Consider the following 72,089-nt stretch of genomic DNA (forward strand, 5'->3'; position numbering starts at 1 on the left):
CTATTCCATCAAATTGGACGATTTTACTCTGGTAGTCTACTGTCATGGCACCAAGTGGGGCAGGTAAGACAAGGGGAGCATATCTATTTGCCATGGCTATAAGCTGGGAAGGACTAAGATGTCAGGTTGAGGCACTGGAAGATGATACAGTAGTGGAGGATGAACGAGGACTGGTAAGTGGTAAATGAGCAGTGCTAGGTTGGTAAGGGAGTGAGGGTATGAATGGAGGTGGGGAATGGACTTCAGAAGTTGAAGGGAACAGTGGTGAACTAAGAGTAGTGGATAATTGTTCAGAAAGCTCAGGGACCTTGGCAGTACTAAGGGATGATTGTGGTGAATTCATAATGTAGTCATCAATTGATTTGTTGGCATTTTGGACTTGAAGGTCTGCAATGAACTTAGGATCTAGAAAAGTATCGTATATTTCACTTTCAGACTTTGATTTAAATAATGACAAATCAAATTTCTCATCAAAGGGAAGATATTATGAAAACAACCATTCATCAGGGCATGAATTAGCTTTAACTAAGGGTGTGTGAGTAGCTGAACTTTCTTCTTTTTTGGTTTTTCTTGAAATCAGGTTGGGATTATCAACTACTGGGGGAGGGTTTGGATATGGGTTAGCCCTAGTATAATGAGTTCTCCTCAAAGCCAGAATTTCAGAATTGTTTTTAATTTTTTTTCTTTTTGTGAGAAATAACTTCTATTAAATTACTTTAAGAGGCTCAAAATATAGAATTAAAAATTTCTTAAAGATTTATTACGACTGAGGGTTCTCCCCAGTACGGTCGCCACTATCTTATCACTCAAAATTTTCCTTAGAAGTTATCAGAAGAAGGAAGAAACCGAGGTAACCACAACCTAATCTTTTAAGTATAGGCTCTAGCCAACCTATGACTCAGAGACAGCTCTCTCTATATAATTTAGCTTTGTTTTTCTAGGATTTTAGGCTAGTTCTTAATGTTCATTGGGGTTTTGGTTTTGAATTTGAAGTTGGATGGTGGAATCCTTAAATAGATGGATAGAATAATGTCTCTAGCTATTAGGGTATGGAGTCAAAGAAGGGCAGCAGAACTGGGATTAAATCATTAAAGGGAGTGTTTAATGGGCAATCTAGCAGAGTGAAGCACAAGTTTTTAGGTCGAATGGGTGAAATGATCTTAACCAGGGTGAGAGAGCACTTAAGAATTCTCAAACCAATATTAAAAGGAGGGAAAGAGGATGATCATGAGCAAAGGGCAGTTAAGAATCCTTTACTATAGACCAGAGGAAAACTACCTGAACTAAGGAGCAATCAAGAATTCCTTAACTTAGGTAATTTAGTAGAATACATAAAAAATGCATAATAGTTAAAATAGAGTGTAGTGAAGCAACTTCTGAGATATCATTCCATATTATAGCATTTAGGTTTCATATACATTTAGGAATATGAAAAAAACTTTTAAAGAAAAGTGACAACATAAAAAAATATACTTGTCTGTATTTCGCACTACACATGAATCCAATGAAATGTCTTTGCTTTATTCAATAATCCAGCTTGTTGGTCCCAACAGTGATACAATAGCTTACAATATTTGATCAAGAAAACTATAGAAATGTCTAAGAATCCACCCTACATACTTCGAATTGTGAAGTATTTATACAAAAAATTATTACAAAATATCTCAAACTGATTTGAGATTAAATTTAGGAAATACAAATATCTTCTCGCAAGAAGTTAGAGACAGATAATAAATTGTTTCTTGCTGAACCTTTTTATTTGGTATTGTTGGATATTATGGTTGGATTTGCAGCCCTTTATGCTGGCTTGTAGTTGTGGAGTTTCACGATGGAGTCTTCTTTACTTTCATCTTTCAACTGATACTCTTTAACCCTAATACTCTTTGACCCTGATGTGTTGTTTTTACCTGTTTTACCTGGCTGTTTTGTTTTTACTATGAAGTAAATTTATCTGAGTAAATATGTCATTGTCTCCCACCATTATGCATCTAGTAATTTCACATTCGCCATTCTCCCGTAGATTTCAACAGCTTTAGTATACTTGGAAAAATTGGGCTTGGTGAGGAACAAATGTTTTACCTCATGCTCAAGGAAAAGCAAGTTCTCAAATGTTTCATATAACACTTTGCCTGTTGGAAGGGCTTTTATGGATGGAGAACTAGCTTGTCCCTTAGCCAATTTTCTGAGTCTATCACCATAGTGAAACTATTCATGAGTTTGTCATTGATAACCATAGGACTGGGCAGACCTTTCTCCCTCAAAATCTGGAATTTAGCCATGAACCTATCAATGGCTACCTGCATATTGTGGCACTTTTCTTCCAAATTAAGCATAAGGTTCCTTTTGGAAAGGACCTTCCTTATTTCTAAAATGGTAGCAGTCCTATCTTCTATATTTATCTCATGGAGCTCATATCTATTCTTGTTGTTGAGGAAGTGCATGAGTCTATTTGCATCTTATGTCTTAGCTCCCAACTCCTCCTTCACTTCTAGATAGCTTCTATAGCTATCTTTAATAACTCTGTTTGTTCAAAAATAACTTGGATTGATGGCCAAATATCATTGACAGAGTCAATGATATTGGCCCACAACATTTCCTTGGTTTTTCCAAGGGGTTTCTCCAATGTTAAATCTTTCTCTAGGATTTTGATTCTCTCACCCATTCTCTAGGCCTTTTGTGCTTCTTCTTTCTACTTCAGTTGGGCAAGTTTGCAATCTATTTCCAAACTTGCAACCTTTTCTCCTAACCATTTCATTTCAATAGCCTAGATAGATATCTCTTCCATGGCTTTGACTAGTTCTGTTGCTTTATCTCCTGATGCACCTGCTGCTGATGTAGACTCCGTTGTTGTTGGCAAGGTTGTTGCAAGTGGAGTTGTAGGTGCCAAAGATGCTACTAGTGTGGATGGCACTGTTGTGGAGACTATGGGGATAACATTTGTTGAAGAAGTGGCCACATCTTCTTGTTTTAATTGGATCAAAGCATCCAATTCATTTTCAGTCTCTTTTAGTTGATCGTTCAATTTTAAGACCAAGTCCATGAGTTCTTCATGCCCCTGCTCGGCTTCTAGGACTTCCAATGTTTGTGGATGTTGTAGCTGAGGTATTTTTAGTTGTTTCTTCAATACAGCTATGTCATCATTCTTATTTTTAATAATTTGTTTTGTAGCTTTTATATCCTTGGTATCTTGTCCCAATTCAATCACTAAGTCCTCTAAGGACTTGATCCTTTTTTCCTTGGCCTATGAGGAGGCCTTCTCTAACTGGAATTGTGTTGAGATGTTGTTGAGAGAGTTCTGTAGTTGATGGGCAACTATGGCTTTACCTGTCAGGGTGGAGTATATCATCTCTCCAGCCTATTTGTGTAGTTCATTCTGGTCTATGGGATGAATATCCCTTACCAACACTTCAAAATCTACCCTTTTGAAATCCGATGTTGTCTTTGGCTATTGGGTTGTAAGCTTAACAAAATTCATCTATAGATTTCCCTCTTTAATGTCAAAGGCTAACATTAGCCTTGTTTTATTGGTGGGAATTAGCTTTAGGTATTGTGCATATGTTTGGGCCTTAAGCCTCTCATTTCTAGCTTTGATTTCTGTATATCTTTACTTGATATCTTGGTCTTTGTCAGCAGGCATTCTAAAGGAAGATACTTCAACACTGAGTTTCCTTTCCAACATCTAAGTTTGTGATGTGGAAGGCTCTTGCATGCCTCTAGATGGAGTGGTAGGCCTACTTCTTTCTGCTCTTGTATTTGTGGCCTCAGCTGAGTCTTCAGTATACTCTTGCTCAGAGGTTGGATTTAACATTTGCCTCTTGTTGATTCCTGCTACAAATCGAAGGTGGCCATTCCTGAAGTGGAAGCCCCTTCTCTGTTTTTTTTTTTTTTGGATCTTCTCCTCATTCTAAGGAGTTTGCATGACTGGAGGGGTACTCATGGTTGTTTCTGGTTCTTCTGGTACCTACAGAAAAAAGTTGTCATCAAGCTACTTTTTTAAATCAATTAGAGCATTCTCTACGTCTACTCTGGTGTTGTCTTGGTCTACTAGGGTACCCTCCACCCATTCTATTTGATTTTCATATGCTTCTATTTCAAGTATGGGATGGTGGATGAAAGGTTCTAGCTTGACCTTTTGTCTCTTCTTTGTGATGAATTCCAAAGGATCATATCTCTAGACAAAACTCCTTTGGAACTTCATTCTCTATAGAATTAGGTCTACTTCTTTGCCTGCCTCCCTAGAGTTGCATATGAAGGGGCCTAGTTGGTCTTTTATTTTGAAATTGGACTTCTTCTTTGCATTGACAAAGTTTACTTCATCTGCATTGATGATTTGTCTATAGTATTATAATGCAAACAACCTCATTGGGAGGTATCTTGGTAGCTTGTATGGTGTCAGCATGAAACCATAGATTCTGATTTCTGTATGGTTTTGGTAAAGGTGCGAGTCACCCAGTTTGGTCTGTTTAGACAATTGAAGGACTCTCTTTATTTCTGGACTAATTCTAGGAGGAGGGATTCCAATTAACATTGTCATGACTGGGTGTACAAATAAATCAACAAAATCAAAATAAGAGTATGGAGACTGAGATTGGTGGATCAATAGGGTCCAAAAAATGATTGACCTAGGCTAACCTTTGGTGTCCAATTTTTGAAGGGTGAATGGGAAATATAAATAATTAATTAAAATTATATTAAATTAATTATATAATTAATACAAATATAATTAATATAACCATAAACCTGAAAGGAAAAAGAATAATTAAATTAATTTTATCACAATTTTAAAAACAAATTAAAAATAAAAAATAAAAATAAAAATAATTCAATTAAATCCTAGTATCTGTCGGCTAAGCATCTCTATATATATAAGTGAAAAATGAGACCAGTCCTTCAATAATCTTTCACATCCTGAAGATGAACCACCATTGCTGGTTCGAAACGTCGATAAAAAAGAAACCTTATGCGATGTATCCGGAAGATAATCTAAATAATAATGAGACTCACAGAAACCTCAAAGACAAGAATGGGAACTTATCAGGTTGGTAATATAAGAACATATGGTATAAAACTGAGGAGTACTTGAAAACCCTTTCATTGTTCATTCTAAGGAATTTCTCATGCATCCTATCAGTTATAAATTAGGCATAGTCATAAATGACAGCAGGAGGTTGTCCTGGAGTGTAGATGGAAATGAAGGCAAGGATTTACTCATCAATGTATTCACTAGTGGTGTACCCCAAAATACAGGATATCATGGCTACAATATTCTGGCCCCATGGGGAAAAAATAGCAACTACATATGGGGGGGAGGGAGTCCTTAGGGATGTGTCTCTCTTCTCTGATGAAGGTTTGGAAAAGTTGGGCCAATTTTGCAGAGCTAAGTTTGAGTAACAGGTCCAACAGGTCTCCAATTGGGAGTGGGGTTAGGCTGGGTCCTAGTTGGAGCTACAGAATTTCATTAATAGACTCAACAATGATGGTGAAAAGGACCTTCTGGTCATGAGACATGATAGTTCTATGACTGGGGACGTAGCAAGCATAGCACATATGAACAATCTCAGGAAAAATGTGGACTTGGGGGAACTTGTACTTCAGAAAATTTGACTCCCAAAGGCCAATTTCATCATCACGGTTCAGGAACTTGTCCCTGCTTTAGCAATGTACTTTGAGTGGGGACTCTTGGGTAGAGGTATCTGGAAATCTAGAAATCTTTATCATCTAAAGGAAGATGGTCCAGGTCTAAGTGAGGTGTAGTGATGGGCCTTACATCCATTGCAATTGGGGCAGCCATACTCAGTTCTTGTGGATTTGAGTATGGGGGGTGATTCAGATTTTTTAGGGCAATGGAGGTTTTGCAGTTGTTTATGGCTCACAGTGTTAAAATTTAAGTAAATTTCATCTTTTTTACTTAACTAACAGTGTCACAAGGGTGAATTGACTCTGATTTTGATAATAGAGTTGGAATTCCACAGTTAAATACCTGGAATTGGGCGGAATTGACTGTAAATGGTGGTTGAAGGTAGTTGTAGAGGTTCATACGGTACTGGTACAGACTGATGAATGAGTTGGACTATCTACAGCGTCTATGGAGCAATCACGGAGTTTTGTGAGAAATTTGGCTATTTGCAGGGCTCACAATGACTTTCTGAGTTCTCAAAGGCAAATGCGCGAAAAGAGTGAAAAGAGGGGTAATTAGGCTCTTATAAGAAAAATGGTTAATTTTGGCGGGTTCACTAGTTGATGAATAGTGACGGTTTTCAGTTGGAAGGGGGAAGTGGTTTGGGAGGTCCATCGTACCACTTTTGTGGTGCAGGCAGTATTCAGGAGGGGTCGCCCGATTCCATTCAACATTTGCCACGTAGCATCAGGGGTCAGGGGGTAAACCGCCTTATCGGACGGGTAAAGGGCAGACGTTGGACCAGCCTGATATGCTTATGGGGTGTTGGATTAGGAGGAGGGATGATCAACAGTGATCGGGAGATGGGAGTTGCGCGGGGGTGAATGATGGGATTTAATGGGGGCCCCGAGGATTTAATTGCGGTGGTTTCAGGATTAGTTTAAGGACTAATCCAGGTTTAGGGGATCGGGCCAGACTGTAATGAGGGATTAGGGACTGAGCATGGGATTTTAATGTTTTTTGTGGGATAAGGGGTAGTAACATAGTTTATAAGTAAACTAAGGGGTGGGGTTAATTTATATGAGGGAGTTAAATATATACGAGACAATGGGTTTTCGGGATTTTTATATATTTAATTAAAAATTTAATATGAAGTGAAATGAGCAGAAGGGGTATTGAGCTTAGGTGTATGAAATGTTATGCGCATTCCATGCCCTTAGTACTTTATGATAAATGTATTTGGTGGGTTTTTGTACATAAAACATGTTTATAAAGGGGTTTTCCTGGGCAAGAGAACTTAACCTTAGGAAAAGGGGTTTTGTGAGGGGGATGAATGAATTATGATGAAATTTAGCACCTTTCCTTCTTAAGTCATCAAGCCGAGGTTTCGGTCCCACCATAAGTCAGAGAAATGCTCTGAGCCTTTTTGACTTAAAAACTATAGGTATTAATATTTTTATTGTGGAAGGGAAGTTAGTGATTGTCATAGGGGTTAAAATGAATGAGGGGATGTTAAGTAAACTGAATTGTGAACCATTGATTTTTTTTTTATTTACCACTTATGCATATTTAAATGATGCATTTGGAAAAATGACATAAGTGCTTTTTGTATCAAATGATGTGATGTTTCTGCAACCTTTCTACTACTTACCCACTTACTCATCTTACCACGTTTTCTTCACTTTATTTGGGTGCATTTAGGCTAGCAAACCCTTATCAATCTTTTTCTTTTCTTTACAAAATAATCTATCTAATTCTAACCTTATATCCTCCAAGGGCTCAGATTAAACTGATGAGATCCTTTTATTCACTCACCTATGTAATAACCTGCCAAGATTACACTGTTTGGTCAGATTTATTCACTATCCATAAACATAAAATTCAAAGTATGAAATAGCAAGTTTAAATATTTTGACTATCATGGATTGTGGCATAAGTAACAAGCTACACACAATCATTTATTATTCATAAAAAGTAAATAGTAGTGGCATTTTGACTTGCACACTTTCATGGTCTCTTTTTGTCTTTTGGGGTTCATATATTTCATTTTTTGAACTATTTTCATTCTTTTTGTCCTTTGATTATTCTTTTAGGACATACCCTCTTTACATTTTTATTTTTATTTTTTAATATGGAAAATTTTGCAGAAAGAAAAGGTATGTACAATATTACAAGGCTTAACCTTAGTCATTCAAAATTATGACTCCTATTGGTATAGGAACCTAACAACATCAAATGATAATGAAGCTTGATTAGTCCTTAGTCATCAATCCCCACAATCTAGACTCAACAAATTGACGGTAGAGTGTTAATGCGGAACCCCCTACCTTTCGAAATTTAACATATGGAAAGGCATATTTATCAGTGTATCGAGCATGTCCACCACTGGATAATGTACCTACTTCAATCCTACGATAGGCATATACTGCCCTGCATATTTATGGCTCAATAGACTTGTAAATATTAGGCGCATTTTGTCGGCTAATACCCAACTACTTTAGGTAGATGGGACGTGTTGGAATAATGTGGATGCCCCACCCAATGAATTCAAAAACCACCAGGGAGCCGCCCCCACTTGCATTCCTCTTATAGTTTTCATCCTACCATAGTTTTATTGTCAAAACAATATTTCCACGAAAATAATGGCATCATCATTTTATCATGCACAGATTTCCATTTGTTGGATGACAAAGTGGTGTTCGACACCGTGGCCATGGAAGATCACAAAAATATGTGTGTCGATGATCAATATGATGATCTCGAATTTCTTGATAGGTGATCGATGAACCATGTCAATTAGAGTCAAATTAGAATAGGTATGTAGGCTCTTGCGCAAGTTAATGGTCACAAATAAGACAAAGTCGAAATGGAGCAAGACATGATTATGGGAAAACAAACCTCTAACTTACCAATTTAGCAACCTTATGGGGGAATTCAACAAAAATGATTTTTGAGTAGGGATGTACAATAATCATTTCTGAGGCAACATAATACAACTCAGTAGAACAAATTGTAGATAGTCCACTTATTTTTATAAAATTTCTAAAATTGCTAGATGGCTTTTCTAGGCCCATTTTGAGTGCTCAATAAATATAAACAGAAATCCATAGGCGATTATTCAAACAGTAAATATCGATGAGACATTGCTAGAGCGACAAGTTGTAAGACAACTAGATTCACATATTTTCTTTGGCTGGTGCATCCTAGCCAAAACTTGTAGATTTAAGATACATTGGTTTGAATAAAGAAACTATGACAATTTATTTCGTGCATATTTAATCTAATCAATTGGTATATTCTATACAGGGGCAACATAACAAAGAAAAGTGAGTGTAAGGTAATTCATTGGGTAAGTTTCTTGCCCATGCAATTTATTTTGTCTTCAAGAAGAAACCTGTCGTGCAATAGAAGTGGACTATAATACATGAAATGAAATTCATGGCAGAGAAAGCCAAAGGATGGTTGAAACATGCTATACGAGTTGCTTTAAAAATGAATTAGAAAATCACATATTGATATCGTAAATATGTATGGAAAGATAGAGGAAGATAGACAATCCCGTTCAAAGTAATGAATGTTATTTTATATGTCTCTTTTCGCTTTTGTTCAATATAATCTTTCCCATTGCCACAACACAGTGCAGAGGCATAATGCAAAGAATAGCAATAACATGAAACCAAAGAGAATTCACGTATTTCTATTGTATATATGTTGAAAAAATAGAAATCACATATTGCAACCTACATATGTAAATATAGGTGGAGATGATCCCATTAATGGCCATGTATGATATTGTCTATATCTCTTTTCGCTTGTGTTCAATAGAATCCAGTCATTGGCTCCATATCTCTATCTCTTTCTCTCTCACACACATATATATCAATGTGAAAATCAAACCTCCATTTACATGTGTTCAACTTATTGTATAATTATGACATCAAGATGAAGGAACCTCCAGTCTCCAACTGCATATATGTAGACCAAACAAAAATCGCATATCCCGACTGTATATATGTAAAGAAAGGTAGATGGTCCCATGAATGTTATTGTATATGTCTCTTTTTGCTTTTTCTCAATGGAATCACAGACATTGGCTCCATATCAAATAATTAGATATATGTCAATGGAGTCAATGCATACATGTGTTTATATGTGTTTTAGTTATTGTATAATTACAAATCGGGCCTGTGTTTATATTTGTTCTAATTATTGTATAATTATGACATCAAGCTGAAGGAACCTTCAATTTTCATCATTTTCCACCACACACAAATGAGTATGATGTCATTTATTGGTAAACAATCATACTCACTCCTCGACAAATCAATCATTCTGTTAGTAAGAGGCCACTACTGTGAACATTTTCATTGACATAGAAATTAAAATATAGTGAGGTTTATCTGTACCATCCCCAATTTTCTCAACAAATGTTGGATAGCATTTTTTTCTTTATAAAAATACAGGAGGGCTTGAACATAAAAATCCAAAAACCCCACAAGCCAAAACCATGAAATGTGAAATGAAAACTATTGGCCAGCTTGAACATAAAAAATCCATAAACCCTACAAACCAATACTATGAAATATGGAATGAAAATCTTGAAAAGGTTATAATTACTTTGTTCCAAGGAACCTCCCTCATCAAGGTTTCAGCCTCATTGTCAATGAGCCCCTGGTTGTGATCTCCTCTTGAACGAGGATTCGCTAGCGTGTCACAAGCACTAAGCAGAATCTGTTTGTGATGGGTGAGAGCTTCGTCATTGTAGCATTCATGGGGAATCCTGCGAACTCTTAACTCGTAATCTCTCTTTATCCCATCCCCCAAGAAATGATTTCCGCTCCTAATACATGTGAATCCATTCATATTACCCTATATATAAATACTCTGATATACTTATCAAAAATGATTAAATAGGAGAATAAAAAAGAAAATATGTGGGTATATCCAAGATGATGAAATAAGAGAAGAAAAAAGAAAATACATGGGTATATTTGGTAGAAGTCAATGGGGAGAGTAAATTGTCTCTCAAAGGCCAATATAACTATAGATGTCGAGTCAGTTGGGTCATTGAAATAGGAAAAAAAAGTTGTCTTTCCAATTTCTTTCCATGCATCTCAGTTGCTCGCATGACAAGCTCTTTCTCCTCCCTGTGCTTCTGCCACTAGTGAGGGAAAGATTAAATATTAAATCTAGTCTCCTTGTGATGTTATCTCCAACGAAAAAATTGTGCAGAAAGCCAAGTGCATGGTAGGGAGGAAACTTGAGGAGTGTCATTGCGAGTCATAACTAGTGTGGAGTTGTGGTGTTATGGATTGAGATAAAGTTGTGATTCAACATCTTCATTGACAATTTTGTTATTGTTACCCCAAATTTGAACATAAATATGGCGTTTACGTTCATTGATGTCTTTTACATTGGGATTAAAATCGCATAGCTATGATTCAATGTCAGGGGCAAGGGCCACCACAACGCTCAGAGAAGGCATGAGGTTAGAGGTATTTCCCATGTTCAGACGCCGCAGGGGGACCAGCATTACTGAATGCCATTTGGCTTGAGCGTGCACTACATCTAGGCAAGAAACGCTAGCACTGTGGCTTAATCAAACGACTCTGAAAACAAAGTCAAAGATTTCATAGCAAGTTACAGGTGATCTATTCCACTCGGAAAAAAATATTGGACAGAGGAGGATGAAATTCGAAGAATTTGATTCGCTGAATATGCCCAATGTGTCCAACCTAGCAGAGGAACACCTTCAATGTAAATATATAAATAAATTAAAAATATAACTAGCAATTGCACGAAGAGGTGCAAAGGAATGCCTAAATCAGGGAATGTGGAAGGCAATAAACAAGTGAAATATATTGACAATGAAATACAATGAAAATTTGAAAGAAAATATTCCAAATATTGGAAAGAATGAAAACTAGCCTTATAGAAACACAGTTGATTCGTATTGACTGGTATTTTCACAAGTCTAATTTTGTGAATGCATTTGAACGTGAGCTTGAAGAGCCTGCCCTTTAGGTGGAAGCATTTCTACCATTGCACGTAATCCAAGAGTAATATTTGTGAAAGTGGTTCTCATAGAAGGGTCTACCGACCAACAACTCTCCATTAATGACACACCCCTTAGGGATAGGTGGCCACAAAGTATTGTTGACTATGCCACCTGCAAAATATCCATAAAGCTTGACGTCAACAGTATTTTCCAGATATTTTTGAATTACACATATCGCACCTCTATCTTTAGCTACGACAAATACATGGATATGGCACTACAAGGATGATGGTCATCATTACAAGGAACAATAGCATACCAATGATTTCCCCACAATTCATATTGGCATAAGGCTCCTCTCCAATAAGCAGCTCCCACATTACAATGCCAAATGAAAACACGTCAACCTGGAAGCGAAAAAAACATACTAGATAATTTGTGGTCTAAGTTTAGAAATTGTGGTCTATGTTCAGAAACTCGAAACTGAGACACTCATATAATCAGAGATCAAATCATTTCGTCATTTTACCTTTTCTGAAACCATATTTTTGCTACCATTTAACAGCTCTAGAGCCATCTATGGAAGGTTTCCTCACACACCAACAAAAACTAATGTTCGATGTTTAATTTTTTATTTTTTGACAACCCTAAATCACTTACCTGTATAATATTGTGAATGGAGATATAGATTTCTATGAATCATATGGGACTCTTAGAAATCAAAATAGAGTTTTCTTAGAGGCTAACACTCATCTCCACCCAGACATTACCGGTTAAGGCCCACCGTAGCCAACAAATATCACAAATCCACATAGTAGCTAACTCCCTTTACAAAAAAAAATTACCTTACATATAGGACGTTGGGGATCTCTCATGTTTACCTATAGATTCTCACATTTCAAGTCAAAGGGAAAGATATTCTTTTCATGTAAGTATTCCATCCCAAAAGCATCGTCCATCAATATTATCAAATGCTTTCAATGATCAATGTCCTATAAAAATTGGTACTTTATGTTAGCATTTTGTTGTGCAAGAAATTTATCAGTTTCCCCTTCTATTTGGCAATGTGAAGACATGGAGAATTAATCTATTAAAAGAATGTGTATCAAACCTTTTTCTATCCTTCTTCTATAAGACCTGTTTGATTGAGCCATTCACCATGTATTCTCTTACTATTGCCAAGGTTCTCCCTGGTCCGCCTGGTACAATACCATAGAATGCAACAACATTTGGATGATGAAGTTGTGAAAGCATGTAAGCTTCCCTCCAGAAATCATCCCTCTAAATAAAAAAGTTAATTGAGATTGATATCATGCAACAAACATAACTGCTAAGGAGAAATCCAGAAAAGTGTTCTGCTCTTACCAAACTTTCTTGCTCAAATGGATTTCCCATAAAGCAACTATTCTTTATCTGTTGGATTGCAACGTTTGTTCCCCTCCATTTTCCATGATATACTGCCCCAGATGTGTTGGAACTAAGCTCTCTCAATTCTTCAAGGTCATCATTTTTTATTGTCTACTAAAATGCAATGCAAGGACGAGGGAATGCTCAATACAAGACTCGAGTGAATTTCAGAAAAATAAATAAATAAATTAATAAATTAAATAAAATAAAATAAAATAAAAAATAAATAAATAAATAAATATAAAAAATAAACAAATAAATAAATAAATAAAATATAAATAAAAATAAAAATAAAAATAAAATATAAATAAATATAAATAAAAATGAAAATAAAAATAAAAATAAAAATAAATAAATAAAATAAAATAATAAAAATAAAAATAAAAAAATAAAAAATAAATTAAAAATTAAAATTAAAAAATAAATAAATAAATAAATTTTTAAAAAATTAATAAATTAATAAATTAAAAAAATTAAAAAAAAATTAAAAAATATAAATAAAAATAAAAAATTAATTAATTAATTAAATTAAATAAATAAATAATAATAATAATAAATAAATAAAAAGTAAAATAAATTAAATTAAATTAAAAATAAATTAATAAATAAAATAAAATAAAAATTTTAGGGTACTAAAAAATAAACCTTTGAACCTACAACTCCTCTAAAATATCATCGCTAAGAACTTTTGCGGGCCAACCATCGTCAACTTCTTCAATACTAGGTCCCTGTATATTTGTTAAGGAGAATAAAGATGCACATTGTCATTACTAGTGGAAGAAAACAATTTGTAGGAAGCAACATTGACAATAACTTTAATACCTCAAAGTTCAAATCAATAGTAGAAATAACTTCTTCCTCTGTCCCTTTTGGCAGTATTTCTAGTATAATGTTTTGTTTCGTCAATTTAGAGTGTCCTAAATTGCTATATTAATTTTCAATCCGCGAGTCGTAAACTATTGAAATGTGGCGCACTATATGTGCAAGATAACCTATTTATTACTTTTTGTCGTTTTTTATTTTTTTATTTTGTTTTGGGGGTTTTTATCTTCGTTTATCTCCTAATGTGAAATTGAAATTCTAAAAGACAAGTATGGATATAAATTTTCAAGGCAATTATGTCCTTTATAATGATTTCCAAAACTTCAAACTTTTAGAGAGTCTTAGAGCATACTAATGGTGAAATAAATTCTTAAAAGAAAATGAAAACATGCCACTATTCTAATCAAACAAACATTGAACTATTGATCATGAAACCATTATCCCTGCTGCTGCCTAAATACAAAAAAAATGAATTAAGCTACTGTACTCAAAGAAATCCAAAAATTGCAAGTAAAGTAAAGCTAAAATCAAATTACATCAATTCATATTTTGACCCCTCGCCAGTTAGTCTCGCTATGGCTTTCGAAGGTAATCATCAACAACTTGAGCAATCTAATATCTAATTGCAGAAAAGTAAACTTAAAATCAAATCACATCAATTCATAGTCTAACCCCTCACCAGTTAGTCTCACTATGGCTTTTGGAGGTAATCATCAACAACTTGAGCAATCTGATATCTAATTGCATAAAAATAAACTTAAAATCAAACCACATCAATTCATAGTCTGATCCCTCGCCAGTTAGTCTCGCTATGGCTTTCGGAGGTAATCATCAACAACTTGAGCAATCTGATATCTAATTGCAGAAAAATAAACTTAAAATCAAATCACATCAATTCATAGTCTGACCCCTTGCCAGTTAGTCTCGCTATGGCTTTCGGAGGTAATCATCAACAACTTGAGAAATCTGATATCTAAGCTAACTAATAAAGCCAATGAACAAAACTGAAATAAACAAAACAGAACTGGAATTAAAAGCTAAGAAAAGTAAGTCAGCAGAAAGACTGATTCCATGTCATTAGTCATTGTGAAAATGCAAATGCCCAGGCTGCCTACTGTAATCTGGAACATACACACTGATCAGCGTTAACAGCAATGTAAAGCATGTAAAATTATGAACAAGAATGAAACGTTAGTACCATAGTAAATGAAATATACATAAGTGAATAACTATGGCATAATAAACATAAAGAAACACAGAATAAAACTGTACAGCAATAGTAAACAAAACCTCGGCGTGTGCAGGGGCCCTCTGCACAACCTCGGGCAACAGCTATCAATCAAGAATTATGCTCAGAAACAGAGTCTTCTCATATATTTCAGAACGTAGTCACAATAATGAAACTAGTGTCATGGCACAGTGGGCTTTTAACAGAAAAATTATATTCAAAAGACTAACTACTATGCGTATAGAAACGCATTATTTATAACAAAAGGCTACATAATTGTTTTCCTATAAACTGCGCTGACAGAGGACACGTAAACGACAGCATCCATGGATTTAGCGTCATGTTGTCGAGATTATGCAATCTATTGAAAACAGCTTGTTGGATTCACATCGTGGGTAGCCTACAGGTGTCAGCGTGTTGGCATTATGTTTTTCTGGTATGGGGGGAGATTGTTGGCATTATGTTTTTCTGGTATGGCTGTATGTTACAGATGTTGTACTTGATGGCAACTCCCGTGGCAAGGCTCTCAGTTTGTTGAAAATTAAGAAGGACGCAGGAAACCAGTTCAGAAGGTGCGTACCCGCAGGTACACCATGCAGGATCCGCGTCCAGAGACGCAATCCAGCCGTTCAGGGGGTGCGTCCACCCAGTGCACACTTTTCAAGGCAGAGAAAAAGCACGTGGGGGTTTCTTGTGTGGTATCTAGCCGACGGTTTTGTGTTTCTATCGTGTCGGCTCGTGGTATTGTTCCATGTTTTGAGGAGGAGCTTGCCTATATAAAGCAAGGAGATCATTTGGCTAAGGATGTCTTTGGTTGAATATCCTTTTGGGTGAGATCTGATCTAGATCTAAAGAAGGCGAATCTACTGAAAGACTGAGATCTCTTTGGCGCAAGATCAGATCTGAAGATCTGACTGTTTGGGTTACACTTAAAGTCTTGAAATCATTCATACCCGGAGGGACGCAGGTACGGTGAAAGGAAAGCGCGCCGGGACGCAGTGCAGAATCTGGAAACCTGCGTGGGGACGCAGGGCAGACGAAGTTCAGGTGCGTCTGGGACGCGGTTTAGTAACTGGAGATCTGCGTGGGGACACAGAGCGATCAAGGTTCAGGTGCATCTCTGAAGCAAAGGACGCGGCGCGACAGTGTTTTTGGGTGCGTCTCTGTAGCAGAAAGACGCGGCGCGATTGTGTTTCTGGATGCGTCCCTGAAGCAACAGAACGCAGAGCAGTTGAAGGAACAGTGCGTCGGCATGCAGCGCAGCAGAAGGATATCTGCGTCTGAACGCAGTGTAGCAAAAGGTTAGCTGGGTCTGGTCACAGGCCACAGAAGGAAAAACTGCGTCTCTGTTCTATTGATTGTATTTATCTGTTGATAAGGTGTTCTGGGTTAATTATGTTATTACTGATCTGATAACTGTAGTAGACAGTAACTGTTATGTACTGGATGATCATTTGATGCTTTATGAAAAGAAGTAGAGAGTTGTAGCTCTCTGCAGGTTGCAGCCTGCGTACTGGTAAAGGACTGCACCAGTACAAAATCATTGTAAAAGGAGTTTCTAATTTGAAAGAAGATAGAGACATATTGCAGCAGGTGGTTTTCACCCACATTGGGTTTCCACCTTACATCTTGTGTTCTTTGGTGTGACTATCTGTTTTCTTTGTTCATGCTCATTATTTTATGGTACTGATATGCAAGAATAATTCAAAGATCAAATAAGGAAGATTTGTTAAATTGCCAGATAATACTGATTCACCCCCCCTCTCAGTATTATTTCCAACAATCTAGAAATCTAGAAATCTAGAAACGGCCATGAAAATCTTTCACGTGCTTGGAAACGGAGTCCTGTTGCCGTAGGACTCTTCTGTTTGACCACCGCTTGACCACCATTGACCATGGCCTCCTCTGATGAATCCGACTGAGCCAATAGGACTCAGTCCATGTCCAATTCATTTCCAACTTGCCCATATGGCTCGATTTGCCTGATGACACCTGCAATGTAGACTTTAACAAAAACAACTACAGAAAGTTGAAGCAGTTGCGGAAAGTGACAAGATTTCGCAGCTCAATGAGCAAAAATCTAATTCAAACAGCAGACACAAAACATAGTTAAAAAACGCTTGAAGTGATTTTTTATTATTAATATGCAATGATGTTGATAGCTTAGGAGGTCCGTGTGAATGGAAAAAGTCTAGGAAGGTATATAGGAAAGATGCAAGTTCAGGGCTCAACATACACCCACTATGAAGGTGTTGCATGTCCCCATGCAACCAAAATTTTGACCATCCTCTCTTCAATCCATATGCTCTGAGACCTCCGCCAGCACATCCAACCCTCTTCTTCTCTTCCTTGGTACTGCTAACATTCTGGGCTTCCTCATCAAGCATTTGAATTTGAGGTTGATAAGTGCTTTACTCAACCTCTTGCATTTCTTCTTCAATTTCCTGTTCTTTTTCTGCCACAGCCCCAGATGTAACATAGTGTTGTCATGAATGATCTTGTTCAATCTGCTTTGTTCCTTTAATGCTTCATTTTCATTTTTAATATGTCTATTTAAAACCTCCAATTCAAAAACTTCTTGTTTCAACGATTGGACTAGAGCTTCTTATGTTCTGTGAGGCTGAGTGGATGAAGTGCTTGGACCTGTGGCTGTCTTTTCCTAGGGTTCTATATAATCATACATCTCTTACTGGTTCAGGTCTATCTCGGGTGTAGTTTTCCTTGGGCTGACCCCAAAATCCTGTTGAGAAGGATTGATTTCCAAATCTAGCCGAGAAGGACTCATGTGAAAATCTGGTTGTGAAATGGAAGTATGGTGTGGGCTACGGTCAGGAGAGGTTGCTGGAAGTTGCTCCGATGTTTCCCCTCCCAAGTCAATAAAGTGGGGTCCTTTGGTTTGCACTGTACTTAATTTCCCTTTAAGCCTGGAGCTTCTTCTTACATGTTGTGGACTAGTGTCTTTTTCCTCCCTACTCTATTTTTCTTTTCCTTTCTTCTTGGCTGCAGCTGAATGTTCCTGAAGGTGAACTAGTCTTTCAAACAATATTTGATGGTCTTCTTCTAAGGAAGGTTCTGGGGTTTGATGCACCGCTTCAATGCTTCTTTTCTCTTTTGATTTTGTTGGCTTCTTACCCTCAGTCTTTTCCTTCTTCCTTTTATATAGTCTTTCTTCTCTACTAGTTTCTTCAACTATGTTAGTAGGAGTACTTTGAATTTTATCACTTGTTCTCTTTCTTCTGCTTCTTCTTGATGTACTGCTTTCAGGGGCTTCTTGTGGATCTTGAAATAAATTTTTGATTAGAAACTGCTCCCATGTGTCCTTATTTTCTTTCAATTGTTTTTCTATCAAGATTTTCACAAGGCCATGGTGATACAAGTGTGGTTCTACGTTCCCCAGATTCTTTTGGACGGTTATAGACATCTTTTTCAAATTGTTCAGTAAAAAGTATGGCAAATTGAGGGTTTGGTTTTCTAGGAAATTCATCAATAACTGGGTTTGATACATATACATTGATCAAAAACATCCCTCACAGGTGATGAACTTTTGAATAATCAACAATAGACTGGCCCACTTCTCTTCTAAAGCATGGACAGGGATTCCTTATTTAAAAATAGTTACATCCATACCTGGATTTCGTAGGATAACCCTCCAAGCCTTCTCGTCAAAGCTCTTGTTCTTAAACCAGCATTCACCCTCCTGCGAAAGTTCTGTAGCAGCTGTTATAGATGCCTCAGTGACTGTAAACTTGAGGTCTCCAACTTCCACTTCCAGACTGTTAAAAGACCTCGTAAAATTCTTTGTAATCTCCTTGTTGTAGCCCTTGAATTTTTTAATAAACCGTAGCCACCTTGCCTTTTTCAATATGTTTTTCACTTGCGGGTATCCTTCCAAAAACTTGGGCCCTTCCGGTTCTGCCCTCAACAATAGACCCATCCTTCCTTCTATCTTTAAAATTCATCTGCGTGAGTAAGGGTTTTAGCGGAGGTAGACAACTGGGTTACGGTGATGAACAGGGTTTATGGAGAAGAAAATAGTGACTGTAAATGGAAAACAGAGAACAGGTAGCAGGAGTGAATTCACGAAATGGAGCAGAGACTGATATGAACAAGGTGGAAATGCAACCGTGGCTTCAATAAAATAGTAGGGGAGTAAAGTGAACCTAGCAGAATTTTAAACTGAATGGCTGTGGAGTGGACGTAAACACGCTTATGAAATTGCTGCAGAATTTGTGCGGTGGAGAGAAGTCGTGATCAAATCAACCACGTCCCATGATTACAGGTGGAGTATCAAATTACAGCTGAACACGAGTTAAAACCGGAGGCTTGATCATGATGCCATTTGAAAATAAATGCAAGGATTGTGGGGGAATCATATAGAGATCGTGGAACGGTTATGGGGTTATCAACACCAATCATTGCATATAATGGAGCTATGGTTTTGTAACTATGTAAAAATGTGCTTTGAACGTTATTTCAAATAAATTTCTACTCATACCTTGGAATTCTTGCCATTTTTTCATTAATCTTTGATCAGCTTCTCCTTGTTGATGCTTTTAAGTGCCTCATGTCTTCATAATATGTCCTCAGTCATACCTGCATTTGATTTCATGATTATGTCCTCGGTCATACCTACATTTTATTTCATGATTATTTAACTAACATCTGATTGTCAGTTTTGAAAAACTGAGTGATAGCTGCGGAAACTGCTTCTAGCTACGGAAACTGGTTTCAGCTGCGGAAACTGACACAGCAATCATTTGACTGAATGGAGATGGATAGATGATAACTAACTGAATGAAAATGGTCATGAAAAAAAACTTTTATTGGCAGAACGAAATGAAATGGATAAAATGGAGTGGAATGAAATGAAGTGGAGTGGAATGAAGTGGAATGAAATGAAGTGGAGTGTCACAAAACTGTGAAATGAGAGAGAGAGAGAGAGTTTTTTGGAAAATATAGGGCGTCAAGAATTCCTGATTTTCGCCCTGTATTTTCTGTATAAGACTGCCAATCAATGATTGGTTTTCAGGCTTATACAATTTTTTTATTTTTTTATCTTTTTGGAAACAGAGAGGTACAAAGGCTAGGCTGGTGGAGAAGAAGGATTCTTCTTCACCAGCCTTATTGCAGAACTATCTTGAAACATTTTAACAAATTCCTCCTTTTAGAGTGGCTTATGATAGATCTTTAATCTGTGGCCATTCACAATAAGAGGAATTTGATATTCATCAGTGGTTTTGATTCTTACCGCTCCACTGCTAAAGATTTTGTCAATCTCATATGGCCCAAGCCAATGAGTCTGAAATTTTCCTTAAAATCTTTAGACTTGGAACCAAATAGCAATGCCCAATCTCCTTCTTGAAACTTTTTCTCTTTGATGTATTTGTCATGCCACTTAGCTCTTTGATATTGAACTAGATGAATTCTTAGAATTGTCTCTTGTCTGATCTCATCTAGCTCATTCAATTGCTCCATTTTGTGCTTTTGTGCTTCTGATAGATCCATCCCCAACTGAACGGCCATCTTAAAAGTTTTGACTTGGAACTCAATGGGGAGTAGGACTTATTTCCCATAAACTAGTTAATAGGGAGAATGTGTTGTTGTATTTCTCCATGTAGTTCTGTAGGCCCATAAGGCTTCAGGAAGCCTTTCTACCCAATCTCTTCTGTGTAAATGAACAGTTTTGGTGATGATGCCTTCAATAACTTTGTTTGTAGACTCCACTTCGCCATTTGCTTGCGGATGGTAAGGAGTAGATTTTATGTGCTTGATTTTGTATTCTTCCATCAGCTTCTCCACCAGGTTGGATGTGAATTGGCTTCCCTGATCTGTCACAATTTCTCTTGGAACACCAAAGTGAGTAAAAATATCCTCATAAAGAAAATTAACAACTGAATTTTCAGTAGCAGAAAATAATGCTTTGGCTTCTACCCATTTAGTGACATAATCAGTACATACCAATATATACTTTTTTTGTTTAGATGGTGGGTTAATAGGTCCAATGAAATCTAAAGCCCATTTTTCAAAGGGTTCGATGAGTACCTGTGGCTGCAATGGCATTTCATTTGAAAAGGTAGGTTTCCCTACACTTTGGCAGTTGTCACACCTTTTGACATGCTGTTTTGCATCTTTGAAAAGGGATGGCCAATAATATCCCAAAGAGAGGATTTTATAGGCTGTCCTTTTGCTAGAAAAGTGTCTACCGCATGGTTCATCATGACATGCTTTGAGGATATCAGGCATTCCATCTTCCTTAACACATCTTCTGATCACAAGATCTGGCCTTGTTTTAGACAATTTATTAGAAATCCATGAATATTTTGAACTCTCCTAAATAATCTTTCTTCTTTCACCAGGAAATGCATGTGGAGGCAGTTTCCCTGTAACCAAATAGTTAGCTATATCTCCATACCAAGGAGTCTTAGTAGTTACTGCAAATAAATATTCATTAGGAAACTTGTCCTCTACAGGAGAATCTTCTTTAGTATTCTGAATCCTAGACAAGAAATCAGCTACTGTATTTTGTTTTCTTGGTCTATCCAACATAGTGATATTGAACTCCTATAAAAGTAAGATCCACCTTGTAACTCTACCATTAGTAACAGGTTTGTTCATTAGATATCTAACCGCAGAATGATCAGTATGGATAAAAGTTTCATAGCCTATTATATAATGTCTAAACTTATTGATTACATGAACAACAGCTAAGAACTCTTTTTCAATCACAGTATAGTTCAACTCAGTGGGAGTTAAATTTTTACTGGTATAGTAAATGGCATAAGGAACTAAATCCTTTTGACCCAACACAACCCCTAGATCTGTATCTGAAGCATCTGTAGAAATATGGAAATGAAGTTTCCAATTTGGCCCTCTCAAGATGGGTGCTTCAGATATTTTTGTTTTCAAAGTTTCAAACGATGATTGACAATCAGGATCCCATTTGAATTCACAGTCTTTTGTAAGAAATTTAAGAGTGGAGATGCTATTTTAGTGAAGTTCTCTATAAATATTTTATAGTACCCAGTAAATCCTAGAAAACTTCTAACATCTTTTTGACAATTTGGAATAGGCAACTTGGAGATGACTTCAACTTTTGATCTATCAACTTTAATCCCATCCCCTAAAATGTGATGTCCCAAAACAATACCTTCAGTAAACATCATAAAGAATTTTTCATGACTTAATGAAAGGTTTGTTTCTTTACATCTTATAAGGACTTTTTCCAAATTCTATAATGCCTCTTCAAATGAATTACCATAAACTATAAAATAATCCATATAAACCTCTACACAATCATGGATTAGGTCAGAAAAGATTCCTAGTACTGCTCTTTGGAATGTTGCAGGTGCATTACATAATCCAAAAGGAAGCACTCAATAAGCAAAAGTTCCCCATGGACAGGTAAATGTGGTCTTATCTTGACCTTCAGGTGCTACTTGAATTTGATTATAGCCACTAAAACCATCCAGAAATGAAAAGTATTTTTTGCTTGCTAATGTATCTAATACTTCATTGATAAAGGGCAAAGGAAAGTGATCCTTCAAAGTTTCTTTATTAAATTCTCTGTAATCAATGCATACCCTCCATTTACCATTCTTTTTAGGTACTATAACCAAAGGAGAAACCCATCGGCTATCTGAAATTGGATAAATGAAGTTTACATTGAGTAGTTTTTGGAGCTCTTCTTTCACTATCTCCCTAAGGTTTGAATTCATCCTTCTCTGAGGTTGTCTGATTGGTCTACTGTTTTCCTCGATGTAGATGTGATAAATGCAAGTCTTAGGATCAATACCTTTCATATCAGTATACACCCATGCAAATGTAGTAGAATGTTTTTGCAAGATTTTGGTTAGCTATTCCTGTTGTGACTTTTCCAAATTTTTATTGATATTCAATGTTTTACCTGGAAAAATCTAAATGGTGGAACTACCGAACTCTTCCATAGAGTAAAGAGACATTTGTCTTGATGATAAATACTCGATGTCAGAATCTAACTAAAATTGTGTGTGGTCATATTCTGAATATGTTTCAAAGTTTTATAATGTGTTCAGAATTTGACAATCTTCACTAATTTTAGAAATGGTTAAGACAGGTTGTATAGCGTCCTCATCATTGACCCATTCATTATCTCCTACTTCTGTAATTTCTTTTGTTGGAGGAAACAAATTGAACTTCTTTATCAAATTACCATTAGAAATGTACATATCTCTAGATCTACAACTAATGAAAGCATCAGCTATGGCTAGCCAAGGTCTTCCTAAGATGAGTGGGTGCCCTCCTAAATTACTCTTGGGAGTCAAAATCATGAAATCTACTGGATATTCCCAAGAATTTAAAGAGGCTGAAACATCTTCTAATACACCATCTAGTTTGATTATTGATCTATCTGCAAGTTGCAGTAAGGAAGGTGTAAAAACAAGATTAGGAAGTTTAAGTGTAGAAATTTTGAATAATATAACACTTATTCACAGAGATTATCCTGATTATACACTATTTGCGAAATGCATGCATAATACATAACCTCCTCTATGTTGATCATCAATTTGCGGAATTAAAAACAATCGCATGCGCACATTGAAACATCAATCACACATACCAACATAGTATGTACTGGAGAAAGCATACAGCTGAAAACCCCCAACTATTTGTATATTATAATGATATATAACATGTAACAATACATAGTACAATACTCCTCACAAGTACTCAGTACTATCTCCACCTGCTACACACAAACTAGCTTAGATCTTAATCAAGTCACAGGTTCAAATCTCCTCCACTGTTTACCTGCCTCTACTGCGCAATCCAAGTTGAGAATAGATCTGATCCAAGTTCAAATTCCCTTGGCTTGTACTGCGCAATCCTCATTGGAAATCTCAATCAATGATTGTGCAAATCTCATGCACAGCTATAGTCACAACTGATAGTAGTCTCACCCTTTCACCCACCTCTAACACTTGTCTCCACTAAACTGTCCATGCACTGAGTTAACTAATGTATTCTTTAGTTGATTTATGAGTTAATAATTAGTTAATTAATTAATAATTAATTCACATCACTCATCACTAGTGTATTTGGCAGTTAGACTAAATACAACTAGTTCAACTAAGTCAAACTGAACACAACTCCATCAACTCCTCAATCAACTTCACCAAACTCAATCACTTGAGTTCTAACTGAAGTCCATCATGCAATAGCTCAACTAACCCATAGGAAAAGCGTATTTCCTTGTAGAAGTTGCATGTGCCACATCCGTAGCTCGAACTGAAGTGTTGCAAGAGGATAAGATAATGTTTATAGTCCAAATATTATTAAGAGCTAATAATATTCGACTATTCTATTTTTAGACTGGTAGTCTAAAAATAGACTCCGCCCATATGTCTAAAAATAGAAGTCCATCTATTTTTACCAACATGACCAATCATCCATAAATAGCATCCTGCAACTCATAGACCATGATCCATATGTCTAAAAATAGACTTTGCACCAAAAATAGTCTGCGGGCCCACTTAGTGAAGGCGACTTCTTTTCACTAAGCTCCATCATCTTGTTGCATTTTCAACACTCCCTCTCAACAAGATATGGATTATCTTCAGCCCCTATCCTGCCTCTGTGGTATTCGAATTTTCTCCTGGTGAGTGCCTTCGTCAAGATATCAGCATCCTGATCCTCCGTGGGAATGTATGAAAGTAACATGATTCTCCGCTGCAAACAATCTCTGATATGATGGTACCTGATGTTGATGTGCTTGGATCTATCATGAAATATTAGATTAGTCGAGAGTATAATGCAACTTTGGTTATCACAATAAATCACAGTAGGCTCCAAGTGTGACCCGAACAACCCGACCAGGATCTTCCTCATCCATATAGCCTCGCATGCAGCCAAACTTGCTACCATATACTTGGCCTCTACTAAACTGAGTGCCATGGATCTCTGCTTCCTGCTGTACCAAGAAACTGTTGTTGACTCGATACTGAAGATCCATCCAGATGTACTCTTTCTGTCCGTTGGGCTCCCTTCCCAATCTACATCCGTGAAGCCACATAGCTTCACCTCGTCCTCCTCTCTATACCAAAATCCATATCCTGTTGTGCCTCTGAGATAACGCAATACATGCTTGCCTGCCTTCCATAAGAGCTTGGTTGGCTTAACCATAGCTTGTGAAAGCTGGTTAACAGCATAGCATATATCGGGTTGTGTATTGACCAGATACATAAGTGACCCCACCAATTATCGATAAACAGTGGCATCCACTACCTCCGCTGAAGTAGCATCCTCCTTCCTCCAACCTCCAGGAAGAGGAGTATTAACAGGCTTGCAGTCATGCATGTTGAACTTCTCCAGTATCTCCCGGGCATACTTACCCTGAGAAACAAATAGTCCATCACTGCGCTGCCAAATTTCCAATCCCAGGAAATAATGAAGGAGGCCCAAGTCCTTCATCTCAAACTCTTTAGCAAGATCCTCCTTGCATGAAAGTATCAATAGCTCATCTCCTGTCAAAATCAAATCATCTACATAAAGTACAATGATCAGCAACTTACCCTCCACCACAATCTAGTATAGGTTAGGATCCGCCTCACTCTTGGAGAATCCAAGTCCGGTGAAATAACTGTCTATCTATGTGTACTAAGCACGAGGTGCTTGTTTCAACCCATACAACGCTCTCTTGAGCCTGCACACATGCGACTCACTTCTGAAGATCTCGAAACCTTCGGGCTACTCTATGTACACCTCCTCCTCAATGACTCTGTTGAGGAACATAGTCTTCATATCCATCTGATGGATGTGCCACCCCATCTGCGCTGAGAGAACAAGAATCGTCCGTATGGAAGAATACCTTGCGACAGGTGCAAAGGTCTCCTCATAATCGATTGCCTCTATCTGTGAGAAGCCTCGAGCAACAAATCTTGCCTTGTACTTCTCCACACTCCCGTCAGCTGATGCTTCATTTTGTAGATCCATCTCGAACCCACCACTGATTTCCCCTCCGATCTTGGGACAATCTCCCATGCACTGTTTCTGACAATCGAATCATACTCTTCCACCATGGCATCTACCCATGTGGGATCCTCCACAGCTTCCTCGAAAGAGGATGGCTCAGTCACGACACATTTTCTCACAAGAGCCATGTATCCAGTGTACCAATCAAGTGATTGTCTCTATCTGTGTTGTGTTGTAGGTGGTCCTACAACCTTATCTGCATCTTGAGCCAGTCGAGTGCGGTTTCGCCCTCTGATGGTTGGCGTTGCATGAGTGGTCTCTTCCACTCCATGAGCTTCATCTTGTGGCTGATCCACGTCCTGAAGCTCATCCTTAGGAACTAATAGCTCCTCATCTACATGCAAGTGTGGCTCCCTCTCAAGCGAACACTTCATGGCTTTCTCCTCCTGAAATTTGATATCTCATCGCATAACAGTCTTGCGACTATCTTGAAAATACACACGATAGTTGTGGGGCGTATCAGTGTACCCCACAAATATCCCAACCTCTACGGTCAGCTCCAGCTTCTTCTTGGCATCCTTCGTCACATGCATGTAAATAGGAGAACCAAAAATTCTCAAATGGGAAATATAAGGCCTCTTACCAGAATAAGCCTCCTTGGGTGTACTCATTCCAAGTATCTTGTGAGGACAACGGTTCTGCACATATACTGCAGTATTGCATTCCTCCACCCACAAGTGAAGGGGTAGGCCCTGATAATGCAACATCGCCTGTGCAGCACCCACGATCGTTTTGTTCTTCCACTCAGCAACCCCATTCTGCTGTGGGTTATGGGGAGCTATGAGCTCTCTTCGAATCCCTTATGTGCTGCAGAATTCCTTGAACTCGCCAGAGATGAATTCACCACCATTGTCGCTCCTAAGAGCCTTCACCTTCTTCCCCGATTCCTTCTCGACCAGTCCTTTGAACTCACAGAACTTTGAGTATGTCTCGCTCTTCTTCTACATGAAGAAGATCCAGCACTTTCGAGAGAAATCATCAACAAAGATCACGTAGTACTTGTGTTTTGCTATCGAAGCTACTGAGAAAGGTCCACACATGTCTGTGTGAATTCTCTCAAGGATCGTCGTGGCGGGACTATCCTTCTCGTGAAAGGTGGCTTTCACAAATTTTCCCAAAGTACACCCCTTGCACTGATCTGACTGCGCAAGAGTGCCTTTAGGAAGTCCAGTAGAAATCTGTTGCAGTATCTTCAAGGCTCCATGGTGAAGGTGGCCCAATCTCTGGTGCCACAGCTCGCCATCATCTCAGCTCACCAATCCTTCTGCCTTGCATGCCATTGTTGCGCAGCCATCTACATGCAATTGATAAAGGTTCTTGACTCGAACCCCTATCTTCCAAGTTTCTCCAGTTGTCTTACTGTGCAGGAAAGCCTTTCCCTCGCTGAAGACAACATCATATCCCTTGTCTTCTAACATCGCCACAGAGATAAGATTCTTCTTCAATCCTGGAACATGCATCACTTCCTTCAATACGAAGGGTTTACCAGACTCCCTCTCAAAAGAAATGGTACCAATATCGGTCACACTGTATCTACCATCATCGCCCATCTCGATGTGCACTCCAAGATCTTTCTCATCCAGATCTGAAAACAAATCTCGATCTCATGTCATGTGAAAATATGCACCACTATCAAAGAACCATCCCGATCCCATCACACTTGATACCAAGCATGCGATCGGTGAAAAATCCAGCTCAAACTACGAGGCTAAGGCCTCTCCCGCTACAGATCCAGCAGCTTGCTTATTTTTCTTCTTCTGCGGACAATTTGTGGCATAATGTCTGTGCTGGTGATAGTGAAAGCACTTCACCTTGGACATGTCCTGCTTCTTGCCTTCCGCACCGGAATGAGAAGCTTCCTTGTTCTTCCCCTTCTTTTCTTTGGCAGCCAAAGCGCAATTTTCTTCATCAGATGCCTTTGATGAAGATTTGTCCCTGGTATTTCGCCTAATCTCCTCTTGCACAAGATCAGACCAAAGCCTCTCCCATCCTGGCAATTTCTCCTAACCATTGACAGAGTCCTGATAGGAATGCCAACTCTTCGAAAGACCAACGAGAGCCAAGCTCACCACATCCTCATCATCGACAATCACCCCCACACTTCCCAGCTCATCCCGGCATTGGGTGAACTTCGTGAGATACTTGGGCATACTGTCTCCTTTCTCACACTTAATGTTTCTGAGTTTATCCTTGAGCGCCAACTTCCTTTGGTCGCTCTTGCTTTGGAATAGATCTGTCAACGCTTTCCACATTAAGTATGGAGAAGCCTTTCCATGTAGGCTGGATACAATGTGATCCTTCATGCCCTCCAACAGAATCCTTTGACACTTTGTTGTCTTCTTTTGCCAAGCCTCAACATGAGCAGCATCATTAGGCTTTGGGACCTCAGCTTCTATGAACTCCTTCAACCCATTTTCATCTAAAACCGCCTCCATCCTGTCTTTCCATGCAATATAATTCGAGTTGCCTTCAAGGGCATACTCCAATCGCAATCTATTGAAAGACATTTCAACTTCGACACCAAGAAAACACTGCTGCAAATTCGAATTCCACCAGCTCAAAACTCAACCGCTTCTGATCTAAAATTCATGAGAACAAAGTATTTCTCGTACAGAGATTGATTGTATGGGAATTTACCAGATATCTCACCATCAAAAAGAAGGATGAATCCAGAGGCTACCTGGCCCGATTACAGACTCTGCCTGAAGAAATAAAATGTAATCACCTTCTGAATAATAGATCTGATGATCAACTTCGCTCTAATACCATGTAGAAATTTTGAATAATATAACACTTATTCACAAAGATTATCCTAATTATACACTATTTGCAGAATGCATGCATAATACATAACCTCCTCTACGTTGATCATCAATTTTCGGAATTAAAAACAATCGCATGCGCACATTGAAAAATCAATCACACATATCAACACAGTATGTACTGGAGAAAGCATACAGCTGAAAACCCCCAACTATCTGTATATTATAATGATAGAGAACATGTAACAATACATAGTACAATACTCCTCACAAGTACTCAGTACTATCTCCACCTGCTACACACAAACTAGCTCAGATCTGAATCAAGTCACAGGTTCAAATCTCCTCCACTGTTTGCCTGCCTCTACTGCGTAATCCAAGTTAAGAATAGATATGATCCAAGTTCGAATTCCCTTGGCTTGTACTGCGCAATCCTCATTGGTAATCTCAATCAATTATTGTGCAAATCTCATGCACAACTATAGTCACAACTGATAGTAGTCTCACCCTTTCACCCACCTCTAACACTTGTCCCCACTAAGCTGTCCATGCACTGAGTTAACTGATGTATTTTTTAGTTGATTTATGAGTTAATAATTAGTGAATTAATTAACAATTAATTCACATCACTCATCACTAGTGTATTTGGCAGTTAGACTAAATACAACTAGTTCAACTAAGTCAAACTGAACACAACTCCATCAACTCCTCAATCAACTTCACCAAACTCAATCACTTGAGTTCTAACTGAAGTCCATCATGCAATAGCTCAACTAACCCATAGGAAAAGCGTATTTCCTTCTGGCAGTTGCATGTTCCACATCCGTAGCTTGAACTGAAGTGTTGCAAGAGGATAAGATAATGTTTATAGTCCAAATATTATTAAGAGCTAATAATATTCCATTGTTCTATTTTTAGACTCGCAGTCTAAAAATAGACTCCACCCATATGTCTAAAAATAGAAGTCCATCTAGTTTTACCAACATGACCAATCATCCATAAATAGCATCCTGCAACTCATAGACCATGATCCATATGTCTAAAAATAGACTTTGCGCCAAAAATAGCCTGCGGGCCCACTTAGTGAAGGCGACTTCTTTTCACTAAGCTCCATCATCTTGTCGCGTTTTCAACATTAAGCTGTTCCATAGTCTATCTACTCATAATGTTGATAGCAGCCCCTAAGTCAATTAATGTGTTTGGAATTTCTATCCCATTTATATGTGTCTTGACGATTGGACTACCTGGATCTACATATTTCTGCATGATAATCTTTCCCATCATGATATCTGCAATTTTTCCTACCAGGTGGATTCTTCTTGTATCTCTTGGTTTCTTTCCTGGTCTTTTGAGACTCAACTCCTTTATTGTTTTTGCTAGAATAGGAATCTCTCTAATGGATTGTAGCAAGGGAATCTTGATACAGACATTCTTTAATTCATCTAGGAAATCATAGTCAGGCAACAAGATTTGTTTTTCCAACCCTTTGTAAATTTGTAATCTTTCAGGGAAAGGAGGTGTGGATGAAGATGCAGGTTTCTCAACTATAGGAGTTGTGGGGGTTGACTCTTTTTCTTCTTCTTTTTGAGTGTTTGGGTTTTGAAGAGATGCTTCAGAACCTTTATTGACTTTAAGAGAATCTTCCTCAGAAGTACTTTGCTTTTGAGCATCTATACAAGGTTTTTCTAAAACTCTACCAGACCTAAGTTGTACATCATTAAGAGGAACAATCATATAGGTAGGAAATTGTCGTCCTTCTACCAAGTAAGCATTCTGAGGATTTTGTTATTAGGATTTAGCAATGGTTGGGCTGGTAGTTGATTTTTCTTTTGTTGGAATGGAAGCAAGAGTTGAGAATTTGGATTTTGTTGAGAAGGTTGTTGTTGTGAAAATGGCAATGAAAGTTGTGGGTTTCGATTTGGAAGTTTTGGAGCTTGTTGATTTTGAAAAGATGGAGGATGTTGATAAAATTGAGCAAATATCCCATAAGTATTTTGCATACCTTGTACCCATGATTGATATGGATTTTGAGATTGGGACCAAGGTTGTTGCCAAGAATTCCACTTTGGCGGGGGTTGAAAGTTCATAGGGTTGTTAAACCCTTGATTTTGTTGCCCCTGCCAAGGTCTCCTTGAAACAAAACAGAGAGACTTTACTGAATTTGGATCTTCTCGAAAGACAGCTTTGAGCCCAGGAATTGAAGGACAATCCTTGGTCTCATGGCTTTCTGAGCAAATCATACATGTTTCTACAACTTTTTCATCCAAAGGGAATTCCCTTAGAGCATGTTTCTTCCTACATTTTGGACAAAAGATGGCCAAGGCTTCAGCTTCTGCTTTCTGCTTGTTTTGTATTTTAAGGGTGTCTAATTGTTCACTAAGGCTCCTTAGAATATCAGTTTTGAACTCATCAAGCATATTACCAATCTCTGCCCTACTTACTGATCTAGTTGCAGAATTGTTTGCTCTAATAAGAGAAGGATCTCTAGGCCCTTTTCTCGTTTTATATTTCCCCTTGAGAGATGGACACATAGTTCTGCTATGTCACGAAATGGAAGTTGAGAAATGTCTCCCTTTCCCATCATGTTTAAAATATCTATCCATTCATCTCTAATGGCTTTTAATAGAAGAGATTTCAAGGTATCCTCATCTAAGTTACTCATTTTTGCTCTTTTTAAGTTGTATTGAAATCTTTCAAGTAAATCCTCCAAGTTTTCATCTTCTTTTTGCACCATTTTGAATACCTCATCCTTATGGTTGTTTGGCATGCAATAGTCCAGGTATCTATCCAGAAATATTTATTTCATATCATTCCAAGTCCTAATAGATTGAGTGACTAATCCCATGAACCATTTCAAAGCAGCTCCCTTCAATGTTGAAGGAAACAATTTGATTTTTTGAGAGTCTTCCATATAGTCATAAGTTCGGCACACGACTTCAAACTCAAATAGAAATGTTTCAGGATCCTCACTTCGCAACCCATAAAAGTTTGGGAGGACAGATGGTGAGATGTTTTTCATTTTTGTATGAGTTTCCTCATCAACTATAGGGAATCCAAATGAGTTATCTCCATCCATATTTTCCCCATTGTTACATGTACCTCCTCCATTGTTTCCTCCTCCTCTACCTCTACCTCTACCTCCTCCTCCAAATCCGTTTACTACTTCCTCTGTCATGATAGTTTCCTCAGAGTTTTCAGAGTCCTCTGGTTCTTCTATTAATGGCGAACGAGGAGGAATTTCTCCCTCTTCTTCTTCAGGTGATTCTACTTCTTTGATTACAATATGTTCCCCTGTAGAAGTGAAGAAAGGTTCTTTCCCTAGGTCAAATTTGATGGATAGTGTGGGAGAGTCTCCTAATTCAACTGCTGCCCCTTGAATTCCAGGAATCCTAAGGCTGGTAGTGTGAGTTGGAGATGATGGAGGTGTATCTTGTCTATGCCTTGAAGTAGATGGAGTTGTAAAAATTGAACTCTTGGCCCTAGATATAAACCTTCCCCTAGAATCTCTTGCTCTATGCATGTCAATTTTATTTTTTATTTTTTTATTTTTTTTTTTAAGTCGGGCTAATAATTCTCTTTCTGATCTTCCAGATCACACTAGGTGCAAGAAGAGAGCATACTTAGGAAATTATTGAACCAATAACTCTCTTTTCTGATCCTCCAGATCACACTAGGTGCAAGAGGAGAGCATACTTTGAGAGCTTATCAATTTTTCCCTTCTTTGAATATTTTTTCTTTTAAGAAATTGGCTACATAGTTACACTTCCCCGGCAACGACGCCAAAATGTTGGGTCAATTTAGAGTGTCCTAAATTGCTATATTAATTTTCAATCTGGGAGTCGTAAACTGTTGAAGTGTGGCGCACTATATGTGCAAGATAACCTATTTCTTACTTTTTGTCGTTTTTGATTTTTTTTATTTTGTTTTGGGGGTTTTTATCTTCGTTTATCTCTTATGTGAAATGGAAATTCTAAAAGACAAGTATGCATATAAATTTTCAAGGCAATTATGTCCTTTATAATGATTTCCAAAACTTCAAACTTTTAGAGAGTCTTAGAACATACTAATGGTGAAATAAATTCTTAAAAAAAAATGAAAAAGTGCCACTATTCTAATCAAACAAACAATGAACTATTGATCATGAAACCATTATCCCTGCTGCTGTCTAAATACAAAAGAAATGAATTAAGATACTGTACTCAAAGAAATCAAAAAATTGCAAGTAAAGTAAAGCTAAAATCAAATTACATCAATTCATATTCTGACCCCTTGCCAGTTAGTCTCGCTATGGCTTTCGGAGGTAATCATCAACAACTTGAGAAATCTGATATCTAATTGCAGAAAAGTAAACTTAAAATCAAATCACATCAATTCATAGTCTGACCCCTCGCCAGTTAGTCTCGCTATGGCTTTCGGAGGTAATCATCAACAACTTGAGCAATCTGATATCTAATTGCATAAAAATAAACTTAAAATCAAATCACATCAATTCATAGTCTGATCCCTCACCAGTTAGTCTTGCTATGGCTTTCGGAGGTAATCATCAACAACTTGAGCAATCTGATATCTAATTGCAGAAAAATAAACTTAAAATCAAATCACATCAATTCATAGTCTGACCCCTCGCCAGTTAGTCTCGCTATGGCTTTCGGAGGTAATCATCAACAACTTGAGAAATCTGATATCTAAGCTAACTATTAAAGCCAAAGAACAAAACTGAAATAAACAAAACAGAACTGGAATTAAAAGCTAAGAAAAGTAAGTTAGTAGAAAGACTGATTCCATGTCATTAGTCATTGTGAAAATGCAAATGCTCGGGCTGCCTACTGTAATTTGGAACATACACACTGATCAGTGTTAACAGCAATGTAAAGCATGTAAAATTATGAACAAGAATGAAACGTTAGTACCATAGTAAATGAAATATACATAAGTGAATAACCATGGCATAATAAACATAAAGAAACACAGCATGAAACTGTACAGCAATAGGAAACAAAACCTCGGTGTGTGCAGGGGCCCTCTGCACAACCTCGGGCAACAGCTATCAATCAAGAATTATGCTCCGAAACAGAGTCTTCTCATATATTTCAGAATGCAGTCACAATAATGAAACTAGTGTCATGGCACAGTGGGCTTTTCACAGCAAAATTATATTCAAAAGACTAACTACTATGCGTATAGAAAAGCATTATTTATAACAAAAGGCTACATAACTGTTTTCCTATAAACTGCGCTGACAGAGGACACGTAAACGACAGTGTCCATGGATTTAACGTCATGTTGCCGAGATTATGCAATCTATTGAAAACAGCTTGTTGGATTCACATCGTGGGTAGCCAACAGGTGTTAGCCTGCCTCCAGAAATCTAGAAACGGCCACGAAAATCTTTCACATGCTTGGAAACGAAGTCCTGTTGCCGTAGGACTCTTCTGTTTGACCGTCGCTTGACCATCGTTGACCACAACCTCCTCTGATGAATCTGACTGAGCCAATAGGACTCGGTCCATGTCTAAGTCATTTCCAACTTTCCCATGTGGCTCGATTTGCCTGATGACACCTGCAATGTAGACTTTAACAAAAACAGCTGCGGAAAGTTGAAGCAGTTGCAGAAAGTGACAGGATTCCACAGCTCAATGAGAAAAAATCTAATTCAAACAACAGACACAAAAAATAGTTAAAACCCACTTTAAGTGCTTTTTTATGATTAATATACAATGATGTTGATAGCTTAGGAGGTCCATGTGAATGGAAAAAGTCTAGGAAGGTATATAGGAAAGATGCAAGTTCAGGGCTCAACATGTTTCCTTGAACCTTTCTACCTTAGTAGCCTGGTTCTATTCATGAATTTGAGAGCATTGTAGTAGGACAAATAGGTTTCTGAAGAGATACAATAGTGACTTCCTTGACAACAATCTATCTATCTCCTTTCACACTCTCATCTAGAGGATGACATAGGGTTAAAGTTAAAATAATTTTATTGTTATCCAAATATGAAAAATGCATGAGGTAAAACAAGCACTAACACATTTAAAGATACAGTAAAAACTATAATTTGTATAAGACAATTTCTCCTTACCTTCCACTTTGAGATCTGATAAAGCCAATGTTAGTGAAGGTAGTCCTGCAATAAGGTCATCCTTTGTAGTGTCCAAATCCTGATAGGTTCCCTCTCCTGTTGCAGGAAGGTTAGTTGAAACAGAATTGTTGTTAGCTGGTGACAAACTCATAGTGGCAAGGTATTTTGTTCAGGAAGAAAGTTCTGATGCCTTGTCAGTTGCCACGTGAGTGTATTTTAAGTATTTGTTGAATGAAGTAGATCCACATTTATTGTGTTGTGATGTTACAGTTGCAAAGTCGGCAACTGCAGCTTTGACTTAAAAATGGACTGGTATTAGATCGAATATTGGAATGCACACCATCGTCGTCAATTATGCTCTTCACCTGAAGTTGCAAACGGTGTTGCTCAGGTATGCTTTCGGGTGAGGTGACAACTACGGAGTAAAAGCCAGCTTCATTGATGTTATCAGAGGATCTATCATTCAATAGATCATCCAAAAGAAGAAAGGACATATGCCCACTACCATCAGAAGATGCATTCTCCCCAAATGATTGTGAAGGATGTTGTTCATTTGCATGGGTCAAAGTGCTTGGGTTTTCATTATGAGCAATGATGTCATGGCTAGAACCAAGGCTACCCACTTCATTTTTACTATTCAAAGGTGTATCCATATTTCATTCCTGATGAACCACAACATTCTCTTAGTTCCTGAACACTAAATCCAGAACTTGGAACTACTACTTCGTTCTTTCTTCCATCGAGTTTATTTGCTTGGGATACATCAGGAATGTCACCCATTGTTCCCACATCACATGCATTGATACCCTTCTTGAACTGATATGATGTTGGTACAAAATATTCAAACATATCAGCTTGTTTATAATTTAAGGATCACTCAAACCTGAACCTGATAAACCACGGAGGTCCTCAGAAAGAACAGTCCAAGTGGAGGCTATGATAATTTTGATGCTCAAGTATGGTTTCGGATCAACACGCATAATAATTTCTTGAGCATTTAGTAGAGACCTAGGCACCTAGATGGAGATCAACTTCAACATCGCCATAGGCATAGGGTTGTTGACAGCCCAATTCAGGGATTACCTAAAAAAATCAACAAGTGAATTCGGCGAAATCATAATTCGAATTATGAAGGGGAGCAACAACAACAACTATGAAAATATGTTTGGGATTGCGATAGTAGTCTATATGATTCCTTTGAGTTGTATTATTTTTCTCTCAAACTGAATCATGTCACAACTGCAACATCCATGCCATCCGCTCTCATCAACATTGAAGTCCGGAGTTGGTCAATGCCACACTACGTCTCCACTAAAAGCACGACCAACAACACCAATGCAAACACTATGTTGCTCAAGTATGATTTTTGGTGAGGTGAAAACCAACCACGTGTAAATTTTGGATAGGCATGAGGATGACAAAAACTAAGCTCATTGATTGGCTACAGTGAACAGCCTTTGGACATCCAAAGCCCGCAGTGAAAAACGTTGTCGGCATAACTACCACTTCTGATACAACTTCACAACATCAGCATTCATTTCAATTCATTCATACAGAAAAATAAATAACCTGTGTAGTTATCCTTAATCATAAATTTGTTAACTCTGTAACAACATGTACTTGTGCAGACAAGGTGCTTTCGGATATAATCTAGATCACTCTATAGCAAATAATTGTTAGAAAAATGAGAGAGAGATATAACACACAACAAATCACATGATGTTTTTATTAATCATCACACTTACATATATAGGATGTAAATCACTGACTTCCACATATCTATATCCAAAGAAAGTGGATCTACGATTGTGACATGACACAACAACAACTCATACACATGGGAAACAACCACATCTAGAATAAAACCTCTAAATACTCACTGACTACCTATAATACACATGACACAAATGACATGGATGCATTAATTCCAATACCCTCCCTTAATGCTTACATGTAGAAAATATAGAAGACACACATTACAATAATAAATAAATCTGTCAAATTTGTCTGATATGGTCATCACTAGCACTCATATCCACTCTGAAATCTCACGGTTTCTACTCTTTTCTTCACCACACTTTCGAACTTCCCACTTGATACATTTAAGGCATAACTTCTTCAGACCATGATCTGAAATGGAGCAGATTAGTAATGTTGTGCTAATTCCCCATTCAGAATAAAACCCAAGATTCTTATCATTTGCTTATCAAGTGCTTAAGGATTAACTATTTATACTTAATTAATTGATTCCGATGAGAGTTTCTTATTCAAATGTTATAAACAATTTAACGTAAAACATATGTTGAACAGCAGCAAAATACCATCAAAATATAACACAAAACACAGAGATCTGATGAGGAGTTCACCCCTCCTGGGCTACATCTCCTTGGTCCAGCTTCCAATGCTTGGGCCTCTCCATTATGCTCAAAATTACAACAAAAATGTGTTTTCAATGCTCAAATGCCTTTGAAACTTGTCTCAATGAGTTCAGAATACTCAAAAATGGCTATCTACCCTCTTTTTCCATCCAATTTGGATAAGAACTGAATAAGTTATGACTTCTCCTGGTTCTCCCACTATTTGTTCCACAAAGTGCTCCAAAATTGGCAGAAACCCCCATTTTCGATCCAAAATCCGCTAACCGAGCGAATATTTTGCTACGTCATGGGCCATAACCTGTCGGTCATATCACAAATCGCAATTGGCGAAGTTTGGCTGGCTGAAGGTCTTGTTAACACGATGGGGATGTTGTGATTGCGATATCGGTGGACGCGACGGGAGTATTAACTGGAATATATAAAATATTGCATCTGGGTAGTCAATTGTAAATTGCAATTCAGCGATTAGTGTCGTAACCATATCGCAACACAAACATTTTATGCAATTGCAATATGTGATAAATCACATCGCAACTGGGCTTCGTCGGGGGGGCCGATTCTTATCCACTTGCGATATGCTATTGCGATTAGATCACATCACCAGGGCCGATTCTTAACCTGTGCCCTATGTTTTTCTCAAAGATAAAATCCAAAGGAGATTTAGGAAAATAACCAAGACATGCCTCAAAAGGAGAAGTTAGAGTTGAAGAGTGTTTTTCTCAGTTGTTAGCAGGTTGAATATAATGCAATTGTTCATCCCACAAACAGGATGTTTGCTGCAACATCCTCTTAGCAAATGAATAATTGTCTTGTTAACCACTTCAGTTTGACCATTTTTTTGCAGATGGAAGGTTGTACGTTTCTTCAACTTGGTGTCCATCAAGTTTCATAAACTTGACCAAAAATTCCCAACAAATCGGTAATCATGATCACTTACAATAGAAGTAGGTAACCCAAAATGAACCCATACATTTTGAAAGAAAAGTTGAGTTGTTTGTTCAGCTATAATTTGTTTTTTACAAGGCATTAGTATGCACATCTTTCTGAACCTATCCACAACTACGTAGAAATAATCATGACCTTTTCTTGATAAAGGAAGACCTCCTAAAAAATCGATAGAAACACTCTCCCATGGACGTGAAGGCACTGGAAGTGGTGTGTACAATCCTAGTTTCCTATTACTAGGCTTACTAACTACACACAATGAAAATCCTCTGATAAAATGTGACACACTTTCAACCATGCGAGGCCAGTGAAAATACCTGTAAATATTTGCCACTGTTTACTTACACTGAAATGTCCAACAATAAGATAAGTGTGTGCTTCCCTTGTGACATTTACTCTCTCTCCCTGTGGAACACAAATTTTTCCCAAATAATACAACATATTATCATGTACATGGTAGTCTAATTCCTCAACTTGATGGCCTTGACTCAAGTTTTAATATACCTCTTGAAATTTAGCATCATGTGTTCAACATAACTTTCAGGCAAAACAAAATGATTCTTGAGTAAAATGGATACTAACAACCGGTCTAGAAAGCATATCAACAACTCTGTTATAAATACCTTTCTTGTACCTAATTACCAAGTGGAATTGTTGTAAGAATCCCATCCAACGAAAGTGCCTTGATTATTGCAATTTTGTTTGAAATTGTAGATATTGCAAAGGTTGATGATCAGTGTGAATAATGGTTTCTTTTCCCATTAAATAATGCTTCCATTTCTTCACACTTTGCGCTAATGCGTAAAGCTCTTTATCGTATGTAGGATACTTAATAATAGTACCATTAAAAATCTCATAATGAAATGAAATGGGCTTACCATGTTGTAAATGAACTGCATCCATGGTGTAGTCACTTGCATCTGTTTGTATTTCAAATGGTTGTTTCAAATCCGACAATGCTAAAATTGGGTTTGAACTAATCTTTTGTTTTAAAAAATTGAATGCTTTTTGTTGTTTGCCTCCCCACTGGAAGACAACCTTCATGCTAGTCAAAGCATGTAGTGGAGATGCTATGGAAGAGAAATTGGCAATGAACTTCCTCAAGTATTGTGCTACTCCTATTAAACTCCTTACTTTTGTGACTGATTTGGGTATTGGCCAATTCATAATGACCGAAACTTTATAGGGGTCAACCTTCAGCTCACCTCCTCCAACTATGTGGCCCAAATACACTAAGGAATTTTTCTTGAATTCACATTTAGACATCTTCAGAAATAATTGTTCTTTTTTCAAGAAATCCAACACTTTCCTCGCATGCTTGACATGCTCTTCTCGTGATTTGTTGAATATCAAAATATCATCTAGATAGAAAATTGCAATCTCATCTTAAAACATCATTCATAACTCTCATGAATGTAGTTAGAGCGTTGCAAAGACCGAAAGGCATAACCAGCCACTCAAACAATCCCTGTTTGGTTTTAAAAGCAATGTTCCAAATATCCTCCTCATCTATTCTAACTTGATGATATCAATTTCTCAAGTCTAATTTAGTCAAATATTTTGCATTCTTCAACTGATCTAGCGAATCATCTGTTATGGGCAGTGGCTATTGATTCTTTACGGTAATTTTATTCAAAGCTCTATAATCTGCAAACATGCGCCAGGTTCCATATTTCATGGGTACCAAAACAATTGGTGAACCATATGGCAAAGTAGAGGGACGAATTACACCTTTATATAACAATTCCTAGACTTGTTTCTTAATTTCTAAACTTTCCAGAATTGACATTCGATACATACTGATATTTGGGAGTGGACAGCCTTGCTATAGCTGAATTTCATGTTGAATTCCCCTTTTTGGTGGCTATCCCTTTGGTTCTTGAAACACATCTCCATATTCATTGACCACATCAACCAATTCGGCTTTCATCTTCACGTCACAACCTGCAAAGGATTCATGCTCCATGTCATTCTTCTGCTTGATCATAAGGAACACGAGATTCTTGTTGGAATTGACCAATCGCTTCATTTTCCCTGCACTTGTTAACGACAGATTAAGCTTTCTACGATGGGCTCTCACAATATACTCCACTCCATCTTTGAACAAATGACATTTTTTCTCAAATCTATGCAAAACGACTTTCCAGTCATACAAATACGGGCTTCCCAGCACAATTCCAAAAATATCCAGCGGCACTACATCTAATTCGACTTCATCAACGAAATTGGAAATAATAGCAAACCTGAAAATGAATTTCCTTGTGACCTGAAGATTTGCATCCTTGGTTATCCAACCCAACAGATGCGGTTTATGATGAGGTGCAGTTTCCAAATTCAACTTCTTGACCAAGTCTGTATAAATTAAATTTTCTTGGGATCCACTATCAAACAACATATCAATCTTGGTGTGTTTGGAGATAACTTTGATATGGAACAGCTCAATTAACATAGTTACCGATCAAACGAGAACTATTACCTCAAAACAGGTACTCGAGCCCAAAAATCCAAAAAAAAACATGAAAAAACACCTTGAAATCGAAAAGTGTTGATGCCGGAATAACCCTTGTTTTTTTCTTACAAAGTAAATTTTCAATATTTTTTAAAAATAACAGTAAAAAACAATAAAATCCATTTTGTTTGGTGCAAAAAACACCTTAAAATCGAAAAGTGTTGATGCCAGAATAATGTATTTTTTTTTCAGCGTAAATTTTCAACATTTCTTAGTAATGACGCTAAAAACAAAATATCGTGACTGAAAAACTTTAAATTTCCAACGATTTTCAAGCATGACATTAACGATAAAATATCATGTCTTTGAAAATCCTTAAAATTCCAACAATTTTTAAGCATGACCTTAAATTTAAAATATCACTTCTTTGAAAAACCTTAAAATTCCAACAATTTTGAAACATGGTGCTAAGAAAAAATATTTATAATTGTTTTCAACAATAACATTAAAGATAAAATATCACGACTTAGTAAAACATTAGAAAACTTGACAAATTTTCAACCATGGAATTAAAACCAAAGATTATGACTACAAAAAAATCTTAAATTTTCAAAATATTTTTAGCATGGCATTATGAAAAAATTTTATGACTAAAAAAACTTTAAAAATGAACACCTGAATGAAAGAGTTATTATACCAAGAGTAATTTTTTTTAAATGCTAAATGTATAGCAACTTTGAAATCTTAATCTAAAACAACTTGATACATTGCGAAAAAAATTAAAATTCAACTATCAAGTTGACCCGCAGTGTAGGTGAGCTCAACCCATTGTAATGAAAACTTAAAGACCAACCACGAAATTAACACATTGTGGGGCAAACTCGATTCATTATAATCAAAAATTTAAAATCAACTATCAAATTGCACATAATGGGATCGGGTTGCTAGAAAAGCATCGACACATACCCTACCAAAATATATATATATATATGATATATAAAATTCAAATATTGAAAAAAAATGAAAAAAAAAAAAAAAAAAAAGTAACAAAACATAACAAAAAAAAATTAAATATAAAAATGCAAAAATTCAAATATTGAAAAAAAAAAACAAAAATAACAAGTAATAAAACATTAAAAAAAAAGACAAAAAAATCAAATATAAAAAATATATAGTAATTACATTAAAAAAAAAAAACATAAAATGTAAAAAAAAATAACCATACCATATAAAATATAAAATAAAAGGAAAAAGAGTAAAATTAAATAAAAATTTAAAAAAAAAAGTACAAAAATAAAATACAACATATATATATATATATATATATATATATTTCCGGGCTACCCCGAGGCCCAACTGGCCAGGGGTGACAACGGGACGATTCATGACAAAAAATAAATTAAAATTTTGAAAATATATAAAAAAATAAATAAAGAAAAAAAAACAAACAAAAAACCATAAAAAAAATAAATTAATTAATTAATTAAAAAAAAAAAAATCAAAATTACTTGTAAAATTGAAAATTTTAAATAAAAAATAAATAACTTTAAAAAAAATTAAAATAAACAAACAAAAAAAATTAAAAATATATTTACAATATAAGAAAAAACTTTAAGAAATACCATTTTTTAAGTTAAAAAAAAAAAAAAAAAATCATTTAAAAAAATGTTAAATAATTATCAAAAAATAAAATAAAAATAAAAACAAAAAACTCAAAACAATTTAAAAAAAAAATTATATTACAAAATTTAAATTTTAAAAATTAAAAATATTTAAATTTAAAAAAACAACAACAACAGACAAACAAACAAAAACTCTTAAATAAAAATTAAAAAATAAATAAATAAATAAAATAAAATAAAAATTAAACCATTAAAAAAATAAATAAAAAAACCCTGCCCCCCTTACCCCCCTCACCTCCCCTCCCCGCCCAAGCCTCCCTTGGCCGCTGGATGGGAGCCCGGGCGGGCGGGGGAGTCTGCGCGCGAGCGGGCGGGGGAGGTTGCACGCGAGAGAGGGGAAGGGAGAGGGGAGGACCAAGGGTGGGGAGGCGAGCGAGGTGAGGGAAGGGTAGGGAGGCGATGAGGGTGAGAGATGGGAGAGGGAAGGGGTCAGCAAGGGGTTGAGCGAGGGCATGTGTAAGGACCTGCGGTTCTTACCACGACCTCCGACATGAAGTGCGACTCAGTTGGAGTGCGAGTTGGAGTTTGCCAAGCGAATGAAGTGACAGAGCAAACACTTGATGCGCGTATGCGGAAGTGAAGGACGAGTCATGGGTATTTATAAAGGATGGACGAGGGCGTTCGTTCTTGGCAAAGCTGACAAAGAAGGATTGTAACTTGGGGCATTGGTCAATGGGCCGACCCATCAAATAAGCAAATGAAGGCGTCGGTTGATCATCAAAAGTGTAGGTCGGCCAAGGGTGGCACGACCGCCATCAAACGTATATATTGTTGGATGCATGAAGCATTTGGGACACACATTTGAATGCTCTTCATTGGAACATCAAGTAAAAGGTGCAAGGAAGTGTTAGGAGGCCGCATGGAAGCGTAGGTCTATGCGCCTGCTCACGGGCAGGCTACACGGCAAATGCACAAATGACTTGGGTGTTGGGTGAAAGGCGCGGGTGTGGGCAAGGAGCACCCATCATTCGGAAGGAGCGCAGGTGAAGGCACCAAATGCCCGGTTGACATGGGTTCTTGGGTGGCTTGGGTGAGCGCCTGCCCATCGTACAAAGACAAACGTGGAGGTGGAGAAGGGAACTTGGTTGAGGTCGCCTACCCACCGTGCGGAGGTAAACGAAGCGTGACTCGGGTGAGGTCACCCACCCATCATACACAAGGTTCAGTTGTGAAGTGCGGAAGGCAGCTCGTGTGAGGGCGCGCCCGCCCGACTTGGGCAAAGAATCTTGGTTATCACACAGAGGTGTGAGAAGTTGTGAATTTGGCTAAGTATGAAACTTGGTGTTTCCAAGTATACTTGTAAAGCTTTGTAACACTGAAAGATTGTATAATATATTATTCGGGCAGACTCATTGTTCAGGGAGTTTCCCCTCCCTTTATACTGTACAATTTTGTTCTCTTGTATAATTGCTGATGATAATGAATGTGTATGGGTGTTCATTGGTATAAAGGAAACATAATAATAATACTTGGTTGAGAAACACAAACTAAGTAGGACAAGTGGTTAGGCGTAGTCCATGAACATAAGTATTGGTGAAAAGAAAGTGTTCGGTGGTGCCGCACCTCACCAAGAACGGTTGAAAGACTACCGTGGCTCCGGCGTCGTGACAGTTGGTATTAGAGCTGGCGAACTAAATCAAGGAGCTGATTCTATAAAGATCGAAGACTTGAAAGGGAGTTCAAGTTTTGCAAGTGACAGGTGGAATATTAGGGTGATTCAGGTGAATGGTGAAACAGGTTTAGCAGAGGAGAAGCTTAATGCTTGGGCCAAGCTGAACGACAAGGCATGGCAGGTTTGGAAGAATGCGAAGGGAAGCTCTTGCTTACCTTATACAGGTTGAAGCGATTGAAAGAAGAGAACCCCCGAATTCGAAAGGAACTTGAAGTCTTGGAAAAGAATGTTGAAGACGAACTTCTTCAACTTAGTTGGATAATGGAGCAAGATGAAGTTGCAGATTGTGCTGACAAGGAAGAGGAAGTCGTGATGATTGAGGATGTTGCAGATGTGACAATGATGGAGGATGAACTTGAGATTGATCAAGTTGGACCAGGATGATGCAGTTTGTAGACATGGATGGATGAAGATACTCACATGGAGGAGCCTCATGATGATGATGTAAGTACTATTAATACTTGTGTTTCACTTCAGCATTTGGTAGATGAACCATATGCAGGGAAGAGCAAAAGTAGTTTGCCGATGCAAGGGAGCATCTTACCATGGATGTCTATGATGAGACCTTGTATGGAGAAGCAAGGATTGTTGACTGTTGTAGGACTTGTTGGGGTTGTTTGTGACCTTATGATAGAAGGTGAAAAGGCCCATGACAAGGGGGGAACATGACGATCATTGTGGAGGATTGGGTCATGCTTTAGCCACATGGAGGATTGGCTAAGTGTTAGGATATTCCGACACATAGGAAATAGTTAAGTTCAACTTGGTCTAGTATAGAGTTAGGTATAGAGTTAGGTAAAGTGTGTTTCTTTACCGTTGTACATTTTGTAACTTACAATCCGACGGTCACGATATGTAGTGATCCGACGGTTCACTCTCTCCTCGGTATTACCGACACTTGATCCGTGGCTTGACACCCGATTGGTCCATGAGTTCTATTTAAAGCGCATGGAGGGTCATTGTTCGGGTAATCCGTGCATGAGAGAAGCTTATGTAAATTTTCATTCTTTGATTAATAAATTGCATGTAGTAGCCACGTTGGCGCAGGCCGTGGACTGTTTCCCTCTTTGAGGGTTTTAACCACGTCAAAAATACTGGTGTATTGATCTGTGATCTGGTTGTGAGCGGTGTCCTTTTGGTGTTCTTTCTGAGGAACTTACCCTGTAAATTCCTACACTAAGTGCCTGGCATGACTCATGGATAGATTAGAGGAGGGCACACACTTGAGTATGATGATACTTGAGTGGACTTCTCATGGCCGAGACCAAGAAGGAAGTCTTGGTGAAACCTTTAGTGGGGGAACTATGATGGAAGAGACTCATGATGTGATGATAATATGGTTGGGTGACCAAGTTCACTAGACCAAAGCTTGCAGACTTGGATGAGGATGACCGATTGTTGTGATGGGTCTACTTGGTTGGACTACATGGGCAACTTAGTCATGGACATCAAGTTAGAGACATGGAGCATGGCAGTCTCATGCAGGGACATTGTGCTGGAGCACTTGTAGAGGTGTCACTTATGGGCATCCAATGAGGAGTGCCAAGACAGAGATGTTGTGCAGGTGGATTTACTGATGTGACATGGAGATGGTTTACTTACGAGCCAATGGAGATGTTGTGCACTCTTGTACAACAAGGCCATGGACTTGGATGGAGTTGTGATCAGATTATGGAGCATTCCTACTACATGGAGAATTGAGGCATCTTGCAGAGACTTTTGGGCCTAGACTTGTATGCTTGCTAGATGTTGGTTGGAGATGACTCATGGAGCTCATGATGACATGAGGTTCTGACTTCCAAGGAGACTTCATATATAGTTGACTTGGCGGATCTGATGCATTGAGGAGCTGAGGTCAGATACTTTGATGCAAGATGGGGTGCATACTTCCGAGTACATGTATGGGTGTGGCTTGGAAGAGTGACTTGATGTGGAGGATCGATATGAGACACTTTGGAGTGATGGAGTTACAACACTAATGATGCCTTGGTGGCAACACTTGGACATGGGTTGAGCCGAGACTCAACAACTTTTGACACATGGGAGCTTATTGATCTATGATCATGGGCAGCACATGGATAGATGAGACAGGTGTATACTTGTTTCTATGGTAGACGTGAGGGATGGCACATACAGATATGATGGAGGTTGCTTCATGGACCTGGATGTGGCACATCGAGAGTCGAAGTTTGATGAGATGGTCTCTTCATATTGAGGAGATGGATGTTTTGCAGATGGATGATGTTGGGATGGATGCGGCTGATTTCATGCAGCACATTGGTACCAAACATCATGGACAGCATGTTGCAGATGGGATGAGGACTACTTCATGGACCTGAGCATGGCTTACACTTATATGGATATGGATTCTTGATTGAGTTGAGGATGTGACGGGATGTTTTGAGAAATGACTGATGATGGTATGAGGATGTTCACTCTCATGGTTTGAGCGTGACGGTTGGATTAGCTACCCAACTAGTTCAAACATGGGGTCGCGAAGTGTGCAGATATGTGTTAGCATTGTGTTGGAGTATCATGGTAGCAGTTCACACAAGGACGACACATGATGAGGTCGACACGATATGTTGCAGAAAGCATGTAGCTTGAGATGGAGGGGACAACCTTCCACGATGGAGAGCAGCATGTGGAGATTGTGGCAGGGTGGTTGATGGTCATGGATTGAGATGATTTCCAGTGTATGACATACCGATGAGGTGTATACCTTGGTATGGTGATCTTGGTGACAGATGGTCGCTGGGATGAGATATTGTCAAGGACAACAATGATTTTAAGTGGGGGAGGATGTAAGGACCTGCGGTTCTTACCACGACCTTCGGCATGAAGTGCGACTCGGTTGGAGTGTGAGTTGGAGTTTGGCAAGCGAACGAAGTGACAGAGCAAACACTTGATGCGCGTATGCGGAAGTGAAGGGCGAGTCATGGGTATTTATAAATGATGGACGAGGGCGTTCATTCTTAGCAAAGCCGACGAAGAAGGATTGTAACTTGGGGCGTTGGTCGATGGGCCGACCCATCAAATAGGCAAATCAAGACGTTGGTTGATCATCAAAAGCGCAGGTCGGCCAAGGGTGGCACGACCGCCATCAAACGTTTATTTTGTTGGATGCATGAAGCATTTGGGACACACATTCGAACGCTCTTCATTGGAACATCAAGTAAAAGGTGCGAGGAAGTGTTAGGCGACTGCGTGGAGGCACAGGTCTATGCACCTGCTCACGGGCAGGCTACACGGCGAACGCACAAACGACTTGGGTGTTGGGTGAAAGGCACGGGTGTGGGCAAGGAGCACCCGTCGTTCAAAAGGAGTGCAGGTGAAGGCATCGGAACGCAGGTGAAGGCACCGAACGCCCGGTTGACACGGGTTCTTGGGTGGCTCGGGTGAGCGCCTACCCGTCGTGCAAAGACAAACACGGAGGTGGAGAAGGGGACTTGGGTGAGGTCGCCCGCCTGCCGTGCGGAGGTAAACGAAGGGTGACTCAGGTGAGGTCGCCTGCCCATCGTACACAAGGTTCGGTTGTGAAGTGCGGAAGGCAGCTCGTGTGAGGGCACGCCCGCCCGACTTGGGCAAAGAATCTTGGTTATCACACAGAGGTGTGAGAAGTTGTGAATTTGGCTAAGTATGAAACTTGGTGTTTCCAAGTATACTTGTAAAGCTTTGTAACATTGAAAGATTGTATAATATATTATTCAGGCAGACTCATTGTTCAGGGAGTTGCCCCTCCCTTTAGACTATGCAATTGTGTTCTCTTGTATAATTGTTGATGATAATGAATGTGTATGGGTGTTCATTGGTATAAAAGAAACATAATAATAATACTTGGTTGAGAAACACAAACTAAGTAGGACAAGTGGTTAGGCGTAGTCCATGAACATAAGTATTGGTGAAAAGAAAGTGTTCGGTAGTGCCACACCTCGCCAAGAGCGGTTGAAACACTATCATGGCTCCGACGTCGTGACAAGCGGGCTGGAATTGTTTTTTGAAGTGTGTTTTTTTTTTTGAATTGCTTTTTCTTATATTATTTTTTAATCATTTTTTTAAATGGTTTATTTTTATTTATTTATTTATTTAATTATGTTTTTTTAATTGTTTTTTTTATATTGTTTTTTTTATGTGTTTTTTTAATTGTTTTTTTTATATTGTTTTTTTTATGTGTTTTTTTAATTGTTTCTTCTTAATTGCTTTTTTGGAGTCGTCTAATGAGGCAGAGGAATTGCTCGGATGGCCAAAAGTGGTCAGATTCTCGGCAAAAAAAGTCAAAAAATATTGTAAAGGCAGTCTTTGAATCGTGTTTTTTATGGTGGAAATAGATTCAGCACCATTAAAAACGTCTAGGACACCTAAAATTTTGAAGTTTAACAACTATAACATGGATTTACAAAAATATTTGCCGTATTTTCTTTAAATATAACCAGAATTTCTATAACTTTCCAGCAACTCCTCCGCCTCGTTAGACTACGCGTTTTTTTTAAATTGCTTTTTTTTAATTGTTTTTATTTTTTAATTGTTTTAAATTTTTTTAATGTTTTTTTTTAATTTTTATTATTTAATTTTTTTATTATTTTTATTTTATTTTATATTTATCTTATTTCTTTATTTTTATAATTTTAATTTAAAAAATAAATATATATTCTTAAATTTTATTTTATTTTATTTTTTAATTTTAATTTTATTTATTTAAATTATTTACTTTAAAATATTTTTATTTTTTATTTTAATTATTTTTTTAATTTATTTTTTTTTCTTAATTTTCTTTTTTTTATTTTAAGTATTTTGTAATGAGGTTTTTTTAATTTTTTTTTTTACCTTGAAAAAAAAAATTGTGGATCAATTTGTTTTTCTTTAAATTATATATTTTTTTTGAAAAAAGAAACCATTGTTTTATTTATTTTTGGATTTTTTTTATTTATTTTTTGTTTTTTCATTAATTTTTTATTCAATTTTTTTTATTTTCACAAGTTAATTTTGATTTTTTTTTTTACATTTTTATAGGTTTTTTATTTTTTTTCCTTTTTTATATATATTTTTTGTATTTGATTTTTTTTTGTCATGTTTTTTTATTTTTATTTTATGTTTTATTTACTAACATGTTTTATGTTTTATGTTTTTTTTTATTTTTTTGTCATGTTTTTTTATTTTTATGTTTTTTATTTTTGTTATGTTTTTTTATTTTTTATTATATATTTTTATATTTTATTACTAACATGTTTTTATTATTTATATTTTTGTCATGCTTTATGTTTTGTCTTTTTTTACATTTTTATAGGTTGAGAACCAAGTCTTTAACTTTAGCAGAGCATGCGGAAAAGACCAAGCATCATGTTTGTATTGAAAAGGCTAAGGTTATTGCCAAGGTTGCCCAGTTCCATCACTGTAAATTCAGGGAAGCTATTGAAATTGAAAGAAGACCAAACAATCTCAATAGAGATGACAGCTGGAAGATCAGTAGTTGTTGGATCCCTGCCCTTTCTTCTTAGTCATGCCTTCCTCTTCCCCTCCCCCCCCCTTTTTGAGCATTTCTAGCTTTCTAGGTTTCCTCGTGTTTCCCCGTATTTCCTCGTATTATCATGTATCCTTCTCCTTTGAGCCATGACTTTTCTATCCTCCTCGGGTTTCTCCTGTGGTTAATTTATTTTATTAATTGTCATGTTCTTGACCTTCTTGAATTTAGAATTTGTCTCTCGTTCTAATATTTTTATTTCTAATACCATAACAATAGCATCTTAATATTATCAATCCTAACTTGTAATTTTGATACTAAGCTTTTACCCTTACCTTAGTAAATCCAAAAAAAAATTATCTAATATTCAATAATAATTTATTAATTCCATTATTAGTTATATTAAATCAATATTATTATAAGACACCCCTTCTCTTTATTGGATTTAAATGAATTAAAAATTAATTTAATAACTAAATAGAAATATATAAATAAAATAAAATAGAATAAAATACAAATATATAATATATTAAAATATATAAATTATTGAATTAATTACTAAGAAGAAAATTATTTACTATGAGTATAATATTATATTATTACTATTAGTTATTACCTTTTGACTTATTTACTCATGATTAACATTATAATAATATTATATAATCTAGCTGTTTTTATATAGCCGTTAATGTTCACACCTAGCCATTTGGAAGATCTACTCTCCCTATTTAATATGCAGACATGATCTGACTCTTCAACTTGTCTTGATGATGAACCACACTAGCTGGTTCGGAACGCGTCGACAAATGTTTTCTACATATGATTTACGCCGAAACCCTTCTTAAAACTGTTATGGATCACAAAAGCCTCAATTCAACATGTTTTTATTATTATTTTTTTATGTTTTATTACTAACATAAAAATCACCAACATTTAAAAAAATTTATCAACACTTAATTCATTAGAAAATTTAAAGTGTAAAAACTAAGCCTCTAAACAAAAAGGGTTGGTGCTCATCAACGCTTTTCAAATTCAAGATGAAAATCGCTAACAAAAAAAAATGTTCACACTTGATACATAAAAAAATTTAAAGTGTCAAAAATAAGCCCTCTAAAAAAATGTGTTGATACTCCATCAACACTTCTCAAAATCAGCGTGAAAATCACTAACATCAAAAAAAAAGTTCATACTTGATACATAAGAAAATTTAAAGTGCCAAAAATATGTTAAAAAAAAAGTGTATTCTGGCATCACCACTTTTCAAAATCGGGTGATTTTTTGCTACATCAAAAAAATGGGTACCAGTTCACTTTCTCATTTGATCGGTAACTGTGTTAATTTTGTTTTCTTCATTTGAAGCGTTGTTGGAGTTATTTGCTAAGCTAGTGTTTGTCACGGCTTCCTCTTTGCTTGTTTTTGCCACAGATTTTCCTTTAGTGATTGTGGCTTCAATCTTTGCTTCATCACCTGAGTTGAAACCCAAGTCTTGTTGTATAGAAGTGTTTGTCTTTTATTTCCCTTTATTGTTAAATTTCTTTGGTCTTAATCCAGGATGAAGCTTCCAGCAATGCACTTCATCATGGCCCTCTTTGAAACAATTCTTGCACATGGGTTTCTCCCCTTCTTTCTTAACAAAAGCATTTTTCTTCTGCTTTCCTTTAGATTTCTTTCCTTTTTCACCACTCTGGAATGGCTTCTTCTTACCTTCTTCTTGTACATTTTTCCCTCTTTCTTTGAGGTGTGTAGCTTGAACACAGACCTCATCAAGATTTGTGGGATTAAACATAAGAATGGTGTGTCAAAGATAGTTATGCAAACCTCCTATATATTTTAGCAAAGTATCTTGTGACTACAAGTCTACTCCTCGCATAAGAGATCTTCTCCTAAACTCCTGAGTATACTCTTTCACATTTTGACCTTTTAACTGTCTGAACTGGTGTGGAGATTGTGGTAACCTTTCTCTTCTTTCCCTTGACCCAACTTCAAGGCTTCCAACTAACTTTCCTTCACCTCTTTTGAGTTTTAACCTTGTAAGCATGACATAAACTTGAAAAGAATTAAATCCTTCATTGCACAAGAAAATCTAGTAAGCAAAAACAAGTGCTCTAATACCAACTTGATCTGAATGGAGCATATTAGTAATGTTGTGATAATTCCCCATTCAGAATGAAACCCAAGATGCTTATCATTTGCTTATCAAGTTCTTAAGGATTAACATTTTTTTTTTAATTAACTGATTCCCATGAGAGTTACTTATGTAAATGCTATAAACAATTTAATGTAAAACATATGTTGAACAACAGCAAAATAACAGCAAAAAGCATAAAAATACAACACACAACACAGAGATTTGATGAGGAGTTCACCCCTCCTGGGCTACGTCTCCATGGTCCAACTTCCAATGCTTGGATCTCTCTATTATGCTTAAAATTACAACAAAAGTGTGTTTTCAATGCTCAAATTCCTCTAAAACTTATCTCAATGAGTTCAAAATACTCAAAAATAGTTATATAGCCTCTTTTTGCATCCAGTTTGGATAAGAACTGAAGAAGTTATGACTTCTCCTAGTTCTATTTGTTCTACAAATTGCTCCAAAACTGGCAGAAACCCCCATTTTCACTCCAAAATCCACTAACCAGGCAAATATTTCACCGTACCGTGGGCCATAACCTGTCGGTCATATTGCAAATCACAATCGACGAAGTTTGGTAGGCTGAAGATCTTGTTAACATGGCGGGGATGTTGTGATTGCGATATCGACGAACCCGACGGGAGTATTAACTAGAATATATAAAATATCACGTCCAGTTAGTCTATCGCAAATCATAATTCATCGATTACTGCCGGAACCATATCACAACACAACCATTTTCTGCGATTGCGATATAATCGCACTGCAATCGGGCTTCGCCGGGGGGGGGGGGGTCGCTTCTTATCCACTTGCGATATGCGATTGCGATTACATCGCATCACAACCTGTCTGCATTGGGGCCAATTCTTATCTTGCGACCTCTATTTTTCCCCAATATGCGATATGCAAGACCTAGTGGCAACCTGCCACTTGGCGCTTCCCCATTCACTAGGACCTTTGTCATGTCATCCAATCCTACCATGTAAGCAAGTTAAATATGAATTTTGACTTGCTCTAACTTCTGCATAGGAGCTCGGATTTGGGTGGCGTTCACACCATTGGATTCAGAATGATGAGTTCTTCGATTTGAAGCTGATTTTAACAACATTCTGACACTTTTGATTTTTTAGCATAATTTTGAGCACCTAATCAAACTATCATTGTCGAACATTGTAGAATTGATGCTACTCAGCCTCTTGGAGCGCAATGGGTCAATTTCAACACTGAACCATCCTATGGAACTGCTACCATCTGCTGAATCCACAGCCCTCCACAACCTTCACCAGTTATCTAGGATAGCATTTTGGATACATAATGTCTTCAATAGATAATTCTACAATTTGACCTTGTATAAATAACCTGTACTGATTCTCCCAAAGCACAACGAGTCACACCAGCTTGACCTTATTAAGAACTACTTGTGACTAATACCCCTGAAACACGACGAGTCATTATTTTATTGAATAATTAACATATTCTTTGTGGTTTTACAATTTTTATTTTATTACACACAACAAAATAATTTTACAACCAAAACACCACATAATCTACAATCAAATTAGAACACCATTAAAACCACCACAATTTCACACACTATTTTCTCAAGAAACTTTGCTACGAGAACCATTAAATATCTATCTACCACGTGGCTGATTAAATAGTCATGTTGAACCATGTGTATGTCTTCGTGTGAATAGTGAAACACGTGATAAGAATTCACCTGTAAATTAAATGAATGAATTAAACCATTCCAATCAATGGCTTGACTTTAACAAAAAAGTCTTTTCACCCAAAAAAAACTTTTTCTACATGACCTTCATTAAAACAAACCTCTAAATTAATTGAGTATGCAATAGGAAGTGGCTCACGGCAGTTGCTGGGTCACGGCCCATATTCCTCTTAACGAGACTTTGGCTCTCAGAACAACAATGGATATCTTAACGAGACTTTGGCCCTCAGAACAACGATGGATAGCTACGGTTTGAGGGAGACCTGCGGATCTGCTTGAAGAAAACAAACCGAACAACTCACTAACAAAAGTGGGTTTTAACCACTTTTGACATATATCATTGGCGAGTCTGTCTCCATTAAATGGCGACGTAGGCTTTCTCACATCTACAGAATACAGTCAAATTGGAGACATTTTTCCCGTATAACTGCAATTTGTTAATGCGGATGAGGAAGATAGAGAGGTGTGGTGTGGTGTTCTTGCATTCTAGGGTTGTCTTTAGCCGCCTCATTACTTCGTTCGTTCCATTGGTGATGACGATGACAACTATGACTAGAAAATTGTGGCAAGGGATGTACTCTGATTCCAGGGAAAAAAATATGGGAAGACCAATGTCTGAAGTGTTGGTCCCTGATTTATGTGATCCCATATCACTTGTCGAAAAGTGCACGCTTCTCGGAAATTTCCGTCGAATAGGCCAGTAACGCTCCAAGGGCAAGGGCAAGGGCAAGGCGTTGTTGAATTCAAAGAAGTTATGCCCCTTTTCTTCTTCTTCTTACACTAAACTCGGGTCGGGGTCGGGGTCGGGTCTTTTCCAGCTGCAGATTAGAGTCCCATAGTACAAAGCTCACAGTAAATCCAATTGACAATATGTAATACACATTATAGGGAAACATTACTTCCAACCATAATTATCTGCTAAGGAACTTAGAATTAGTTAAACTTGCGTTTTGATTATGATGGACTTCATGATGCCTTTTTCTTTCAAAATGATGCAGTACTGCATCCTTTTTTGTGGGTTTTCCAATCCATTGTTTGGGTCATTTTCCCAATCGATGATGAAGAAAATGAAGGGTTTTTGCATTCTTTCTTTTCCCTACCAGTAGATAATGAAAATGAATGGTTTCTGCATTGAACTTTTTGGTATATGGAAACGAGAATAGTTGCATCAAGGGCAGGGCAGAATAATATAGTTGACCATCTCTCAAGGGACGCTGCTGCATCCAGTCACTCGACTGCTCATTTTTGTTTAAGAAGCATTCCAGCATGGTCTTTGCAAGGTTGGAAAGCCCCAATTTAACTTATGGAAAAGCCTCTTGCAGGTCAGTACTGAATGCACTCCAGCTCTCGAGTGAGGTGAAACCCAGGCGCCTGTAAATTTTGGATAGGCACGAGGACGACGAAAATTAAGCTCATTGATTGGCTCAAGTGAACAATCTTTGGACATCCAAAGCCCCCAGTGAAAAACACCTTCGGCGTAAATATAAATATAAATATAATATATTTTAAGATAAAATACTTAAACATTGAAAATATAATTGAAATTCAAAACCTCAGGGAAATGAAAAATTGAAAAATGTAATATTATAAATAGTGAAATATAGTATTAGTACAAGAGCCTCTCTGAGATGAAGCAATCCATTATCAACCAAAAATATTTTATTTGTGTATTCAATTCAATTTATTTATGATTTTATTTGAGTTATGATCAAATTTATCCTAGATAATTTTACTTCCAAGTAATCTTTTAATTGCAAATATTAATGACGAAAATTTGATTTTTACTCTCAACCATTACTCAATTGAAGATGTTTATTGTCGAAAACTTATGTTTATGGTCGAAAACTTTTTTCCTTATGTAATTATACTTACCTTTTTTTTTTGTGTTTCAATAAGCATAAGTGTTTTAAGAAAAGTCTTTGAAATAAGCTCGAAGACTTCTTCTTTTTGTTCAAGGAAGTGATATTTTGGGAAAATTAAGTGCACGGAATGGATCAAATGTACAAGGAAGAGAAAAATGTAACGATTCAAGTTAGGTAAAAAACAAGTGTGGGATTAAAGGGTAAAGGGAGGAGAAAAATGCAATGATGGAGGTTGGAGAAAAAGTAAAGGGAGTATTAAAAGGAAAGGGTAGAGGGAAAATAAAAGTGAGGGGTGGATGGAGAATAAATATTCCTACCAAAGAATGTGGGAGAGACTTCAACATGCATCCTTTACATTTTATAGTGATATAACACCTAAAAAAAGTAAATATCCATGGTTAACATTGATATGTGCACTCGACCTCAATTCCAATAAATTGTAAAGGAAATTATTTTTTCTTGGGTGGACACGACCTACCCTTCCATGTCCACAAAGGCCAAGAAAATTCATGTTATCTATTATGAAAGAATTCCATTTTACTATGAACTTCTCCATGTCAACATTTAGAAAGAATTCAATCTTAATGATATCAGTGGGGTTGTGAATATGCATGAAGTTATGATTTCACGGTGATGTCTAGCTTCATCCACCTCAAAAAGTCATGAACCCATAAAATTGCAATATTATTTAGTTGGGGCTCTAGAGAGGATTCTAATTAGAAACAATTGTAGGAACTAGGCTTATAAATAGTAATAGTTGTTAATAAATTCCAAGATATTAATTCATGTTTTTAAGGCTATGAATAAAGGGAAAGGGAAATGAAAATGTTAGAATTTTTCTCTCTCTGATTTTCTTACTTTTTATAGTTTTTGATATAATATAGGAAAATATAAAGTCAAGGTGATTCAACTTAGTGAATGTAATAAGACTTAAAGGAATCATTCATTCGTATTTTGAATAAAGTTAGAATAATGGGAATTTTTTGTCATCTGATTTTTAATTGAATTTATGTATGTTATTTATGTTATTTATTTTTCCTATTTATACATGTTTCTTATGTTTGCATCAAATGGTATCATATAAATAGAATCATGATATCTTTAAAGACTCTTAGTGTATGTTGTAGCCACTACAACATACCCCAAAAATTTTAACCTAAATACCTAAATTTTGGGTCCCCCTCTACTTTTCAAGGTTTTAACAAGTATTCTTGTGTATTGAATTGGTTAAATCCTTAAATAACCTAACTATAATTGAGGGATATGGTTGCTCATGTTTTCACAAGGCACATTGCCTATGCCCACCTTGCTTCATCTTGATTCTCATTCTTCTGAATGCATTATGATTTGTGGAATTTCTTCTTCATTCATGCGCTTTTAATGCTTTATATTACCATAGTGTGTATTGCAAACTACAAGAAAGATTTTTTATATAATTTTTGTGAGTGAAAATTCTAGCCATATTTCACCTTGTTCTTCCCCCTAATCTACATCTTCAATCTTGAGTTATCATGAGCATTGCATGGCGATTTTGGTCACGGTAATAGCAATTTCATAATGGAAATTTCCTTGCATATCAATACCATTTTCAGTCATATGCTTGAGTGTTGAATTGGTTGGAGGATAAGGTTGGTTTTGGTTTGTGCACTCAAGGTTGAATCTTCAAAATAAACATTTTGCATTGAACTAATTTTCATGAAAATATATTGGGTTAAGATGATACCCCCCTTACTTCTTCCCCTTTACACTTTGGCTATTAATGCATAATACTCTCAAGAAAGAGACCAAATGTAGAAAAGAGTCTATCCTCAATAATAGCTTGCATGTCCATTTTGTTCAAACGAGGTAACTCAAAAATGTTTTTCTATTGCGAACCTTAGCTTACATTGGACTTATGATTTCATGTGGATCTTAATGTACTTAAACTTATTTTCTTTGCTTCATCAAGATCTAACTTATCACATAGTGTGATGAAATCCACTTGCCTCATGATAATTGACTCACTTAATGATATGGATTTGCCCACCAATACAATAAAATTTTATAAAAGTGGGTCCTTGCACCCATTTAAGGTTTCAGTGTAATATCCACGCACTGTCTATTTAATTGCCAAGTCAAGGAGTTGTTTGTTTACATAGGCACATTCAATTCCAATGCTCATATGGTATGCTATAATGTCGATCCTCTAATATGTTGCCTCTTGAATATGGTACGTGATTGTTATGACCATTTGACTTCAACAAATAATTAATGTGGTGATCTAGCATTATTTCCTTTGGTTTCAATTGTCATTATCATCATTTTAATAATGCAAGCATCAACGCATCACTACTTATAAGGCATAGTTGTTTTATCATTTATACCTTGCAAATCCATTTCACCTACTTAGCACCATCCAACCACCATCTTTCTGTAGGCATGTTTATCTCTACATTCCAATTGACCCATGTAACCACAAAAATTACATGGGATACTCTTTACTGAAAGTGTTAATCATATACTTTTTAGGAATATTCTTGTTTAGGTTTATTTTTGTAAGTTTAATACCTAAGGTTAATATGCCTCCAGGATCATGGTGTCCTTTTGTTATTGCTTACAAGTGTGGTCAGATAAGGTTGATGTGGAGATCGATTTTGATGGCAGATTGGTGGCTCTATTAGAATTGAATACCTTCCCAAAAATACTTTGAAGTTGTGTCAGGATTATTGGATACTGATTGAAAATCATGATCAGATTAGATGTCTTAGTAAATCATGCAACAATTTGAACACAAATCTAAAGGGTATAAAGGAGATGATTTCTAATTTTGTTGAAGAATCAGAAGTAAGGGACTTCTTAAATGGCGATAGAGAACTGGTTCACACTTTTAAGAGATTTATTGTGCTTGATGGAAAAAGGAGGTTTTCTTTATTTGTAGCCTTTTCTCACAATGAAGAGGATGGAAAGTTGAGAGGATTTAGTCTAGGAGAAAATGAATAGCCAAAGAAAGTGCTACAAAGACAAATGTTATGAAGATATTGGGAAATTTGTTGAGGCATGCTTTGACAATTTTCTCTCAAATCTTGTTTTGAGGATTTGAATGTTGCATTAGAAGATGCATGCATGGTTGCATAGGAGCTCGATAATAGCCATGACTTTGTGCCAACCTATTTGCCTCTAATATTTCAACTTATGTTGTAGTTTTATACTAATATATTAATTCAAATGCTAGGTTGCTCAGTGATTGGGCAAATGAGTTGTCAAACATTGATATTTTGAAGGTAACAGGATGGGTTGTTAAGTACCAATATCTCCTTGTAGGTCTAGGTGTGTGATGAGCCTCATTATTGAGTAATTATATGGGCCTTAATTGGCCTTAATTCACCTTGTAGCTTAGTCAAACCAACTATTCTCACAACTTATTGCATACTTTTGATTATATTTTGTTTATGAAATGAGTTAGAGTTGGATATTTGGCTTCATGGTCTAATGTGCATGTAATGCAGGAATAAGGGATGAATGCAAGGAACTATGGCAAAGATAAAGGATAAATGGATAAATTCAAGGAACTATGGCAAAGACCTTGGGTAAAACTAGAATGGGACAAGGGAGAGTAAATATAGGAGGTAAATCCTCATCATTTACTACCCCTCCTTTCAGATATTCCACCATCAGCTTGGAGTGCACACAGCCATCACTTTGAAGACTAGAAGACAATCGAGCATGTGAAAAGGACAGAAAACTGTTTATCTTAAGTTGGGAGCCAAACCTCCCTAATGGGAAGGAAGTTGTTAGAGACTTCAGATGTATAAATAGAGAGGCTTAGGACCTCATTATGATTTGGACTTCTATTGTAAAACTCTATTTTATTACTGAGCTGCAAAGACTTGTGACAGTTTGCTCTGTAATCCATGGTTTTTCCTAATAAGAATGAGTTTTTTTTTAAGCCAGCTCTAAGTTAACTCTTGTAGGAATTTACAGGGTAAGTTCCTCAGACAGAACACCAAAGGACACTGCTCACAAACAGATCACAGATCAATACACCAGTATTTTGACGTGGTTAAAACCATCAAAGAGGGAAACAGTCCATGGCCTGAGCCAACGCGGCCACTTCAGGCAATTTATTAATAAAAGAATGAAAATTTACATATGCTTCTCTCATAGACGGATTACCCTACAAATGACCCTCCATGCTCTTTAAATAGAGATCATGGACCAATCGGGTGTCAAGCCACGGATCAAGTGTCGGTAATACCGAGGAGAGAATGAACCGTCGGATCACTACATATCATGACCGTTGGATTGTAAGTTACAAAATGTACATAGTAAAGAAACACACTTTACCTAACTCTATACTAGACCAATTTGTACTTAACTATTTCCTATGTGTCGGAATATCCTAACATCCCCCCTTAAGAACAACTTGGGATAGGATTGAAGGATTTACAAATATGACACAATAGGAGAAGGAAGGAGGCACTAGAGCCTATCCCCCCTTAGTGACAACTTCCTGAACTCCAACCATAAATCGAAGTTTAGTGAACTTCGCCTCGGTGAGAGCCTTTGTAAAGATATCTACAACTTGATCATCTGTTGAACAATATTGCACTTCAAGAACATGGTCGTGAATGAGCTTTCTGATGAAGTGCATGTGCAGTTCAATGTGTTTGCTGCGCTGATGTTGGACTGGATCTTTGCATAGCTGAATGGCACTTTGATTATCACACCAAAGTGTAGTCGGATTCTGCTGCTGAAAGCCAAACTCTGACAGGATCTGACGAAGCCACAAGGCTTCCTTACTAGCTTCTACGGCACCACGATACTCTGCTTCTGCTGAAGAAAGAGAAATGGCACCTTGTTTCTTGCAAGCCCATGTAATAGGTCCTGAACCAGGAGTGAAAACATAACCTGCAATAGACTTCCGATCGTCAGGGTCACCAGCCCAATCAGAATCAGTGAAACCAACCAATAGAGGAGCTGCTTTGGCACTGTAATGAATCCCAAACTGAACTGTACCTCGAACATAACGAAGTATTCTTTTAGTTTCTTTCCAATGACTTTCACGTGGGTTTTGCATAAACCGAGCAACAAGGCCAATAGCAAAGGAAAGGTCAGGACGAGTATGGGTTAGATATAAACGTTTTCCTACAAGTTGACGGTATAAGGTAGCATCAACTTCAGGAGAAGTACAAGTGACTGAAAGTTTGACTCCAGACTGAAAGGGAGAAGGGGCTGGCTTACAGTCTTCCAAGTGAAAATGGCATAGAATATCACAGGCATACTTGGACTGAGAAAGGGAAATACCTTCCTTGGATTGCAAGACTTGAAGACCGAGAAAATAATGTAAGTGTCCTAAGTCTGTCATTTCAAACTTCCTTTTAAGGCTAGACTTCACATGGTTTATAAGGTTGGGATCTCTACCAGTCAAGATAAGATCATCAACATAAAGAACAAGAATGATAAGAGACTTGCCCACTTTCTTGGTGTAGACAGTATTGTCAGAATGACACCTAGAGAACCCGGATTCTAAAAGAAAGTTATCCATTTTGGCATACCAAGCTCGAGGAGATTGCTTGAGACCATAAAGGGATTTCTTAAGCCGACATACAAGGCTGGAGTCTGTTTGTATAAAGCCAATAGGTTGTTCCATATAGATTTCTTCATGCAAGTCCCCATGCAAGAAGGTGGATTTAACATCCATCTGATGGACTTCCCATTTGAAAGAAGCAGCAAGGGAAAGAACAAAGCGGATAGAGTTCATTTTGGCAACAGGGGAGAAGGTTTCAGTGTAGTCAATGCCTTCAACTTGTGAAAAACCCTTAGCAACAAGACGAGCTTTATGTTTATCAACTTTCCCATCTGGTCCATACTTGGTTCTGTAAACCCATTTGCATCTAACAAGTTTTCGTCCCTTTGGTAGAGGAACAAGATCCCATGTATCATTTGCCAATAATGAATGATATTCTTCATTCATAGCTGCTTCCCAATCTAGATGGCCTGAAGCTTCTGCAAAGGTGTCAGGATCATAATTCACTGAAGCTTGAGCAAGTAAAGAAGAGGCTCTCTCAAACTGAGAACGTGTATGTCGCTGATCTGTAGGATCACCGGCAAGATCACCTGCTGCATCCCAAGTAGCACGGACCCATTTTGGAAGCTAAGGAGCTGAAGGAGGATCTTGAGAAGGTGGGGGAGGATTTTCATCCTCGCTTTCATCATCTGAAGAAGAAATATTTTCAAAAGTAGAAGAGATAGGGAGAGGTGGCACATCCGCCGAACTAGGCTCGCAGGCTGATATATTTTCAGCAAACTTTACATCTCTTCTAATGATAACATTTTTTGACTTAAGTGGAATAAGTCTATATCCTTTGACATCTTCAGAATATCCAACAAAAATACATTTTTCACTCTTAGGTTCTAAAGCTTTATGTTTCTCATCTGGAATATGGGCCCATGCTTCACTTCCAAAAACACGAAAGTGACTTACATCTGGTTTGATTGAGCTCCATGCTTCTTCTGGAGTGATATTCTTTAAAACCTTAGTAGGAGTGTGATTTATTATGTAATTTGCACAGTTAATTGCTTCTGCCCAATAATTAAGACTAAGTACTTTAGATTGAAGCATACAATTAGCCATTTCCTTTAAGGTGCGATTCTTCATTTCAGCTACACCATTTTGTTGTGGAGTATATGGAACAATATGTTGCATTTGAATTCCATTCTCAGTGCAAAAGTTGATGAATGTGTTTTTAACATATTCTCCGCCATTATCATATCTTAGCTTAAGAATTTGATGTCCAGATTGTTTTTCAACAAAGGCCTTAAAGGCCAAGAACATGTTAAATACTTCACTCTTGAGTTTTAAGAAGTATACCCAAGTGCGTCTGGAGAAATCATCAATGAAAGTTAAGAAATACTTGTAGCCATAGAATGAAAAAACTGGAAGTGGACCACATAAATCACTATGCACAAGATGTAAAGGGGCTGAGGCGTGCCAAGAGGCACGTTTTTCAAAACTGTCCTGATGATGTTTTCCGAGTACACATCCGGAAAAAACACCATCTCTGCAAGATACCATTGGAAGACCTGTCACCATATTTTCTTTACAAAGATTCTGAAGAGAGCGATAGTTTAAGTGACCAAATCACTCATGCCAAAGTTTGCTCACTTCATCATTATGAGCAACAAATACTGAGGGAAGATTTGATGACCCAAATTTGTGAAACTTATACAACCTTGTAGAATCATCAGCAATGTCAGTAGCTAAAATCTATCTAGGATCTCTTGGTCCTTAATTACAACATCGTGAGGTGAAAATTCAACGATTTTACCTTCACCTGAATGGGTTATCTGACATACAGATAGAAGGTTGCAGGATAAGGTTGGAGCACATAATACATCATTTAACTGACCATTGTCTAGATGAACAGTTCCAGTCCCTACAACACTAAGAGATCTGTCATCACCAACATATATATTTTTGCTGTTACAATCATTTAAAGAAGAAAACATGGCTTTGTTTTTGGCCATGTGATAAGAAGCTCCAGAATCAATGAGCCACTCATGAGAATGAGAAGAAGAAGATACATTTAGTGCATAGCCAGACCGAGATGCTTGACAACCACATGCAGAAAGTGCCATTCCTGAAGATGAAGTTGAAGTTGAAGATTGCTCCAAATGGATGTTATGCTTCTTCATTGCTGCTTCCAAGGCTTCCATCTTCTTAAAGCATTTGGATTCTAAGTGGCCATCTCGATTACAAAAGTTGCAATGTCTATCAGTCTTCTTCCCTTTGTTTTTATTTGTCTTATCATTTTGTTGAAATGATTTTTCATTTTTAGGCTGAAATTGCTTAGGACCCTTGTTTGGTTTAGGACCATTCTTTTTAGGATACAACTTCTTAGGATTCTTTGGATTTGGTTGTTGTTGGGCGGCTAACGCTTTCTTAGAAGAGTTTCCAAGATGAATAAGACCAAGGTGTAAGAGTTTTTCTTGTTCTCTTATTAAATAATCACAAAAGGAATCAAAGGAAGGGGACTTGTAGGTTTGTCCTTAAGAAATGAAGGCTTCTCTTGTAGAATGGAAGGTGGAAACAAACATAGAATAGGTTGGTCCCAACTTAGTAAGAATGGAGTAGATAAGGTTACTATCTTCTTTCTTAACCTTAACACCTTCCAAGAGAAGTCTAAGGGTCTTAAACTTGGACAAAAAATCTTCAATGCAAGAAAAATTATTGGGGTCCAATGTAAGCAATTCGTTTTCAAGTTGATGGGTCTTAAGTTCATTTTTAATTCCAAAGACTTTAGTAATCTGTTTCATTGCTTCATCAAGAGTATCAAGTTCTGCAATATGGAATCTAAGATCTGGAGAAATAGACATCCCTATCAGCGCACGTGCTTGGTCTTGTCTATTTTCCCATTTAGCTACCTTGTCTTCATCTTTTGGTTTGGTCTCTTGGCCTGTGGCTATTCTGTAAAGACCTTTAATTCTAAGTAAATCCACAATGTAGGACCACCATTGGAAGTAGTTGGTGCTATCAAGAATAACTTGGCATGGAATTTCCATTTAAAAAAAACTGAAGCTATAGATGCTGAAACTAAGTGTTGCAATGGAAAGATCTTGAAAAATTAGGCTGTTTCAAAAAAAAACGGTTCTGAAAACGGCTTCTGGATGAAGAAGTTATGGCTTTTTGAAGAAAATTTGATGAAGTCGCCGACGAAGTGCGGGAATGTGTGGAAATGAAAAATCCGCCCCCACAAAATGGAGACTTGAACCCAAGACCTCTACTCTCATAAATTAGCTTTGCACCAAGTGAGCTATACAAAAAGTTTGAGAGAGAGAGAGAGAGGTTGATGCTTTGGGTTGCGTGCTTGCTTTGAGAAAGCTCTTTTTCCCTACAAAACAAAAAACACAAAACCCAACACGGACATACAAAAAAAAACGAACCTTGCAGCTCGAAGTTAGCTTTAGCCGGAAACTAAATATTTTCCTCAATGTTTCTGATTTTCTGAGATCACACTAAGGCGCAGCAGAAAAGAGCATATGCATGAGAAAAATCCTTCCTTTCTATTTCTGATTTGCCCAGATCGCACAGAGTCGCAGGGCAAAGAGCATACGCAGAAATGAAAGGTATATATCTGGTAATAAAAAAAGCTAAATAAACCGAAAACCGAAATAAACAGAGAGAAAATAACTGTAAACTGCAAATAAACATTGTATACCTCCAGATCTTAAAAATGACGCAGCTAGGGCTACCGGAAACCTTTTCACGTGAAACGAAAGGGGTTCCTCACTGGAACAGATGCTCCCAACACAACAGAGCAGTCCTCTCGGCCCGAAAGTAGTCAGAAATAGTAGATCTAGGAAACGGTAGTCGGATGCAGTTCTACCGGCTTCAGATTTGGATCACCAACGGATGCGGCCCTCAAATAGTTCTGATACCATGTAGGAATTTACAGGGTAAGTTCCTCAGACAGAACACCAAAGGACACCGCTCGCAAACAGATCACAGATCAATACACCAGTATTTTGACGTGGTTAAAACCCTCAAAGAGGGAAACAGTCCACGGCCTGAGCCAACGCGGCCACTTCAGGTAATTTATTAATAAAAGAATGAAAATTTACATATGCTTCTCTCATAGACGGATTACCCTACAAATGACCCTCCATGCTCTTTAAATAGAGATCATGGACCAATCGAGTGTTAAGCCACGGATCAAGTGTTGGTAATACCGAGGAGAGAATGAACCGTCGGATCACTACATATCATGACCGTCAGATTGTAAGTTACAAAATGTACATAGTAAAGAAACACACTTTACCTATCTCTATACTAGACCAAGTTGTACTTAACTATTTCCTATGTGTCAGAATATCCTAACAACTCTAAGGGATGAAGCTCTTGGGTTAGGGCCCGACACAAGCAACCAAAGCTCCTCTTCATTGTACATATCTTCTAGCATAAGTGTTTTGTTCTATTTATTTTCTTAAGTAGTTTCATGGTTTGCTGATTCATTTGCTCAAGTAGTTTCATGGTTTACTGATTCATTTGCTGAAGTAGTTTTCTAATTTTGTTCATTTGTTTGAATAGCTTCTTGTTTCTGTTGATTTGCTTCAGTAGCTACATTAGGTTTAAGTTTACTTCCATTTGTGTTCTTTAATTCATAGGTTGGTTAGAGGAAAACATTACTATCAGGTTGTGCGCAGATGTCTCGACCTCATATCCTCCCTATAAGACCATGACTTGAGGCAGAGACCCTTCAGCAGTCCCAAAAACATAGGTCTCTGGTTCTCGCATGGGCTATGGAGTTCGTTGTTTAAAGCACTTGTTTGTTCACCCGCACTGGTTCTCTCTGTCATTTTCATTTGAAACTTCCTCCAGCATGTTCCTCATCCATCGCTTCATCGTCATCTGATCACCAACAAACCTTCACAATCCCCATCCGATTCACTATTTTCTCCAACTATTTCCTCGTGTGGAGTCCACCACTCACTTTATGAACTTTAAGCCCCCACCATCGATCTTCCTCACCTGATCCGACGACCATCGCATCACCTCCACACCTTTAGGCACTTTAAACCCCCACCGTCGATCTGTCTTGCCTGATCCAACGGTTGTCGCTTCACCCGATCGCCAACTAGCTTGGCTGATCTCCACCATTGATCAGCACCGCTTGATCCAACGGATATCGTGTGATATCACATGGATTTCTATCTTATCATTATCTGCCTAAGGGCATGCAATGAGAGTGGTTTCTCTGTGCTATGTGTCACCTTGTTAGGCTAATCGCGCAAAATTTTAGAAAACCACTTACAACTTTGAGGGCGCTCAATAAACAACTTACTACCCTCTAAACCCGCTCCCTCATTTACGCATGTTTCTTTTGCCCGTGATATAATATTAGTCATCCATATTCGGTTAACCCTATTCATTCATCTATTGACACTCAACCGCTGCAATATAATCTCCATTGTTCATCCTATTAATTAACCCTATTCGCCCATCTATCTACGTAACCTCCTGCGATCCAATCTCTGTCGTTCATTTTCCTTTCACCGGATTGATCCAGCAGTTCTTATGCACTGTTGCTCCCTCACGTCCTTCTTTCACTGATTTCGACCTCCGATTGCATTTTCTACTTGAAACCCGATTTATCCTAAGTTTCTTTGTTACACCTTAGTCTAGTTTTGATGCTCTTTACTTCTGCAACTTAGATAATTAGCATTAGGTTAGTGTTGATTTAGTAATTCTGCTTAGCATAGTTGTTTAATTGGTTAGTTAGGTTATGGTGTAATTTTAGCATTTCATGATGTTTTCTTCATTACTGTAGTAGAGTAGCTCTCTCTTAGAATAAGTTTGCTCCCCTTCCATCAAAGAATTAAGCTTCTTCTGACTCTATAGAAGTTTGGCTTGGAACCCCTGGGGTCTCTTACCAGACAAACAGTGACAACAGGCAGGACCTTCACTTCTACTTGTGCATATAGCATTGTCACCTCCAAGTTTGTACGAACCCCGGGTTGATAAGTAAAGTTGGTATCCCTGGGAGTTGCAGCATTATTGTTGCAATACCTAGGCTCATCAGTGTGGGCAATTCTTTAGCTCAAGTATGTGCCAAAAGTGGTGTAATGAATCATCTTATGAATTATTGTGTTGAGTGTATGCAAGATACAATGTGAAAATGGTACACAAACATATTGGATGCAGATAAAGGCCACCTACCAAAGAAAACATAAGATGAGAAGTTATACACTCCAACAGTAGTTGATTTATTTAGAATTCTTGGTGAGAGAGTGAATATTGTGTAAGAAAATAGCGTTTATCTAATGTAAGATATCTCTTTCTGTATTTGAGAAATGGTATATTATCAGGCAGTTGAGAGGAAAATTATTATGTAGCCAGTTTCTAAAATTATGTTGGAATCATCATGTGCAATGGTTTATTTTGAAGATACATCCAAATCCTTTCTTGAAGTAGCAGAGGTCAAGTTCGAAGCCAAAAAGCACATATTTCACATCATATTTACAAAGTGCAATTGTGACTACAATCTGTGACTGCAACTACAAAGTGTGACTGCGACTACAATCTACAACTGTGACTAGAAAGTGTGACTATAAAGTGTGACTATAAAGTGTGACTATGAATACAATCTACGATTGCGATTGCGATCTTCGAATGGGACTGTGACTACATTCTATGATTTGCAACTAAGATAATCATAGTCTTCTTTCATCACATATTAGATTAGCTTTAGAGGTGGTTTGACTGCCCCCCATGATTTAGTTTGGAGAATATAATATTATAAATATCTTGTGTCATGTTTATGAAAATAATAAATGTAAACCCACGTAAAAGGAAATATGAGGAATACAAAATGTTATAAGGAATATGAAATTTAATGGGGAAGGTGAAAAGTCACCTCCCCATTTGTATAAATATACCCTCATGCCTCATTTTGAAGGGACTTTTAGTACTTGAGCTTTGCTAGAAATTAGATATTTATTTTGTGCTTATGGAAGTAGAAGTACTCTACTCTTGGCAGACAATAGGGTGACTTGTGGTGAGACTATTGTTTTGTCTTGAAGATGGTGAGAGTGACTTACATTTCACTACTGGACTTTGATGGGTTTGTGGCATGTACTTGAGTTCATAGAATGAATAAAGAGAATATTTTTTCCTCCATGCATCAATTCTCGTGCATTTTCATGGTATTGGTAATGCCTATCTAGTATCTTTATTATGCGTGTATGTATGCTCTCATATTTTTATAGGTTAATAAACTAATTCGTGACTTATTGCTTGTACATTTTCTTTGGTTAATTTCTCTATTCTATGCGGATATTAGCAACTAAATGTGAACTAATTTGTAGTTGACTTCTAGTAATTGCTTGCTTGAGTGTCTTAGATGGTGTCAACTAACTAGTTCCTCTTAAGGCATATTGTTCTTATCGTTTTGTTGTTACATTCTTGTATTATGTTCTACAAGCTATCAATCGTGAGTTGATTTCATTCCCATTTTTTGGGCATTTCATTCTTGTCCTCACACTAGCATCTCTGCACTTTGATAGCCAAGAGTGAAATTATCATGGTGGTAGTCGAGCCCACATATTGGATGAGGCTCCTTTCCCAAATGGTGTGAGGTCTAATTGGGACTTTACACCAGGGAGAACCCCTAACTATTAGCGGGACATTTTTCCCCATCAATGGCGTAGAATAAAGTTTTAGTAATTAGAACAGAAGTGTTTGGTATCATTTCCATAGAAAGAAGAGTTTTAGGATTTTAAACTAGTTGCAAAAGAAGAAATCGTAGTAGTTTCTAAAGAGAACATGTTGTATTGAAGATATAGAAAGGAGTGAAGAATAGGTCTTATGAGAAAAGATCAGGAAGGCCTAACAACCGTTAAGCAATTGAATATGTTGTAAGGATGGTAAGGTGAAGCTAAAGTGAATGGGTTCCACTTAATTGGCATAGCAAAGAAGAGTACCAACAGATGTAGAAAATGAGAGAAATAAGGAAAAGGAAGGAAAATAAATGTTGCTAGAGAAGCACTAGAAGGAGTTAGGATAATGAAGGAGATCAGTAAGCTTTGAGGACAAAGATTTTTGAAGGGGAAGGCAATGTAACAAACTAAATTTATGTAAAAATAAACATAAATAATTTAAAATACAACAAATAATATTAATGATTAATTAATTAGCAATTAATGAAAAGGTATGTCCCTAAGGACATAACTGTTAGTGAAAGGGTACTTACCTGGCTATATATACAAGCCCTCATTCTCATTTGTATCATCCTACATCAATTCTTTAATACAATATGCATTTTAGCTTACTGCCCTACAATGGATGTATTTGTCTATGAAGTATTTTAATATTTCCGCTGCATATACGACTTTTGATCGTTACAATAAGTAGTTAAATAAAAAATTACTCTTTATGCTGCTTTGTATCTAATAAACAAATACAATGGGTCAAGTGGTTACCTCTAGCTGAATGGTGGTATAACACTTCCTTCCATATTGTATCAAAAATGACCCCATTTATGGCACTTTATGGATATCATCCATCATCCATCACATCATATTTAAGAGAAAATTTTAAGGTTCAAGCAGTGGAATATCAAATCGAGCATCAATAACAAGTTCTCCAACTCTTAAAGGATAACCTCACTCTGGCGTAGAATCGAATGAAACAACAGGAAATCAGTATCCCAATGAAATAAGTTTTGATGTAAGCGACTGGGTATTTTTACAGCTATAACCATACAAACAAATGTCCCTCAAGCAAGCTAAGAAGGATAATAAATTATCACCTATGTGTTATTGTCCTTACGAGCTATTGCAAAAGATTGGTACCATGGCATACAAATTGGAGTTGTCTGCATCTTATGGAGTACACCCAATTTTCCATGTTTCATGCTTAAAGAAGGTTATCAATGACAAGCTCCAAGTTCAAATAATGTTGCCAGAACTCGACGAAGAAGGAAAAATCATATTGGAGCCTGAAGCAGTCATGAAACAACAACCGATATCTACATAATCAATCAATTTCAGAGTATCTCATTAAGTGGAAGAACTTACCCGCTGAAGATTCCACATGGGAGGTTGAGAATTTTATACAAAAACATCTGGAACTACTCAAGCATTGAGGACAACACTTTTTTGAATGAGAGGGGCATTTTAGGTCCCCATAATACTAGTGTATTCTCCTTATTGTTATTGTTAGTGTATCCTCTTATTGTTATTATTGTGCCCATGTATACCACATGTTGTTATTGGTGTACCCCATAGAATACCACTATTGTTATTGTTTTTCCCTTACATTATTATTGTTATGTAGGCTCTAATTATATTGTGACCCCTTAGACTCCTATATATGCCAAGGAGGTCTTATCATTTATATTATCCAATAATTGTTCATTCATGTAATTTAAAGGATGCTTTCCCCTCTAAGAGGCTAATTTCTAAGTCATTGATATATCTTTTCTTTTATTTTATGAGCTGGTTGCGTAGCAAACCTCCTCATAGTAATTGAGGAGGCATACATTCCTTACGAACGCTCAGTTCATTGCAGTAATAGGGCGAGAATATAAATCCATCTCCCTCTCTCTGGCCTCCCATGGTTGCACCATATTGTATTTATCTGCCATTTTCTCTTACTCAGGTTGCGGCTCCCTCTACTAGCCTCTCTACTACATGATTAACATATAAAATACATCAACCTCATATATATATATATATATATATATATATTAAATGAAAAATGTATTTATAAATATGGAAACATAACTTTCAATTAAAAGAAAAATTCATCAGTGTGCCTAAAACACATTCATGCACCAAATCCAATGCGCTTTCAAACACAACTGCACCGGAATCGGTGCGCATATACATATGTTGCACCACTGATGGTTGAAAGATTTAAATTATCATCATTGTGTGTCATACTGTTGTAGCAGATGCAACACCCTCCAAAATTTTAGCCTACATCCAATTTCGGAGCCTCCCTTGGATTTTTACTTGATGTTTTCAAGCACTCAGGCTAACCTTTTGGGCTCATGTGAGTCTGTGCACCCTCCTTGCTTTATCACTCAACGGAAAAGAATTTGCATGTTGGTCCCAATGCCACGCTTGCAGCCATGTTCTAATCATGCACAAGGTCCTCGCTTTGTGTGTACATGTTCTATTCGCTATGTGAACATCCTTCGCACTCACACACGAAGTTGTATGCACTGTCTCGCAAATGTCGTCGCGGTCGTTCAATGATCTATCACAAGCGTCGTGCTTGTCGCTTGCACAGGCAGTCAGTCATTTTGATCATATGTTGTCTTGATGGTTTGAGGTGTCTTGTCATCAAGTCATGTTGAATGTTTTTTTTCAAGGTCACGTATTCACAAATTCACTCACTCACACACTTAGTAATTCTGATGAAGTTCTGACGATTGGATCACCCTCTAACATCAGGAGCTCCACCCTGAAATTGACTCAACCGACTGTCACCCAGAATAGCGCAGAAGTGTCCAACAAGACAATTTTCTTTTCCCACAAGCTGATCAACCAACCCTCCTGTTGGTCAACCAGAGAGTTTCACCAGGTAGTGACCCTGGGACTCACTCCCCTCAAAAATTGTGCAGAAGTTGCAGACCTTTCCCGCTTCGTTGACTAAGAAAACTACGCAGATAGGTCAGAAAGACACCAAGTGCCCGTCCATGTCTCCCTCAAAAAATTGCACAGTTTTTCTAGCCAGCCACCTAGTTAGCTGGTTGACTGCTCACCCAAAAAACTGCACATATTTCATGAGCAAGCCCCTTAACTACCCAGCATCCCACTTAGGTCAAAAACTGCGTAGAGTTGTTCAACAAGTTAGCCTCCCAGCAATTGCGCAGTTTTCGTATCTAGCAACCCTGCAGCCCATCACCAACTCCCTCCAGGAATTGCTCATTTTTTGTTGCCAAGCCTCCTGTGGCTCATTTCTAGCTCCCTCTAGGAATTGCATAGTTTTTGTTGCCAAACCCCCTATAGCCCGTAGCTAGCTCCCTCTAGGAATTGTGCAGTTTTTTTTTCCAATTCCCTCAACTTCCTGCACTGCCTCCATCCAGAAAGTGTGCAGGTCTACCCTCCAACCGAGCCAGATCCTGCAGATGGTCACTGCTTATCCAAATTTTCCATCTCAGTCCCAAGTGACCTTTGCACAATTTTCACTAGTATTTCCCAGAGCCCGCACCCCAGCTTGAAACTTTCCTTGCGTAGTTTCTTAGCTTTTTCCTCTCTCCCAGTCACCTACATCCGAAAGCGAATGACCATGCATCATGGTAGACTAAGATATTTATGGATTTGATGTCGTCTCGTCATGAGTGACTGCATATACAGGTACATAAATAATACATGACG

The 72,089-nt window shown here is 37.3% G+C and overlaps 1 pseudogene; it reads right to left on the reverse strand.

The window, feature by feature from the left end:
- Nucleotides 1-11,591: 11,591 nt before the first annotated feature.
- Nucleotides 11,592-35,573, reverse strand: LOC149205179 (RAF-like serine/threonine-protein kinase PRAF; annotated as a pseudogene).
- Nucleotides 35,574-72,089: the final 36,516 nt, after the last annotated feature.

The sequence above is a fragment of the Pinus tabuliformis genome, chromosome 1_2, assembly GCF_031772625.1.
Source record: "Pinus tabuliformis cultivar Carrire ecotype Pingquan chromosome 1_2, CPIR1, whole genome shotgun sequence".
Taxonomy (NCBI): domain Eukaryota; kingdom Viridiplantae; phylum Streptophyta; class Pinopsida; order Pinales; family Pinaceae; genus Pinus; species Pinus tabuliformis.